At 46.9% G+C, this 61,700-nt stretch overlaps 2 protein-coding genes across 2 annotated transcripts; one reads left to right on the top strand and one right to left on the bottom strand.

Moving 5' to 3' along the window:
- Nucleotides 1-15,515: 15,515 nt before the first annotated feature.
- LOC135441501 (olfactory receptor 14I1-like) lies at nt 15,516-40,136 on the top strand. Its single transcript, XM_064701056.1, has 3 exons — nt 15,516-16,252; nt 16,547-16,571; nt 40,002-40,136. The coding sequence occupies exons 1-3, from the start codon at nt 15,516-15,518 to the stop codon at nt 40,134-40,136; spliced, it is 897 nt and encodes a 298-aa protein (XP_064557126.1).
- Nucleotides 40,137-46,325: 6,189 nt separating this feature from the next.
- Nucleotides 46,326-47,258, bottom strand: LOC135441500 (olfactory receptor 14J1-like). Its single transcript, XM_064701055.1, has one exon. The coding sequence runs from the start codon at nt 47,256-47,258 to the stop codon at nt 46,326-46,328; it is 933 nt and encodes a 310-aa protein (XP_064557125.1).
- Between the last annotated feature and the right edge of the window lie 14,442 nt (nt 47,259-61,700).

A 61,700-nucleotide genomic window follows, 5' to 3' on the forward strand; every position in this document is an offset into this window, starting at 1 on the left:
CTAAACCCACACTGAAGACTTGGAAATGCACATAGAGAGAAAATGGAGAGATTTCTAATAAAAGAGATGATTCCATTTTTGTAACTTTGATGTCAAGTGCCAAATGTTTAATCTGGCTCTTCCCTGTGCTCAGTGGCACACAGCAAAGGGCAGGATTGGAACACACCTCAAAACTCCAGCCCACCAGAGATGGCTGCTGCCTTACAGCTGGATGAGAAACATCAGTGACCAGCTGGTGTCTTTGGCAGAATGCTTTTGGGGCTTCCGACAAAGAGCTGTTTCAAACCTCAGGGCGTCTTAGATAATTACCCAGACCACATTGCCGTGGAATTTGGGCATCTCCACATTTTATTGCCATTTCCCCTCCCAATGGTAATGGCATTTTTTGTTATGATGTCCACTTGAATAGGGGCATAGAGCAAGAAAAATGCTACACAGGGGACTGAAATATAACCAAACACGAGTGTTTTCTCATATTGTCTCTGAAATCTCTCTGACCATTTTCTGAACTGAACTATATGAAACACAGACAAAATGTTACTACCAACAGGCTCCTTGCAACAGGCAGATTAGGCTAAGAGATGAAAACCTGAAATGCTCTGGAGACCATTCTTATTTTCTGATCAGACAAAATGTTATTTAGCAGCCATTTAATATTCTGTGGTGGAAGAGACTTCATTTTCTCTATGCTGTTAATCCACCAGCAGTCATCAACATTTAAAGAGCTCCTGCAAGCACCCAAAATTTATTTTGCTAAGCAGGAAAGGGTTATGGTACCCATTTTAAAATGGGAATTCATTTGAGTTTAAGTGTAATTAAAGACATCGGTGACTACTTGTCGTCGGGTGGTAGCCTTTATCCCAATATCGTGTGTTGTGTCTAGCAGCTGTGCCTTTTCTCCCACCCCACCTCCCCCGGCAGTCTTGCTGTGGCGGGATGGGGAAGAAAGGAGGGGGGAGGGGGGGGTGTGACCAGGCACTTTTGGCTTTTGGCTTTTGCTGCTTGGCTTGGCTAGCCGCTTGCTTGCTTGCTTGCTTGCTTGCTGCTTTTTGCAGTTTTTTTTTTTTTTTTCCTTTTCTTTTGTTCTCTTTTTCTTACCCTCCCCTGAAGATACTGGACTGGCTCCGGACCTGACCTGAGAGCTCCAGGACACCCGGAGCCTGCGAGAGAGAAGCTCAGCGCCCTTCACAACACAGTCTGGTCCCTTTTCTTTTCATGTGTTGGGGAGTGTTCTTTTGTTACTTGTAAATAAATAGGTTTTGTTTTCCACCTTGCTCCTCCGAGAAATTCCTTCCCGAACCCGGTGTTGGGGGAGGGGTGGTTGGAGGTTTGTTTTGTTTTGGGGGGCTCCCTTTTGGAGATTTCCCCTAATTTGTCCTAAACTGGGACATGGGTTTATCCTTTGCTCTAAGCCATAAAAACCCCTTCTAAGTAAGATACCCTTTACTTTAGCTATCTAGTAAGTCTGGCTCAGCAATTCTTTTCTTCTATATAAAAACTTGCTTTCATTTCTATTCCTTCTTCAGATTTTACATTCAAAAATCCTTCTGCCAAGCATACATATCTGTGAGACTTTCTTGTGTAACTTTCATCCTTCCTGACAGAGCCCCATTGCCAGGGGTGGTTGCCTTGGGCACGAGCTCAGAGATTTAGCCAGAGTCCATTGCCTCGGTGCTGGAGAGCAGAGAAATGATGAACAGCCCCAGACATCTCCAGTGTGTGTTTGGGGGCAGAGAGAGTTCTGCATAGGTGGGGTGGTCACTGCCACACCCCAGCCACTGCAGCCTCTGACCCAGCTCCAAAGTGGCTGCCAAGCCCCCGGCACCCCGAAAACCCCACCTGTGAGAGGGACCAGCGAAGGTCAGGCTGTGACACGGGTGTGACACTGACACATCCCACGGCCCTGGAGCTCACAGCAGCTGAGATCCAATACTGACTGTGGATCTCTCTCTCCCTCTCTCTTTTCTCCTGACTTCCTCTTCTAAAAATCTGGAAAACTTGAAGTTGGACAGGTTAGAGTTTGCTAAGTCAGTGCTTCATGAAGTGATTTACTGTAATTCTGTTTTGTTTCAGATTTCCCAAGTACCACATTCTCTGAAGTTTGCAACTAAAAGTTTGTTCTCCACCCTGTTGCGGTGTGTTGCAATGTTCTGTTTTACCTTCTCCCTTCCCCCTCGCCCCCTTGCTGAACATGCCAGCAAGGCGTCGTGTGATTGGTCCCTCAGGCCTGGGGGACATTGGCCCGTATAGGTGTCCCTAGTCCCTTGAGACCCTGCCCCTTCACCTGGTTGGTGGCTCACCTGTCCCCTCCCCTTCCCCTGCCCTGAGCTTAAAAGGTTAATGAGACCATGCGGCCTCCATTCTGTTGGAAGAATTGTCCCGGTGTAGACCTCTGCACCCATGGAATAAACATCTGGATATAACCTTCCAGCAGAATCCACTCTTTCCTTCTCTTCACCATCGCCAGAAGCTCTCTCCTGAGGTAAACGGAGTCCTGACAAGCCTGGACTTACGTCTTGTGCCCCGCTGCACTCTCTGCCAGCCAAGGTATCTCTGGGGTAAAACACCACAGTGCTGCCTTTGGCCCAGCAGCGAGGGTCAGAACTGGCCCAGGCACCGTCTAACTGGTTATATTGGGATTCATATTCCAATACCACCCTCCTGAGCAGTTTGTTGTTTTCTCCCTTTGGCCATGTGTCCTGCAGGCTGTGCCCCCTCTGCGTGCTGCTCCTCTGCCCTGGCCGGCTGCACTCGCCCATCTCGCTGTGCCCCAGCATTTCTCACCCAGCGTTTCTGTGCCCTCCCTGGGTTCCCTGCACCCAGCGCTGCCGGCTCCTGGCACACAGAGCCAGGGCAGGAGCCCACCCTGACAAGGGGCTCTGGGCAGGGTGGGGGCTGCGATGGCTTCTGAGCTCAGCAGCTGCTCATGGCATGGTTCCATGGAGACTGAGCACAGCAACGCTGCTGAGCATTGTCCCTGCTGAGGGTCACACACTGCTGGGGCACATTCCCTGCCTGCAGGATTGCTGAGCATTGTCCCTGCTGAGGGTCGCACACTGCCGGGGCACATTCCCTACCTGCAGGATTGCTGAGCATTGTCCCTGCTGAGGGTCACACACTGCCGGGGCACATTCCCTGCCTGCAGGATTTGGGCCTCACCCAAGCACTACACTGATGGCTCCAGCATTGCTTTCCAGCCAAAACAGGGGAAGGCAAACTGGGTGTAGCTCATGGTATTTTAGAGTGCCTAAAACTCCCTGAGTCATTGATATTAAGGGTGAGATGCATTTGGAATTCATGGCATGGAGAAGCAGTGCAAGATGGAAAAGGGGAGCACAGAAATAAATAGAGGAAAACCTTTAAGATGGTTTCTGTCCATTTTCATTTCACTTCTGGAAAGCTGATTCAGTTTTCCAGGAATCTTCTCCACAGTTCTGTCTGCTCTTCTCAAAAACCTTTCCTGGAGAACGAGGTCGAGCTCCTGTCACAAGATGTGCCACCAACTGCAGCTTCTCTTGGCTTTCCGCACTGTGCATGTAGCAGAACTCTTGCAGCAAAGCAAGACAAATGTTTGGAGAACTTGACAACTTGTCCTTTCTTTTCCTGGTGGACTGGGGAGTTGTGTCATTGGTGAGGTTTTCATTGTGGCTGTTCCAACCTTGGAAAACAGGAGGTGATACCAGGACTTGCTGGGTTATGCAACCCTGACTGAATTCAGAAAAAGAATCTCCAGAAGCTGCAGCCAGAAGTGGAGAGTTGTGTGATAATCATTCACACATCTCCATAGACACCTGGAAAGTGATCTAGAACATGAAAATTGGTTGTCAGAGGCAGTTTGTTTCTGTTTTCAGTTTAGATGGTTGTACATCTCTTGTGCTGGTATAAATCAAGAGCACAATCAGTTCATGATAAGCAGCAGAACAAGCTGCATCTCCCAGAGTAGTAGACTGAAAGGATCTGGGAAGGAGAAATGCAGGGAATGACTTGGTAAACTTTTTCTGTAAGAAGGGTAATTTCTTCTAAGAGTTTCTAATCTATTTCCTCTGCTTTTCTCGTTCTTAATATGGCCATTTCCATCCCAGATTCCTGATGAAATGAGAAGCCTGAGCTTGTGGAAGAGCATGAAAAATGCCCTGTTCCTCTGCAGGGACAGTCAGGGTGGAACAGGAAGCAGTTTTGTAATAATTGTGTGATAGATGAGTAATGCCATGGTTGAGTCTCACAATTAAAAGGCAGATATTACGGATATCCTAAGACAAGTTTCATAGTTTTATAGTTATGTTTTACTCCCCCTCGTTTTGTTGTTTCCTGGTAGTTGGGGTATTTGGGAGGGTTGGCTTGTTACTATGGCAACACCTGACCTCCAATCAAGATGTCAGGAAGTGACCTTCGGGCTAAAGACGGGCTAAAGGGTTAAAAGGTGAAACATCCATTGTGTGGATGAGCACATGGTGGGAAAAAATCCTTTGCTCCAGGTGCCATAATATTTTCTGTGTTCAGTCTTCTGTTGTTCTTTTTGATAAAGTTTTAATAATCCTTTTAAATTTTTGGAAGTGAGCATAATTTCTTACAAATGGGGACTCGTCTGTGAAATAAACCTGGTGTCCTTAGGTGTTTTCAAAAGGGGCACCCCCTTCCACAGATTGGGCAGAGTCTATCAGACACTTCCAGTTCCACCAGTGGTTGCAGGTTGGAAGCCCAAAGACACCAGGAGACTGGATAAAGAAAAGAGTGGAAGAGGGGTGAGCACATCCACATAACTATTTTTGGCCAGATTGTGACTCTGTAATTCTGGTAACTGAGCTTCACATTAGTAATATACTGGATCCATCCTGGTCCCTTGAAGCATCAGGATATTGGACAGTGGAAAGGAAAAAGGAACAGTGGGATGCATGGAGGGGGACAAAAGCGGGGATCCCATAGACAAGGACCCCATGGCCGGCAGGACACATAAGATTGAAGGGTTTGTGGGGACCTGGGAGCAGGGTTCACCCATGAGGGAAACCATGTTTGTGCCAGGACAGGGGCCCGTTGCAGGATTCCCATCCAGCACACACCAAGAGAGCCGGTGAGCTCCACATGACACGGGAGTTCGTGTGGTGCTCAGAGCAAGGGCAGCCTCTGGGGCACAGCCAGCACTGTAATTTCCAGGGCCAGCCGAAGCCGGGCTAGAGTGGGCTGATCGCCAAGGGGTTTGCTGCAGGGGGTCACCCAGGAGCTGGTGCAGCAGTTTGTGTGCTGCTGAGCTAAGGGGGTTGGGGCAGTCTGGCTGCCAAGCCAAGTCACGTCAGCGCAGAGCTGCTGAACCGAGGGGGGTCAGGCTGGGCCGGATGCTGAGCCGAAACAAATTGGGGCAGGCAGAGCCACTGAGGCTGAACCGAGTCAGGCCAGGAGCAGAAACTCCTGAAGTGGAGCAGGCTGAGCCTCTGAGTTTCATTGGGGTGAGCAGAGCCACCAAAGCCAAACCAAGTTGGATCAGAGGTTGGATGGAAGCCACTGAGTTGAATTGGAGTGGGCAGAGCCACCAAAGCTGAGCCAGGTAGGGCCAGGGGTGAGACTGCAGCTGCCGAGGACAATTGGGCCAGGGGCAGGCCACAGCCGAGCTAAGCCAGGCGAGACAGGGAGCAGAGTGCGACCGTGGCACCAGAGCATTGAACCGAGGAGAGGAAGCACAGGGACCAATCCAATAATACGGAAGCCCTGGATTGTAAGAATTTTTTCTTTTTTTACTTGTCAAAAGAGAAGTACAGTTTTTTGTTTTTTTCTCTCTTCCCTTTCCTTCTCTTTCCTCCTTCCCTTGTTTCTTTTTTTCCCACTCCCCCTTTCCTTTTCCCTTCTGAGAGAGGCAGGCTCTGTCCAGAGGGCCTGTGGTTGGAAAGGTGGGCTCTGTCAGAGGAGGGCCTGTGATCGGCTGGTCAGGATGGGACTCTGGGCAAATAGGGAATCCCCAAGGGGAGAAGTTAGAAATTGAAGAGCTACCAATAGTTAAACCCCCAGGTGGCCCACTGGGAGGGAAACTAGCCCGGTGGAAATATGACCCAAATACCAGAGAAAAGGATGAGCTCAAAATTATTCATTAGTGCATGGTAGAATGGACCAGAAGGGAAATTAGGACCAATCATGTATACTGGCCAAGATATAGGTCAGATGAAGGATGGATTTGTCAGGCATTAAACATCCATGTAAGAGCTAAGAAACCATTCAATCAGGAAGAGAGTGACTATGCTGCCTGCTGTGGGAGGGAGAGTTCACCCTCAAAGGTGAGCATGTTTAAGGTATCAGAAAATAAAGAATGGGACCCATTAGAACACTTACCCCCTCCACCTCCAATAGCCCTAGATGCACCTCCCCTACCCCCTGATGGGCCTAGCCAGAACACCAGGAGCAGGATAGAACAAAGACAGGAAAGCAGATCAGGGGATGGGAACCAAGCAGCGGGATTATATCCCCTGAGGGAAATACCCCTGTGTGGGGTGCAGGGAGGAATTAGGTTTATAACCGTGCCTCTCAGTTCTTCTGATGTGAGAATGTTCAAGAAATAATTGAAAGGATTACTAGAGGACCTCACTGGATTAGTGGAACAGTTAGACCAGTCTCTAGGGCCCAATATTCATACATGGGAAGAGATGCAATCAATCATGACCATGCTATTCACACCAGAAGACAGACAGATGATCTGAGTGGCTGAGATATGGATATGGGAAAGGGAGTGTGTGCAAGGACCTCCTGGAGATCTGAAAATGCCCATAGTGCACCCCACCAGCAACCACAACAGCACTGGAGGGAGGCAAGACATGGAGGAATTTAGGACATTGATTATAAGAGGTATCAGAGAGGCATCTCCATGTAATTAAAATGCTCATAAAACTTTTGATGAGCAGCAAAGGAAGGAAGAAACCCCAACAGAGTGGCTAGAAAGACTGAGAAGGAATATGAGGCAATATTCAGGGGTTGACCCTGATACAGTGGCCACACAGGTCTAACTAAAGATAAATTTTGTCACTCAAGCCTCGCCAGATATATGGAGAAAGTTAGAAAAGTTAGATGGTTGGCAAGAAAGCAGGTTAGAGGATCTGTTAAGGGAAGCACAGAAAGTCTATGTAAAGAGGGACTAAGAGAAGATCAAGACAAAAACCAAAATAGTGGTAACTGCCATTAGGGAAGGAAACCAGCATTTAAAGAACAACCCAGGTAAGGGAGGAGGATTCCAAGTGCAGGAAGATAGATGGAGGAGAGATTCAGCTCCTTGGGACAGGGCATAAAAAGGAGAGTTTGGGAAACAGGGGAAACTATGACCAGTTTGCCTTTACTGTAAAGAGAATGGACATATCAGAAAGAATTGCCCCCAGAAGGAAAAGGAGCTGAGGATGTATGAGACCGAGCAAAAAGGAGAAATGGAAGACTAGGGGTGTCAGCGGCTCTACCTCCTGGGTACCATCAGGAGCCCTTGATAACTTTAAAAATAGATCCCCAGGAGGAAGAATTTGAATTTTTAGTAGACACAGGGGCTGAAAGAACTTGTGTTTGTAGAATCCCAAAGAGGTGCAAAAAGGGTCAAGATACTGTGCAAGTAGTAGGTGCTAAAAGAGGGTTCAAAACCTCAGTTATAATGCAAATAAAGTTTGAAGGAACAAATAAAATAGGAATTGGGGATGTTCTATTAGTTCCAGAAGCAGGATGCAATCTATTAGGGTGAGATTTACAAGTGCAGCTAAGCATTTTAATACTCCCAGAGGAAGGAAAAATGGTAGTTAAACTTCTCGAATAAGGGAAGAGGATGAGGGCAAAATTCATGAGATGGTGTGCAAAACCATAAAATTGAGGCAAATTGAACTTGAAACCTACAGTAATAAAATTAATTGATGACAGCTATCCAGTCTGTGGAAGGGAGATGAAGACTGCAGCCACTGATCCAGGATCTGCTTGAGGATGAGACCTTAGAACCATGGATGTCCCCCCATAATACACCCATATTACCAGTAAAGAAGTCAGATGGACTTACAGGCTTGTCCAAGATTTGAGAGAAGTGAACAACAAAACAGTGAATCGGTACCCAGTAGTGCCTAAACCCTCTACACTACTGAGTAATATCCCCCCAGCACACCAGTGGTTTAGTGTCATAGATCTAAAAGATGCTTTTTCGGCAGGTCTACTGGCAGAGAAAAGCAGGGATATATTTGCTTTTGAATGGGAGGACCCTGATTCTGGGAGTAAGAAACAGTTTTGGTGGACTAGGTTACCCCAAGAGTTTTCCAAATCTCCAAACCTCTTCGGTCAAGCCCTAGAAGTAACACAATTCTTCTCCATCAAACCTGAGATAAAGCTCATCCACTATGTAAATTATTTCCTTTTCACAGGACAGGAAGAAAAAGAAGTTTGGGAATCCACCATAGTGTTGTTAAATTTTCTGAGGGACCAAGGACTTTTGGTATCAAAATGGAAACTCAAATTTGTAGAGAGGGAAGTAAAATTCCCTAGGACGTGATTTGTCAAGGGAGCTGGTGGCTGAACCCTGAGAGAATTACGGGGTTAGTCTCACTCTCACTGCCAAAAACAAAGAGAGAAGTGTGAAGGTTTCTAGGCTTGTTGGGATACTGTAGGCTATTGATTGAAGGATGCACGCAGGTGAAGCCCCAAACTGCCCATCCGATCAGCATTTTACTACTGCACAAGAACATAATTTTGTTATCAAAATGCTTAGGCAGAGCCACAGACTGAAAATCAACCCTGAGCAGTCCTATCCCATTCCCATCCCATTAGCTACTCATGCGACCCCTAACACTAGAGCCATATCCCATATCACCGGCGGGTGGTCTCATGTTAGGTACAAGGAGATTCACCCCCATCCACACTCAGGAATTGCTTATGATGCTGTATGGTAGGTTATTCATTAATCCGGAAGCAATCCTGGAATTATTGATAATGCTGTATGATAGGTTATTCATTAATCCAGAAGCAATCCTGGTGGATCCTTCTGTTTGAAGTTTGGTAAGCAGGGCAAACAATAAAGAGAGATAGGGATAAGGGAATTGTCGAGCTAAGCATGATCAGAGCTAATAATGTCAAACTGACCCTAAGAGCCGTGCCAATGTCAAACTGACCCTAAGAGCCGTGCCAAGCCATGGGAACCAAGCCAAGTACACCGGGAATTGACCATATTAGGATAGGAGTTCAAAAGTTTAAAGAGGAAGACTCATCAGAAGACCCTTGCCCGCGAGGAAGGCACTGAAGGACCACCAAGAATAATCCTCAAAATAGATGTCTCCGCCCACGCTCCGCCCACACCACGCCTCTTATGAATATGATGTAACCCTGCACCCAAGACTGTATAAAAGCTTGCTTCTGTCGTGAGATAGCTAGAAATCCCTTTTGTGATTTCTCCGACGCGTCGTAATAAAATACCTCCTGTCTATGCTGACTTACTTGAGTCTCTTAGGCAGTTATTCTCGCCTTTTGGGGCAAAATTCGGCATCACAGGCCATCCAGTTCTTGTATGAAAAGTCAGTGGAATAAATTAGGTGGGGAAAAGATGATGAACAAAAGTTTGAAGCTTTAAAGCAAAACATTGTCAGTTCACCAGAACTGAGCCTTCCTGCCTTCTATCTGTTTGTGGATATGGAAAAAGGGGTAGCACGTGGAGTATTAGCCCAGGACTGGAGAGAATCCAGGAAACCAGTGGCCATTTTATCAAAATTATAGACCCTGTCAGCCGGAGATGGCCAACCTGCATTCAGGCTGTGGCAGTTACTGCCATAGTCGTAGCAGAAAGCAAAAAATTAACCTTTTGGGGGAAAATTGAAGATATATATATCGTAAAATCAGTAAGGAGTATCCTGAGACAAAAGGCTGAGAAATTACTCACTGATTCCTGAAGGCTAAAGTATGAAGACATCTTAATAGATAATGGTTTAGAGCTAATCATGAGTAACCAACTCAACCCTGCCCAGTTTTTGGATGGAGAAACAGATGAGAAACTAATACCTAATTGCCTAGAGGGTATAAATTATCAAACTAGAGTAAGAGAGGACGTAACAGATCAAACACTACAAGGTGGAAAATGATTGTACATCGATGGATCTTCATGGGTAATAAAGGGGCATAGAGTATTGGGGTACGCTATAGTGCATGAAGGGTTAGAGGCCATAGAAAAGAGAAAGTTACCTTCCAACTGGTCAGCACAAGTGTGTGAGTTGTGTGTCCTAAAACAAAGTCAGGAAACATTAGCATGGAAAAGGGGAGCAATATATACAGGACTCAACATACACTTTTGGAATAGTGCATAACTTTGGAAAAATTTGGGAAGAGAGGGGGCTATTAAATTCAAAAGGAAAGGGACTGATTCACGAAACTTTTGTCTTAGAAGAGTTAGAAACCTTACAATTGCCAGAAGAAGTAGCAGTGGTCTGTGTTAAAGGGCATCAAAAAGAGGCAACTCAGAAGGCACGAGGGAACAATTAAGCTGATTTTGAAGCTAAAAATGCAACTGAATCAGAGACAGATAAACTAATAATGGTATTAACAGCCATAAAAGAAATGCAAAAAGTCCCCATATTCAGTGGGACAGAAGAGGAAGAACTCATTGAAATAGGAGTCAAGAAAGAAAACAAAGGGAAGTGGAGATGAGCAGGTGGGAGGCAAATATTGAATAAACCCCTTGCCAGGAAAATGTTAGAATGCATACATGGAACAACACATTGGGGTACACAAGGGCTAAGTGATCAATTTCTAAGGGATTTGGGCTGCATAGGAATTTTCAGAATAACTAAGCAAGTAACTGAAGTGTGTGTGATATGTCAACAAGTGAATATAAAAATCATGAGGAAAACACCCAGGTGAGGGCGAGAATTAGCCTTATGGCCCTTCCAAAACATCCAAGTAGACTTTACCAAGCTTCCCCAGCTACAATGGTGGAAGTTTTTACCAGTGATAGTAGATCACGTGACTCATTGGATAGAGGTGGTACCCACTGTGAAAGCCAGTGCCAGTGTTGTGAGTAAAACACTTCTAGAATCAATCATTCCCCAATATGGGATGGCAAACAGGATTGATTCAGACCGGGAAACTCATTTCACATTGAAGATATTGCAGAAAGTTGTTCAGGCCCTGGGAATAAAATGGGAATTACATACTCCATGGTATCCACAGAGTTCTGGTTGGTAGAGACAATGAATCAAATTCTTAAAAGAGCTCTAGTTAAGCTAATGATTGAAACCCAAATGTCATGATAAAATGTAGCCCTTTGGCCTTATTAAGAATTAAAACCCAAGCCAGTCAGATCTGAGGGTGTCACCCTATGAAATGATATTTGGGTTACCCTTCCTGACCTCACCCCAGAAGGTTGCCACCTATGAGGAAGGGGAAGCCAATGCCAAGAAATAAGTTATGCCCATAGCACAAACCTTAGAAGGGCTAAGGCATAAAGGGGCAATTCCTCAAACTACCACCCTGGATTTCAGAATCCATAATATTAATCCTGGGGATTGGGTGATGATCAAGTCATGGAGAGATCAGCCTCTAACTCCTCAGTGGGAAGGTCCCATTCAGGTACTGCTCACCACCGAATCGGCCGTGTGAACTGCAGAGCGGGGATGGACTCATGCCAACAGAGTCAAAGGCCCAGTACAAGAACCCAAAGAGTGGACTATAACACCCAAGCTGGGTGAAACAAGACTGACTCTCAAGCAGAGACTGAAAGACAAGCAGGAAAACACCAAGAGAACCAAAAAGTAGAGTCAAGCTTCCACCAACCAGCTTGAAAACTGTCTTCCTGTTTTAGTGGGTGAGAATTACCAGCATCTGTTGACGAGAAGTCCTCAAGGGACTGTAAAAGGTAATGAGGCAGCATTCTTAAGAAGTAAGACAAGAAATAGAGGGCAAGATCGGGTTGGCCCCTTTGTTCCCTACCAAGAAGGCTCCATAGCCCTGCTGTGGGTAGAAACCCTGTTGGCATGGTAAGGTGGGAACAAAAGGCCATACCAGACCTCTGTCATTGCTCAGTTGTCTTTTAATTCAACAGGGACTGGAGGGCAGGACCGAGTTGGCCTCTGTACTCACCCCTAAGATACACTGACTATGGGTAGCAGCACTGACTATGGGTATATAGGCACGGTAGATGGGAATCAAAGCCATACTGGACCTCTGTGATGCCCTTTTGTTCATTCCAAATAAGTGTGTCTAAGGAAAACCTGAGATTTTTTCTGCTGTTCCCACTGTCCTTGCCCACATCAACAGATGCGGGTATGACTCATTCAAGAGAGAGAGAATTTTTTTTACTTAATTGTTCGAGCATAATTACTTATACAAAAAGAAAAGGGGGGTTTGTTATAGATGAGTAATTCTATGGTTGACTCTCACAGTTAAGGAGTGAATATTAAATATATGTTAAGAGAAGTTTTCTAGATGGGTAGTTATCTTTCTCCTCCCCCTTGCATTGTTATCACAGGATGGCCTCAGTAGTCGGGGCATTTGGGAGGGTTGGCTTGTTACTTAGGCAGCACCTGACCTCCAATCAAGGTGTAAGACAGTGATCTCCACCACTGGACAGTGAACAAGGAGTCAATTGACAAGACATTGTGAGGGGCTAGAGGTATAAAAGACAGAACATCTATTTTGTAGATAAGCACATGGTGACGGAATCCTTTGCTCCCGACGATGTGTCATTTTCTTTATTAAGACTTCTGTTGTATTTTGAAAAGATCTTAATATTTTAAATTTTTGAAAATGAAAATGGTTTCTCACATGAGGTTGGGGAATGTGAGGAAAGGTTGTCCACACTAGGTGAGCTCCAACGTACAACTTCACTGACCTGGCCAGACCTCCTTAGGAGCGGCCCTACATCAATATAAATCACTTAATGCTCCAATCAGCTCTTCTCCAAAGAGAACAGTAATAAAATACACTCTTTAAAATAGGATTACATATTACTTAAAAGCTCTTTGAAATATTTCTCCACAACTGTAAAAGGAAATCTGCCTGATGAGCTCCTCCAGACCACAGGGAAATCAAGGCAGAACCATGGTTTGTCAGGACTTGTTTGATCCTAATGAGCCATGTGGTGAATTTGGAGCTGAGCACTTGAACTTCAAGGCCTGAGAAGATATTGCACAAACCTTTCCAAGAGTCAAAGTCAGAAGAAAACACCAAAGTGTCTCAAAGCATGAATGGGTTTCACTGAGGTCCATCGCCAACACAGGCTCCTCATGGACTCCTTGGAGGAGAGAATTGAAGGCCAGAATTGGAAAAAACACCTCTCAGAGATTCAGAGTGCAAAGGAAAATCCAAAGTACCTTAAAAACCTTGAGTATCTTAAAGCATTAATGAGCCCCACTGAGTGTCAGTACAGAGATCTCAGGGGACTCGTTAAAGCAGATAACTGGGGCCATGATTGCACAAACCTCTCACAGAGTCTGTATCCAAAAAGCAACACCAAATACCTTAAAATAGCTGAAGTACCTTGAAGCATAAATGGCCCACTGAGTGTCATTACTGATAAAGGCTCTCCAGGGACTAATTAAAGGAGATATTGGAGGCAGGGACTGCACAATCTTTTTCATAGAGTCTGTATCAAAAGGGAAACACCAAGTAGCTTAAATAACTGAAGTACCCTGAAGTATTAAGGAGCCCCACTGAGTGTTGTTACTGACAAAGCCTCTCCAGGGATTAATTGCAGCAGATAATTTGAGTCCATGATTAGAGACTCCAAGGCAAAAGCCAAGCCCAAAGTCCTTTGAAAAACCTGCAGTAAATGGGAGCATTAAGGAGACCCCAGAGCAATTCCTGCAAAGGCTCCCCAGGGACTCCTTCCAGCAGATACTTGAGGCCACTGGGTGTGGGCTAGGGGATGCTGAGGGCAGGACAAGGGGCTGACAGAGCCCAGCCTGGCTGGGGCTGTGCCAGGAGGCCCCAGGGCCTCAGGACAAGGTGTCTCCTCACAGCCGTTGGTGGCACAGAGCCTGCTGTGCCCCAGGGCACCAAGACTTGGCTTCTCTTTGTCCCCACCTGTCATCAGTCCCTCCAGTTCTTTGCTCTGCCTGAGGCCTGGGGACACTTTCTCAGTGGTGACCCTCAGTGGGACCCATTAAAACTTCAAGAAAGTTTGGAGTTGGATTCTGACTTGGAGTTCTGGAGAGGTTTCTTCAGCTCCCTCTCAGGGACTGATGTTCAGGCCTGCGCACAAAGCCCAAGAGGCTCATTAAAGTCCTTGTGCTGTGTCTGTGCTGCTGAGCTGGGCTGGGCTCCTGGCACAGAGGCAGCTCCTGGTAACCAAGAAGAGCTTCAAAAGCACATTTCTCTTGATGAGCAGCTCTTCTGCCAGCCCAGCAGGGCTGGGGCACTGCCTGCAGCCACCCCAGGCACAGCACAGAGGCACAGAGAGCTTCAATCAGTCAGGGCTGGGAAGGTGCTGAGAAGTGCCTGGGGCAGAATCACTGCTAGCCCTTGGCACAGGAACCTCTGGCTGCAGGACAATGCAGCTGCAGCTCCTGGAGCCATCTCTTAAAGCTGGAACATCCCAATGCCTACAGACCCTGTGAGTACATTCTCTGATTGTTTCTTGGGCAGAGTAGCCAGGGGTGCCCAGGGCTGTCCTGCAGAGCAGGGTCCTGCAGCCCAGGGTGCTGTGCTGGGGCAGGGACTCTGCTGCCTGCCAGGGAACGCTCTCAGCCAGCCCTGGCAGCTGCTCCCAGCACTGGGGGACAAGATCTGGGTGGGAGGAGACAGCTGGTAACGCTTGGAAATGTTATCCTTGTGTGGTGAGGATGCTGCAATGTTAAGGACTGCTCCCAGCATAGCACTTAACTCCACAACATTTCCAAGTAGACTGTACAGGGAGCACAACTAGGCAGGGCCTGCATGAAAGGGAAAATCCTGTTTTTTAATCTTCTGCTCTTGGTTGCAGGGATGGGAAATTGCCCATAGATATTCATCTCTCAGTTAAGGCTGAAAAAAAAAAAAATTCACATCTGAATAGACCAGGCAATGACAGAAATCCTCACAGGGCCCCTTAGAGGCAGCATCAGTGACGCTTTTCCAGCCTCCTCAGGGTTTCTCTGAAGTTGCCATTAGAGCCTGCACAGCCAGAGCTGCCCCTCAGCAGTGCCTGAGCTGGGAAGGGTCTGCAGGGCAGAGCTGAGCCCCCAGGGCTGGGCTGGGCTCTGGCAGCACTGGCAGGGCCCAGCCCTGGGCACAGGGAAGCAGCTGCTGGCAGGGACAGCTCCAGGCAGCAGAGCCCTGGGCAGGCAGTGGGGGGAAGGTGCCCCCAGGCTGTGCTGGGATATTTCAAGTCCTCTCCACACCCAACTATTCCTTGATTACTTTTTTTACAGATCCCCATGCCAAGGCACCACAAATGTCCAACAGCAGCTCCATCAGCCACTTCCTCCTGCTGGCACTGGCAGACACACGGCAGCTGCAGCTCCTGCACTTCTGCCTCTTGCTGGGCATCTCCCTGGCTGCCCTCCTGGGCAACGGCCTCATCATCAGCGCCGTAGCCTGCGGAAAACCACCTGCACACGCCCATGTTCTTCTTCCTGCTCAACCTGGCCCTCACTGACCTGGGCTCCATCTGCACCACTCTCCCCAAAGCCATGCACAATTCCCTCTGGGACACCAGGAACATCTCCTACACTGGATGTGCTGCTCAGGTATTTTTTTTGGTTTTCTGTGCTCTAACAGAGTATTTCCTCCTGACCATCATGTGCTACGACCGCTACGTGTCCATCTGCAAACCCCTGCACTACGGGACCCTCCTGGGCAGCAGAGCTTGTGCCCACATGGCAGCAGCTGCCTGGGCCAGTGGATTTCTCTATTCACTGCTGCACACAGCCAATACATTTTCCCTGCCTCTGTGCCATGGCAATGCCCTGGGCCAGTTCTTCTGTGACATCCCCCACATCCTCAAGCTCTCCTGCTCCAAATCCTACCTCAGGGAATTTGGGCTTCTTGCTGTTAGTGGTTGTTTGGTATCTGGCTGTTTTGTGTTCATTGTTTTCTCCTATGTGCAGATCTTCAGGGCTGTGCTGAGGATCCCCTCTGAGCAGGGACGGCACAAAGCCTTTTCCACCTGCCTCCCTCACCTGGCTGTGATCTCCCTATTCATCAGCACTGGCACATTTGCTCACCTGAAGCCTCCCAAAATTTCCTCCCCATCCCTGGATCTGGCCCTGTCAGTTCTGTACTCGGTGGTGCCTCCAGTCCTGAACCCCCTCATCTACAGCCTGAGGAACCAGGAGCTCAAGGCTGCAGTGTGGAGACTGATGACAGGATGCTTTCAGAAACATTAAACTGCTGGCCAATTTCTGCAAATCATTTGTAATAAAAGTAATCTTTGATCGTTCTTATTGGCTTCAGTGTGCAAGTTTGTTTTGTTTGCTTTAGTTTTTTCAAATTGTCCACAAAGAAATGACATTGTTTGTGCCATTTCTCATTTTGTTTCTCTCCACCTTCCCTGTGGCCACAAACTGTGTCAATGAGGGGCTGTCTTCTTAGTGTATTTAAAGGAACTAAAGGATCTCCCAGCAGAGTTTTCTGCAGAGATGCCCTTTTGTTGCCTTCTCTGGAGCTACAGTAGCAATGTCTGTGTGCAGAGCTGGGGGCAGATCAGTGCTGGCACAGCAGCTCTGGTCCTGCTGGCCACACCATTCCTGATCCAGGCCAGAAGCCAATGGTCTTCTTAGCCACCTGGGCACACTGCTGCCTCATGTCCAGCCTGCTGTCCATCAGTCCCTGCAGGTCCCTTTCTGCCTGGTTGCTCTCCAGCCACTCTGTCCCCAGCCTGTAGTGCTGCAGGGGTTGTTGCGGCCAAAGTGCAGGACCCAGCACTTGGACTTGTTAAACCTCACCTTTTTGGATTTGGTCCCTGGATCCAGTCTGTCCAGGGCCCTGTGCAGAGCCCTCCTGCCCTGCAGCAGATCAACACTCACACCCAGCTTGGTGTCATCTGCAAAGATGTACCTTGGTTCTATGGGGCCCCTCAGTGTTACAATGGCCCCTTGGTTACACCCGGCCCTGCACTGTCACAATGGTCTCCTTGGTTCCATAGGGCCCCAAAATTTGACAATTGATTCCTTGGTTTTATGGGGCTTCACAGTTTCACAATGTCCTTGCTGGTGCTGCAGTTTCACAGTGGCCCCTTGCCTGCATGGGGCCCCAGGGTGTCACAGTGGCCCCATGGTTACATCAGGTCCCACACTGTCACCATGGTCTCTGAGGCTCCACAAGTCCCCTCAGTGTCACAATGGACTCCTTGTTTCCACGAGGCCACACAGTGTCACAACATTCTTCCATATCCCTTGAGGCCCCATCATGTCACAGTGGCCCCTTTGTTACACAGGATCCTGCAGTGTCCCAATGTCCCCTTGGTTCCAAGGGGCCCCACAGTGTCAGAACAGCCCATTGGTTCCACTGGGCCCTTCAGTCTTCCATATGGTCTCCTTGGTTTTGCAGTGCCAAAATGGTGAAACCCCTTGGTTACACAAGGCTCTGCAGTGTCACAATGGCCTCTGTGGTTCCACAAGGACCCAGAGTGTCACGGTGCACTCCCTGGTTCCATTTGGCTCCACAGCACCACAATGGACTCCTGGTTCTGTGGGGCTACATGTTGTCACCATGGTTCTCTTATTTCCACGAGGCCCTGCAGTGTCACAATGGCCCCAGAGTGTCCCAATCATCAGAGAATTACAGAATCAAATAGGCTGGAAAAGGCCTTTGGGATCATAAAGTCCAACCAATGACTTAATACTGCCTTGTCACCAAGACCATGCCACTGAGTGCCACTGGAGAGGGACAGTGACTCTGCCACCTCCCCCCTGGCCAGCCCATTCCAATTCTCACTCACCCTTTCTGTGAAGAATTTCTTCCTATTGTCCAGCCTAAACCTTCCTGGTGCAGTTTAAGGCTGTGTCTTCTTGTCCTGCCCTCCAGCAGATCCACACTCACACCCAGCTTGGTGCCATCTGCAATTTGTGAATGGTGGACTCGATCCCCTCACCCAGATCATCAGTGAAGATATTAAACTGGACTGGGCCCAGCACAGACCCCTGGGGGCACCACCAGTGCCTGGACACCAGCTGGGTGCAGCACCATCCCCACCACTCTCTGGGCCCAGCCTCCAGCCAACTATTAAATCTCCCAGCGAGGAGGGAACCTGCCCAAGCTGTGGGCTGCAGCTTTTCCAGGGAATGCTGACAGAGACAGTGTCAAAGGCTCTGCTGAAGTCCAGGTACACAACATCCACAGCCTTTCCTGCATCCACAGGTGGGCCACCTGGTCATAAAAGGAGACCAGGTTGGTCAGGCAGGACCTGCCACCCCTAAATCCACGCTGGCTGGCTCTGATCCCTCAGCCATCCTGTGGGTGCCCTGGGATGGCACTCAAGGTGATCTGTTCCAAACCTTGCCAGGCACCCAGGTCAGGCTGACAGGCCTGGAGTTCCCCAGCTCCTCCTTCCAGTCCTTCTTGGGGATGGGCTCACACTGGAACCTCCAGTGCTCTGGGACCTCCCTGCTGAGCCAGCACTGATGGTAAATGATGGAGAGCAGCTTGGGAGCTCATCCACCAGCTCCCTTATCCCCCTAGGATGGATCCCATCTGCTCCCAGAGACACCTGTGAGCATCTGAGTGGCTCAGCAGGTCACCAACTGCTTCCTCCTGGATTCCAGGGGTCTGTTCTGCTCCCTGTGCGCATCCACCAGCTGAGGAGAGCACTTGTCCTGAGGACAGCCTGTCCTAATATTGAAAATTGAGAGAAACAAGGTGTTAAGTAGTGTAGCCTTTTCCTTTTGTTACTATGTTCTCCACTGCATCCAATAAAGAGTAGAGGTTCGCCTTATCCCATGTTTTGTTATTAGTGTATTTATAGAAACATTTCCTATTATTTTTCACAGAAGTGGCCAGGTTAAGTTCTAATTGAGCTTTCACATCTCAGCTTTTCATTCCGCATGACCTAACAACGTCCTTAAACACTTCCTAAGTTGCCTGACCTTCTGTCCAATGTTGATGCACCCACTTTTTTATCATGAGTTCCCACAAAAGCTCCATGGGCCGCCAGTGCAGTCATTTTCCTCACTTGCCCATCTTTTGCCACACTGGGACAGGCTGCTCCTTCCCCCTTAAGATTACTTTCTTTAAGTATGTCCAGACTTTCAGGACCACTTTGTTTTTAAGAGCTGTTTCACTTTAAAAAATCAGTACCTGATTTGGTACTCCCCAAATGAGCATCTTAAATAGGCCAAAGTGTGCCCTTCCTAATTCCAGTGTAGAAGTTTTGTTGCTGCCTCTCCTTCTTTCACAGAAGATTGAAAACTTGATTATTTCATGGTCACTGTGCCCCAGGCAGCCTCCAAGCCCCACATCTGCCACCAGCCCTTCTCTGTGTGTGAACAGCAGCAAACAGAGCTTTCCTTGGTGTGGAAGTGTTACCAAAAATTCCTAAATCAGAAAACTCCTTAATCTCAATGTAGCATTAAGAAGGCATAGTTTTTATTTAGCTGGATGCACTGGGGAGAGCTCCTCCCAAAGCCGTGCATGCTGAACACAGGAAGGTTTCTGTTTATTTTCTGTATTTTGCACACACATTCAGTGATTGTCCTGGACTAAACAGATATATGATAATCATTTCCCCAAAATCATTACCGTATTTCCCCTCCCCTTTTGCATGCATTCTTCTATTTTTGGGGTCTCTCTGGTGGTTCCTGGTGCTTGTGGACCCCAATGTTCCAGTGGGCCTGGCTGAGCTGGCAGGACACTGAGGCTGCTGAACTTCCAGTTCCCCTTCTCACACAATGGGCACTGTGTGGTTTCCATAGGCCTGGGGTTTTGGAGAACAAGCTCCAGGTGTGAGCTCAGCTGGTGGAGACAATTTCTCATCTGGTAACATGAGGTGACAGTGTGGGCTATGACATCACAGAGTGGGTTATGTGAGGTCATAAAGCAGCTATGTCATCATAGACTGCCTCTGTGACATCACCGAGCCAGCTGTGACATCACAGGGCAGAAGTCTGACATCACAGAGCAGATGATGACATCACAGATTTGGTTGTGACATCAGAGACTGGCTGTGTGACATTGGAGAATGGGCTCTGATATCACAGAGGGGCTGTGTGACATCCCAGCAGGGCTGTGTCAGGTCACTGGGTTGGTCACTCTGCCCCAGCTCCCCCTCACAGTTTCTCCCAACAACTCCAATGCTGTCCATGCCCAGCAGGGTCCCTGTCCTCCCGGATCCCCCCGGCCCACCTGGAGCCACAGCCTCCACCAAAGGATGTTCCACAGGATCCACCCCAGAGCCTGACAGGGGACAAGGGCCAGGGCTGTGTGACCAGGACATCAAGGATGTGGATTATCCAGGTCACTGTGGCCTGGTTTGGGTTGCCCAGGGCAGGAAAGATGTCTGGCAGCTGGAACAGGGTCTGGGAAGGGCCTCCAAGGTGGGGCTGGAGACCCTGGGCTGTGAGCAGAGGCTGAGGGAGCTGGGCTGGTCCAGCCTGGAGCAGGGAAGGCTGAGGAGCTCCTCATGCCAGCCTGGCAGTGCCAGCCAGGAGGGGATGGAGAACACAGAGACAGGCTCTGCACAGGGGGCTGCGGGGAGACAAAAGCCAATGGGTGGAAGGGGAAAGAGGAGAGATCAGCCAGGACATGAGGAGATTAATTGAGTCAGGCTGCTTTCAGCATTTCCTTAACACCAAGAGCAGCCTGACCGTCCTTCTCCATCCACCACTGATAGATTTGCAAATCAGGAATTGTTTGAGCTGTTCTGTCCTCAGTCCAGGACAAGAATCCTGATACAAGAACTTAATTGTGTTTATATTTATCACAAAACCACACTAGTCAAAATTAATTTTAGTATGCAAATCAGTTGTGAACAGTGGACTCATCAGACATGCTGGGACATTGCACATAGCTCAGGGAAGAGTTTGTAATTGTGTGATTGTTATTTTAATGGTGTAACTTTTATTAAGTTATATCCTGTTCAACTGTGGTCTGTTGGCTAGTTCTAGTGTGGGCTGGAGGGAGCTCAGATTTGCACAAGGCTGCTCTGAGTGCCAGGCTTTGGATGGGGGAAATGGTGCGGTGGGGGTAGGGAAAGATCTGATTGATTGTCAGCCATAGAGGGTCTTGATTTTCATCTCTATTCAAACTGCATGAGGAGGTACTTGGATTCAGTGTCAATTGGAGATTGCACATATCAATAAATTACAGGGGAAAAAAACTAAACAGGATCTAAAAGATCTCTTCTCGCTGTTTTTTTATATATCATGTATTCACTTTGAATACACTACTGAGATCTGCCCAACCACAAATGATTTGAAAATTAAATCAAATTATTCCCAGAAGCTTTGGTTGTTAAGGTGTTCTGGATGTTAATGAGCCCTGGGACACTGAATTCCTGCACTGAAGAGCTGAAGGCTGAACAAGCCTCTGGAGCAGGAAAATTCAGCAGCAGCCTCCAAGGTGCTGAGGATGTCAGCAGCCCCCACTGAGGCCATCCCTGCCCAGAGACCGTGGGGAATGGGCAGACAATGAGAGCGTCCCTGGGGCTGGGGCAGCACAACTCAGAGGCACCAGTGGCTCCAGCTGGGAAATGGAGTGTGGAATGGGGCTGGGAAAGCCCTGCCTGGGCTGGGCCAACCAGGACAGACAAGCCCTGACTCCCATACCACAAACACCTCTCCCAAGGAGACATTTAAAATTAATTACAATTTTTTGTATTTACTGAGTTTGACTCACTGGAGAAACACCAACAAGAGATTCTCAGGAGCTCAAAACAACCAAACAGCCTTTATGGGAGCTTTAGAAAATCCGAGAAACTTTGGCAAAAGGTTTATTATGACACTGTAGTGGTTTTGGTTTTTTAATTCAAGATTTTTCTAATATTGAGATTTCTTAATTAATGTATTGATGAGTGTGGTGGGTTTTATTGTCAATTAGTAATTTATGTATTTATTTTGTTGTTAGATAGGAGTGCGAGAAAGTAGGCTTAAAATATTTAAGGGTAGAAAGAAAATTTTATTAAAAGTAACTAAAAGGAAAAAGGTAGTAAGAATTAAAATAAACTCTTTAGAACACCTTCTTTTTACAACGTTATTTTTACTGGCAATGTAAAGAAACCTAAAATTTCTTGTTATTTACTATTTTTAAAATAGCCTTGTTTTTGTTTACTTTGGGAGAGAAGTTTTTCTTTTTAAGGTTATGGAGATTCTTTTACAAGAGGAAAAAATAGTAGTGTTGTGGTTATTAACTTTGTCACGGATAACAGTGGTCTAGGGGACTTTGTTATTGTTGTGATAAATAGGTATGATTCGTGCTGATAAAAATTGAAACAGCAATCAATATTGATACAGTAATTAATATTTGGGAATAATAAAACAGTTAAAAGTAGTAACGCCAAAGAAGAGGGGGAGAGGAGGGGCCCCACCACCCCCCCCTTCCCAGCAGATGTTCACAAGGACAGGAGGAAAGAAGCTGAAGATACAGTTGCTAAAAATGAGCAGAAAGGAAGCAAAATCTGGTTGGGTCCAAGAAAATGCTAATTATAAGGGATTTATCGCCTTGATATGTAGATGCAGTGATACGTTAGTCTTGGCTTACATTGTACTGGCTTGGTGCGCATGTGTAACCCAAAGGTGAATTAAAGGACAACGAAGAAGACTACAGGGCCTTCATTAGTGACAACCCCCAAAGACTTGTGCGACCACCAAACCAAGTGGCGGCGCACGTGTGGTAAATGTGGTAATGAAGGCGGAGATAGAGATATGACGAACCAAAAATAGGAGGAGATGGCATTGACACATGGCATATAAGAGGTGATTTTCACTTGGCAAGCTTGTACGTGAAGTGGCAAGGGTCCCAAAACCCTGCCCTCTGTACTCCGTGGGTATCTTTTGCTTATGCGCTATTATTGGAACCAAATTACCCCTTATTTGAATCAAATTATATTGTATCCAATTTCATATTTTTTTTACTTTAACTATTCAATTAAAATTGCTACTACTGTTAATATTGTTTGGCTTTTTTACGATGGGATAATTGGGCAAGCAAAACATTGTGAAGTTGTTTTTATTGCCAGAAGCTTTTTTACAGCTTGTTGATGGGCCATGTTGACTTATGGGGTATTGTTTTAAAGATTAATTCTTTAAAGGTAAAAATCTTTTTTATATAATTTTATTTTTTTTTATCTCAGGGGATAGAGATCTTCACTTGGCGGTACTGGATTACATTTTAATTTCTGTATGAACTTTTGATGAAATTACAGTTATTTTAACATTTGTTTATTTCAGTATGGAGGTTTTTGTATTATATTAATTTCAATTTTTTATATCTTAATAGTTTTATGTGTTATAATGAAAAAGAATTTTTTCTTTATAGTTTATAAGAGAATTTTAGTTTTAAGATTAAGGTATTTTTTCTTCGGTTTTTTTTTGGGAGTTCATTTCTCCTTTATTGGCTTTCATGATTTTATTTTGCTTTTTGAAATGCTTGTATATTGTTTTCCTTTTACTTGAGAGAGGACTGAAGTATAGCAAGGGTTAACACCTGACCTGCCAGTAACTTCTGGTGGAAATTGTGGTTGGGTTGTGTTAGAATTGGTTTTATTGATAGTTTTGGTTTTTTTTAATGTTTAATTTTAGTTGTAGGGCTATTTTTTACAGGTTGTAGGGGTTTGTGTTTTAGTTGTTTTGGTGGGAGGGGACTTGGTGGTAAGATTTTAATAGCTGTGCCTGGCTTTGTTCTGGTTGGGGTTTTGTAGTCTCTTTTGTTTTCCTGTTTGGTAGTTGTTGGAGTTTGGTTTGGTTAGAATGGAGCTGATGGGGAGGGGGGCAGCCTGGGGAGCAGGGAAGGGGCTCAGCCCATGGCAGGGTTGCTTGGTTTGGTTTGGTTTGGTTTGGTTTGGTTTGGTTTGGTTTGGTTGAAATGGAGGCTGGGGCTCGCTGCTTCTTTGTTGACTGGAAAAGAAAGAGGAGGTTCCAGGGCTTTTTCATCTTTAACATATGTGTTTCACAGAGGCATGTTCAGTATCTTAGTGGTTTAACAGATTGTCAGTTACACAAAAAGTTTTGTATTACTTTTGAAAATTCTTCTCATGTCAAACGATGACATTCAGTCAACAAAAAACACTTCTCAAAGTGTTGACTTGGCCCATTCAACCTCACAAACTCTAGTCTGTTCAATTTTAAGTTAATCAGAATTTGCAGGAGCACAGAAACTGAAGAAAACGACATAGAAAGCAAGAAAGACAAAAAAGATACAGAGAAGCACACACAGCTACCAACTCCTGGATTCCAGCAGTGTTTAGATGGAAATTCCAAGAGGAGGCAGGGTCAAGATGTGTGCTTGCCTTGTGGTAAGCCTCAAATTCCCCTTGGTCTTCCTGGGCCCTTCCCCCAGGTGGGACTTGGGCTCATTTGGTGCCTCAGGAGCTGGGCTGGGGCTGCAGAGGAGGCTGTGGGGCCGGGGGCGGGGGGACCCGGGGGGAAAGGGGACCTCGCTGTGCACGAGCAGGGTTGGACTGCTCTGGGGGGAGCTGTGAGGGGGGCTGGGGCAGAGTGACCTCCCCAGTGACCTCACACAGACCCTGTGATGTCACACAGCCTCCTGTGATTTCACACAGCCTTCCTGTGATGTCACAGAGCCAACTCTGAGATGCCACCCTCTGATGTGATACAGCTGCTTTGTGATGTCACAGAAGTCTCTGTGATGTCACAAAGTCACCTTATGATTTCACCGCCTGCTCTATGATGTTACTCAGTCACCCGGTGATGTCACAGCCCACTCTCTGATGCCCCAGTTCCATACTCTATGATGGCAGAATTTGCTCTATGGCCTCATATCCTACTCTATGACATCACAGGCAGCTCTGTGCTGTCACAATCCCCTCAGTGATGTCACAAACCCTGTCTGTGATGTGATACTGCCACTCTGTAATGTCACAGCACACACTCTGACCTCACAGCCCCCTCTGTGATGTCATACAGGCATTCCATGATCTCACAGCCCGCTCTGTGCTGTCACACAGCCCCTTACTGGCATCCCAGCTGCTCTGTGCCTCTATGACACAGCCACAGAGGAGCTGCTGTGACACAGCCCCCTCTGGGACATCCCACAGCCCCTGCCAGTGCTGAGCCCCTGTGAGCTCTGTCTGTGCCCTGCTGGTGTCCCTGAGGGGCCCTGGCAGTGCCCCAGCCCTGCTGGGCTGTGCACAGGAGCTGCTCCTGGCCAGAGCTGTCTCTCTGCAGCGCTGCCCTTGGCAGGAGCTGCCTCTGGGCCAGGAGCCCGGCCCAGCTCAGCAGCACAGACACAGCACAGGGACTTTAATGAGCCTCTGGGGCTTTGGTGCTCTTTGCATCAGACTCAGTCCCATAGAGTGTGCCAAAAAATTCTCAGGGACTCAAAAGGGAGTGAAACTTAAGTTTCGCATACTTTAAATAGATCCATCTGAGGGACAGGCCTGGGAAAGTGTCCCCAGGTTCCAGGTAAAGCAGAACACTGGTGGCAGGGATGACAGATGGGGACAAGCAAGGGAAAGGTGTCTCTGGTGCTGAGCAAAGCTGCGCCTCTGTCCCAGCCCAGCAGTGGCTGCCAGTCCCGGGCACAGCACAGGCAAAGCTCCACAGCCACTTCTGCAGCCCCCAGCCCAGCTCCTGAGTGTTATGTTTGCCCAATTATCCCATCAAAAAAACCCAAACAATATTTAAGGTAGCAACAATTTTAATTGAATAGTTTAGAAAATATATAAATAAGGGATAATTTGGTTCGAATAATAGCGCATAAGCAAAAACAACTGCGGGGTACGGAGGGCAGGGTTCTTGACCCTTGCCACTTCACGTACAAGCTTGCCAAGTGAAAATCACCCCTTATATGCCATGTGTCAATGCCATCTCCTCCCATTTTCGATTCGTCACTTTTCTGTCTCCGCCTTCATTACCACCTTTACCACGCATGTGCCACCATGGCGCATTCGGTTTGGTGGTCGCACAAGTCTTTGGGGGTTGTCACTGATGAAGGCCCTGTAGTCTTCTTCGTTGTCCTTTAATTCACCTTTGGGTTACACATGCGCACCAAGCCAGTACAATGTAAGCCAAGACTAACGTATCACTGCATCTACATATCAAAGCAATAAGTCCTTTATAATTAGCATTTTCTTGGACCCAACCAGTTTCTTGGTCATTTTTAGCAACTGTATCTTCAGCTTCTTTCCTGTGGTCATTGAGAACATCTGCTGGGAAGGGGGGGGTGGGTGGAGCCCCTCCTTTCCCTCTCTTCTTTGGCATTACAACTTTTAACTATTAACTGTTTTATTATTCTCAAATATTAATTACTGTATCAATATTGATTACTGTTTCAATTTTTATCAGCACGAATCATACCTATTTATCACAAATCCCCCATTTCTCTTTTTGATCATTATGATTTGTGCTGTATTTAAAAGGCTGTACCTTGATATCTTGTATATTTTTCAGAATTTTGGTTTTTTCTTTTCAGCTTCAATCTTTTCCAGCATTTCTATTACTGCTTTTAGTCTTTCACACTGTCTTTCAAGTTTAGATAGCATTTTTTGGTGTATTTCAATTTTTTTTAGGTCCTTGTTCTTTAACAGGCATCAATTTAGCTTTTAATACCATTATAGATCTTGGTTTTCCTTTTTCTGCTGATTCTGAATTTAGAGACATTGTTATAATCTGAATCCCCTGAATCACTGAGTGAATTAGTCTAATAAAACACAAAATCATTCAAGGCAGAAACAGAAGTCTTGGAATTGAGCATAACAACATGAACTCTAACTTTTTCCTCCAAACACTTCCAAAGAGGTCACCTTACCAATTTGTTTTTAAGATTGAATTCCACTTCTGTACCGGCACATGAGCCACTTTTTTAATTTTCTCTGCAAGTTCAGTGATAATTTCCCCATAATTACCAATTTTTACACTGCACTCAAATTCATTAAAACTTTCACAAACTCCTCTTTTTTCTGCTAACAGATAATGTAGGGCTAACCTGTTTTGATACACAAACACCCTCATTTGTGTATATTGCCTGGCCAACATTTTTAAGGCACCGGAGGTGTGATTTGACACCACCTCAACTATTCCTTGGAGCCTTATTAATCGATTCAACAGGTAAATTGGGGTCCTATATCCCCGTGACCCATCCTAAGCTCATATTGCTGGGTCATAATTTGCTATAATTTGTTCTGCAGGCCATTCGTCCTCCCCCCATTTTTGATTCCCTCCTGCTGTTAGAAAATTTAAATTAAAATCTCTTTTATTCCACTTCAGGGTTTCATACAGTGGAGTTCCTAGCACATTGCTCCTAGACCTCAGTAGAACAAAGAAGGAGGGTTGTATTCTCCCCAAAGTACAGGTTCCTCCCCATTTTTGAGGTAACTCACTGTATGCTCGTTGCCCACAAATCCAATATATCCCATTTGAGGCTTTCCATTTCTTATCAGTTTTCTCCAGTTGTTCCCAATAAGACCTCAGGCTGTCGATGGATTGGTAGGGGTTAGCTCCAGGACTTCTGCACCAGCATAAATTAATCTGTTCATCCCATTCGCAATTTATTTCTTTTATTGGTCCCCAATATCCTTCTCGAGTTATACAAATTATTCCAATTACTTGACGGCTTAAAACCCATCCTTCAGGTCTCTTCAATGTTCCAGAAATTTGGGTGTGGTTCCACTTTAAAAATTGCTCTGGAGCTAAGCTCTCACCTTTCCACGGCCATCTTTCAGCCATTTTTAGACCTCCACAAATCCCACATGTGAATAATTCCAATTCTGTAGCAATCCTTTGCATCAATCCCACAAACAGATTCTTATTTGAGGCTGGCAAATCCCAATCTTTGTAGTACTGTTTTAGCTGTTTATACAATTCAGCCAATTCTGTTGACTCTTTTTCCTGTTCGTTCCTCTATTCCCCTTTGTTTTTTTTTTCTTTTATTTTCTCTTTCAATTTTTCTTTTAGTGCCTGATTTCCCATGCCTGTACTTGGATCCTTTCTATTATCATCTCTTTTAAAATAAACGCATCTTTCATATTGAGGACAAATTTGATCACCATGGGGATAAGGAGCTTGCCCATTTTTCTCTATCCAATACATCTTTCTTACCTTAATACAAACATCTATAACACTGCTGCAATTGTAGCAGGCAGAACTAACATACAGGTGTGTTACAAACATAGATTCCATCCTGTCCTTAATACACACAGGGTGATTGTAAAAATCACAAATGTTGAAATTGCTGGCACTTGGTTTTTGCTCTGTTTGCTTTTTCATTGCCGAAACTCTGTTCAGTGTGGCTCTCTGGCTTTGGCCAACTGCCCAGGGTACCAGAATGATCACAGTGAAAATAATCCTTAGGAAATCTACCTTTCTACCTTTCTCAAGGCCCCTTGGGTTGCAACCAAGGGCCGAGATACCAGTCGTCTCGGTAGCAAAGGTAATATTCTGGGATCAAGTCACTGGTGCTTTTAGTTTCCTTGGTACCCATAGCCCCACAGAGTTTGTTTGTCTCCTTTTAAATGCCATTTCACAGTTCTAGCTGGTTAAAAAAACAATAATTAAAACAAAAAGAACGGTGAAAAGATTAGGCCAGAATACCATAAACCTGTATTTTCCAAAATTTCCGGGATGTGCCAACCACAATAAGATTTTTCTAATTATTTTCTGCTTCAAGGGCGGGGAGTTCATTAAGTCGCCGCCTCTAATAGGCAAAATCACAGCACCAATATGCCCCTGCAATGTGCCTATTATGTGGTATATATACTTCTTCTTCACAACAACTATCTATTTTGAGACACTGGTTTATAATATTATAAGTTGTTCCTTCTCTTATTTGTGCTATAGCCAATATAGCAAAAACCAATCAATCTAGGTTCCCTATTAATCCCACTGTTGCTGGAAGGGTCCCATCTCCCAATCTCAAAGGTATCCCAAAAAAATCACTAGCAATATATTCTATAATTAGCTGACTAAATACATAACCATAGCAAAGCGAGCAAATCAATTGTCTCTCCTTCTCTTCTCTCTTAGTTACTTTTTACCATGAGTTAAAGCAGAGTGTGCAAACAATACATATCCGTGAATGACACCCTAAACCATGTTTACCGCACTCCCAACATTTTTGTCTCTGAGCTCTTTTAACAACAGGTGTTACCAATTTCAGTTTCTGGAATTGCAGTTGTGTAATCAATTCTAATACTGTTGCTGGTGGGTGATCCTGGAGGAGATCTTCGATCTTTTTAGGCTGTTCCCACCGATTCAGAAAGTCTTTTTATTCTTTTTCCACCGGCGTTCTTCTGCCTCCGAGCTCAAGGGAATTGCGGCCCGTAGCCACTCCAGGATGCTTAGTTCGTTCTTAATATATCAGGGTTAATATAAATCATGTTTCAACAATATTTTAGCTACTGTTTGAACTGTAGCCCAAGCTGCTGGAAATGCTTCAACCCACTGAGTTAACTGATCTATTATAACTAACAAATATTTCCACCGACCCACTTTAAGCAATTCTATAAAATCAACCTGGATTTTTTTTTTCAAATAGCCTGTAGGCTGTTTTGAATCCTCCAAAGGGAGGGCTTCTTAACACCTTCTTATTTACCTTTTAACAGGTAAGACACCCCTGGATAATTTATTTTCCAATTTCAAATATCCTTATACACCCATAAAATTTTAAAAAGTGATCACAAAAGGCCCTTTTTTCCCAGTGTGTCTGTCGATACAAGTTATCTAAAATCTAATGTGCCACTGGTTTTTGGCATCATAATCCTGCCATCAGGAAAAACTCCCTTTCCCTCCTTAAATGTTGCTCTTAATTTCCTTATAGCTGCCAATTCTGCTAGCGGAAGGGAAAGTGTCTCCTGCTGAATTTCTATTTTTTTTTTTTTATAAGGTCATGATTCTAATATCTCCCTTTTTTAAGGTTGCTCTTTTTGCTTCTTCATCAGCCAAATTATTTCTCTGACTCTAATATCCCTCCCTCTCTGGTGTTCCTTTACATGAACTACTGCTATTTTCTTTGAGCCTTTTAAAGCTTCAAGTATCTGAATTATCAATTCCCCGTGTATTAACCCTTGTCTTTGAGTGTTTGTAAGTCCCCCTCCTTTCCTTCCAATCTTTTCTTATGTATGTACTACACTAAAAGCATATTTGGAGTCTGTATAAATAGTCCCTTCTTGCCTTTTTAGTATTAATAATGTACGGAATAATGCATAAAATTCACAGGCTTGTGCAGGAGGGACTGAGGGGATCAGACTCCTTTACCCTAAACTTTTCCCACTTCACCTGAATGCCAACCCGTGTCATTAATTTCTGGATTATCTTCTTCAGTTAAAGAATAAATTTTAAGTTTTCCTTCACAGGGTTTTATCTGTAAATTTAAGGCTATTATTAGATCTCTGCCTAACATATTATTCTCGGCCTCTGGTATCAACAAGAAATCATTTACTCCAAATTTGCCATCTGTTTCAATTTGCACTCCTTTTGTTACAGGAACAGGGAAAGCCTCTCCTGTAATTCCAATTACTGAAACTCGCTCACTACTTATCTCACATCTCTGAGGTAATTTCGTCACTGTCGACCAAGAAACTCCTGTATTGACTAAAAAAACGACTTCTTCACTCTGAGGACTTACTCTTAGCTTTATTATCAAGGCCTCTTCTGGGTGTAATTCAGTCCTCTTCGTTAAACAAAGCTCTTGCCCTCTCTGATTCTCCTGTGAAGTTTTCTCATCTTGCTGTTTCTCTCTGCAATTTTTTTGCAGGTGCCCCTTTTTATGACAATAAAAACAGGTGGGTCCCACACCCTTCAAAGTGGGGCAAGAATTTTTTAAGTGTCTCTTCTTGTGGCGGGAAAAATGCACAGGTCTTTTGTTCCTAAAAATAGATCCTGACATCCACTGGTTGTTTTTCCCTGCAGATTTTTCTGTATTCAAAGCTGCCTGCATTTCTTGAACTGTTGCCACCAAAATTCTGGCATCTGCTTTCTGCTTTTTCTCATTTCTCTTCACAAACATCATTTGTGCTTCTCTCAGTAACTCTTGCAGTCCCCTGTCCTGCCAATCTTCTAATTTTTCCAGCTTTTTCCTAATGTCACAGCAAGATCCGGTCACAAACTGAATTTTTAACAGAACCTGCCCTACTGCAGTATTAATATCTATACCTGAATATAATTGCAAGTCTCTTTTTAATCTTTTTAACTATTCTGCCGGTGACTCATATTTTTTCTGATGCTCACTCAAAACTTTTCCTATATTATGTCCTTTAGGCACTGCCCTCTGAATTTCTTGATTTTCTTCCCTTCGGGATTCCCATTCATCCCAAAACCACATTAACATCCCCAGTGGGCTGTCCTGAGGAACGCTCCCCCCCTGAGAACCCCTGTCATGGTTCCCAGATACCTCAAACCACTGCGAATTTTTCCTACAATCCGCAGCCCCTGGGTCAAGGAACTTACTTTTTCCCTGACCCATTTCTGGCGGCAACAAACTAAGAAATCCCCGGTACCAGGAGAGTCTTAGTTTCCCACACTCACCTCGTGGCTCAACTTCCTCACTTACTACTCTGTCACACTGCCTTTTCAATCTACTTGTTCCACTCCTATGTCTCCCTCTGCAATCTACTTGTTCCACTCCTCTCTCTCCCTCTTAATCTATTAGCCCCGTCCTCTCACCATCTAATCACATACTAAACTGCCTGCTACCAACCCCTCCAAGGAAATTGAACCTATTCATTCACTCTCTCAGTCTCTCTACTGAGCCAATCCCTCCTGCCCAAGGACCTTCCCACAGGTGCCTGGACCAGGATCCCCTCCTTCCCCCTGGGTCAAACCCTCCCGGGGTCCCCACTCATTCACTTTTCTTTCGCTTCCCTCCTTTCCGGCCGGTCTCCTCGCGGAGAACGCGAAAACACGGTACTGGGAGGTCCCAAGCGCTTCGGGGGTCCAGGACTGCCCAGCCCCCGTCTCAAACACTCTACACACGCTCACACACACATACAGCCCCCCCCCGACCCAAAACCCCGTGATACTCACAGCCTCCTTTTCTCACAAGGGTCTTCGTGCACAAAGCAGTTTTCTATGGGTACTGTCTCTCCTACAAGCCGGCACTCTGATGGGAGCCTCTGCTGCGCGCTTCCAATAACTAATTTGCTTATGCGTTATTGTAAAAAGAACTCTCTTTTCCCAAGGGAGAGTGGCCTAGCCTTTAGACCACTTAAAAGTCTGGTGTGGAGCTCCTTCCCAGAAGCTATCCACCTCCCCGGAGTTAAAAGAGTTCCCGGGTATTGGCACAAAAATTTTTATGTTTGCCCAATTATCCCATCAAAAAAAACCAAACAATATTTAAAGTAGCAGCAATTTTAATTGAATAGTTTAGAAAATATATAAATAAGGGATAATTTGGTTCAAATAATAGCACATAAGCAAAAACAACAGCAGGGTACGGAGGGCAGGGTTCTTGACCCTTGCCACTTCACATATAAGCTTGCCAAGTGAAAGTCACCCCTTATATGCTATGTGTCAATGCCATCTCCTCCTGTTTTCGGTTCGTCACTTTTCTTTCTCCGCCTTCATTACCACCTTTACCACGCATGTGCCACCATGGCGCATGCGGTTTGGTGGTCGCACAAGTCTTTGGGGGTCGTCACTGATGAAGGCCCTGCAGTCTTCTTCGTTGTCCTTTAATTCACCTTTGGGTTACACATGCGCACCAAGCCAGTACAATGTAAGCCAAGACTAACGTATCACTGCATCTGCATATCAAGGCAATAAGTCCTTTATAATTAGCATTTTCTTGGACCCAACCAGGTTCTTGGTCATTTTTAGCAACTGTATCTTCAGCTTCTTTCTTGTGGTCCTTGAGAACATCTGCTGGGAAAAGGGGGTCTGGAGCCCATCCTTTCCCTCTCCTCTTTGGCATTACTATTTTTAACTTATTTTATTATTTCGAGATATTAGTTACTGTATCAATATTGATTACTGTTTCAATTTTTATCAGCACGAATCATACCTATTTATCACAAATCCCCTATTTCTCTTTTTGATCATTATGATTCGTGCTGTATTTAAAAAGCTGTACCTTGATATCTTTTATATTTTTCAGAATTTTGGTTTTCTTGTTATCTCTTTTCAGCTTCAAACTTTTCTAGCATTTCTATTACTGCATCTAGTCTTTCACACTGTCTTTCAAGTTTAGTTAGCATTTTTTGTTCTATTTCAATCTTTTTAAGTCCTTGTTCTTTAACAGGGGTCGATTTAGCTTTTAATACCATTATAGATCTTGGTTTTCCTTTTTTCTGCTGATTCTGAATCTAGAGACATTGTTGAAATCTGCATCCCCTGAATCACTGAACGAATTAACCTAATAAAACACAAAATCATACAAGGCAGAAACAAAAGTCCAAGAATTGAGCATAACAACATGAACTCTAACTTTTTCCCCCAAACATTTCCAAAGAGGTTATTCCACCAATCTGCTTTCAAGATTGAATTCCATTTCTGTACCGGCACATGAGCCACCCTTTTAATTTCCTCTGCAAGTTCTGTGATAGCTTCCCCATAATCATCAATTTCTATACAGCGTTCAAATTCATTAAATCTCCCACAAACTCCTCCTTCTTCTGCCAACAGATAGTCTAGGGTGATCCTGTTTCGGTACACAAACGCCCGCATTTGTGTATATTGCCTGGCCAACATTTTTAAGGCACCGGAGGTGTGATTTGACACCACCTCCACTACTGCTTGGAGCCTTATTAATTGATTCAACAGATAAACTGGGGTCCTATATCCCCACGACCCATCCTGAGCCCATATTGTTGGGTCATAATTTGCTATAATTTGTTTTGCAAGCCATTCGTCCTCCTCCCATTTTTGATTCCCTCCTGCTGTTGGAGAATTTAAATTAAAATCTCTTTTATTCCACTGCAGGGTTTCATACAGTGGAGTTCCTAGCACATTGCTCCTAGACCTCAGTAGAACAAAGAAGGAGGGTTGTATTCTCCCCAAAGTACAGGTTCCTCCCCATTTTTGAGGTAACTCACTGTATGCTCGTTGCCCACAAATCCAATATATCCCATCTGAGGCTTTCCCTTTCTTATCAGTTTTCTCCAGTTGTTCCCAATAAGACCTCAGGCTGTTGATGGATTGGTAGGGGTTAGCTCCAGGACTTCTGTACCAGCATAAATTAATCTGTTCATCCCATTCACAATTTATTTCTTTTATTGGTCCCCAATATCCAGCGGGGTTTTCTGGTTGCCAAATTTTTAAACAATTATCCATATTAACCACCAGTGTGGATTTACAAGGAGTATGCCCTACTTACTACTTTATTAAATTTCCTTCCTTCTCGAGTTATACAAATGATTCCAATTGCCTGATGACTTAAAATCCATCCTTCAGGTCTCTTCAATGTTCCAGAAATTTGCGTGTGGTTCCACTTTAAAAATTGCTCTGGAGCTAAGCTCTCACCTTTCCATGGCCATCTTTCAGCCATTTTTAGACCTCCACAAATCCCACATTTCAATAATTCCAATTCCGTAGTAATCTCTTGCATCAATCCCACAAACAGATTCTTATTCGAGGCTGGCAAATCCCAATCTTTGTAATACTGTTTTAGCTGTTTATACAATTCAGCCAATTCTGTTGACTCTTTTTTCCTGTTCTTTCCTCTATTCCCCTTTGTTTCTTTTTCTTCTTTTATTTTCTCTTTCAATTTTACTTTTAGTGCCCGATTTGCCATGCCAATACTTGGATCCTTTCCATTACCATCTCTTTCAAAACAGACAAATCTTTCATATTGAGGACAAATTTGATCATCATGGGGATCAGGAGCTTGCTCATTATATCCCAGATTTTTCTTTATCCAATACATCTTTCCTTCCTTAATACAAACATCTATAACACTGCTGCGATTGTAGCAAGCAGAACTAACATACAGGTGTGTTACAAACATAGATTCCATCCTGTCCTTAATCCACACAGAATGATTGTAATAATCACAAATGTTGAAATTGCTGGGACTTGGTGTTAGCTCTGTTTGCTTTTTCATTGCTGAAACTCTGTCCAGTGTGGCTCTCTGCCTTTGGCCAACTGCCCAGGGTACCAGAACGATCACAGTGAAAATAATCCTTAGGAAATCTACCTTTCTACCTTTCTCAAGGCCCCTTGGGTTGCAACCAAGGGCCGAGATACCAGTCTTCTCGGTAGCAAAGGTAATATCCCGGGATCTAGTCACCGGTGCTTTTAGTTTCCTTGGTACCCATAGCCCCACAGAGTTTGCTTGTCTCCTTTTAAATGCCATTTCCCAGTTCTAGCTGGTTAAAAAGAAATAATTAAAATAAAAAATAATTTAAATGAAAAGAACAGGGAAAAGGTTAGGCCGGAATACCATAAATTTATATTTTCTAAAATTTTAGGGATGTGCCAACCACAATAGGATTTTTCTCATTTATTTTCTGGTTCAAGGGCGGGGAGTTTACTAAATTTCTGCCTCCAATAGGCACACTCGGGATGCCAATGTGCCACTGCAATGTGCATATTATGTGGTATATAAACTTCTTCTCTACAACAACTATCAATTTTGAGACACTGGTCTATAATATTATGAGTTGCACCTTCTCTTATTTGTGCTATAGCCAATATAGCAAAAACTAATTCATCTAAGTTTCCTATTAATCCAATAGCTGCTGGAAGGGTCCCGTCTCCCAATCTCAAAGTTATCCAAAAAATCACTAGCAATGTGTTCTATAATTAGCTGACATAACCATAACAAAACAAGCAAATAAATTGTCTCTCCTTCTCTTCTCTTTTACTCTCCACCATGAGTTAAAGCAAAGTGTACAAACAATACATATCCAGGGATGACACCTTAAACCATGCTTACTGCACTCCTAACGTTTTACTTGTCCCTGAGCTCTTTTAACAACAGGTGTTATCAATCTCAGTTTCTAAAATTGCAATTTTATAATCAGTTCTAATAATGTTGCTGGTGGGTGATCCTGGAGGAGATCTTCGGTCTTTTTAGGCTGCTCCCACCAATTCAGAAAGTCTTTTATTCTTTTTCTACCGGCGTTCTTCTGCCTCTGAGCTCAAGGGAATTGCGGTCGGCAGCCACTCCAGGATGCTTAGTTCCTTCTTAATAAATCAGGGTTAATATAAATCATGTTTCAACAATATTTTAGCTACTGTTTGAACTGTAGCCCAAGCTGCTGGAAATGCTTCAACCCACTGAGTTAACTGATCTATTATAACTAACAAATATTTCCACCGACCCACTTTAAGCAATTCTATAAAATCAACCTGGATTTTTTCAAATAGCCTGTAGGCTGCTTTGTATTGTCCAAAGGGAGGGCTTCTTAACACCTTCTTATTTACCTTTTAACAGGTAAGACACCCCTGGATAATTTATTTTCCAATTTCAAATATCCTTATACACCCATAAAATTTTAAAAAGTGATCACAAAAGGCCCTTGTTTCCCAGTGTGTCTGTCTATACAAGTTATCTAAAATCTAATGTGCCACTGGTTTTTGGCATCATAATCCTGCCATCAGGAAAAACTCACTTTCCCTCCTTAAATGTTGCTCTTAATTTCCTTATAGCTGCCAATTCTTCTAGCGGAAGGGAAAGTGTCTCCTGCTGAATTTCTATTTTATTTTTTTAAGGTCATTATTTCAGTATCTCCCTTTCTTAAGGTCGCTCTTTTTGCTTCTTCATCAGCCAAAATATTTCTCTGATTCTAATATCCCTCCCTCTCTGGTGTTCCTTTACATGAACTACTGCTATTTTCTTTGAGCCTTTTAAAGCTTCACATATCTGAATTATCAATTCCCCTGGTATTAACCCTTTCCCTTGAGTGTTTATAAGTCCCCTTTCTTTCCAAATTTTTCTAAAAGTATGTACTACACTAAAAGCATATTTGGAGTCTGTATAAATAGTCCCTTCTTGCCTTTTTAGTATTAATAATGCACAGAGTAATGCATAAAATTCACAAGCTTGTGCTGACCAGGAGGGACTAAGGGGACCAGACTCCTTCACCCTAAACTTTTTCCCACTTCACCTGAATGCCAACCCGTGTCATTAATTTCTAGATTATCTCCTTCAGTTAAAGAATAAATTTTAATTTTTCCTTCACAGGGTTTTATCTGTAAATTTAAGGCTATTATTAGATCTCTGCCTAACATATTATTCTCAGCCTCTGGAATCAACAGTAAATCATTTACTCTAAATTTGTCATCTGTTTCAATTTGCATTCTTTTTATTACAGGAACAGGGAAAGCCTCTCCTGTAATTCCGATTACTGAAACTCGCTCACTACTTATCTCACATCCCTGGGGTAATTTTGTCACTGTCGACCGAGAAACTCCTGTATTGACTAAAAATACGATTTCTTCACTTTGAGGACCGACTTTGAGCTTTATTATCAAGGCCTCTTTTGGTTGTATTTCGGTTGTCTTCGTTAAACAAAACTCTTGACCTCTCTGATTCTCCTGTGAAGTTTTCTCATCTTGCTGTTTCTCTCTGCAATTTTTTTGCAGGTGCCCCTTTTTATGACAATAAAAACAGGTGGGTCCCACACCCTTCAAAGTGGGGCAAGAATTTTTTAAGTGTCTCTTCTTGTGGCGGGAAAAATGCACAGGTCTTTTGTTCCTAAAAATAGATCCTGACATCCACTGGTTGTTTCTCCCTGCAGATTTTTCTGTATTTAAAGCTGCCTGCATTTCTTGAACTGTTGCCACCAAAATTCTGGCATCTGCTTTCTGCTTTTTCTTATTTCTCTTCACAAACATCATTTGTGCTTCTCTCAGTAACTCTTGCAGTCCCCTGTCCTGCCAATCTTCTAATTTTTCCAGCTTTTTCCTAATGTCACAGCAAGATCCGGTCACAAACTGAATTTTTAACAGAACCTGCCCTACTGCAGTATTAATATCTATACCTGAATATAATTGCAAGTCTCTTTTTAATCTTTTTAACTATTCTGCCGGTGACTCATATTTTTTCTGATGCTCACTCAAAACTTTTCCTATATTATGTCCTTTAGGCACTGCCCTCTGAATTTCTTGATTTTCTTCCCTTCGGGATTCCCATTCATCCCAAAACCACATTAACATCCCCAGTGGGCTGTCCTGAGGAACGCCCCCCCCCGAGAACCCCCCTCACGGTTCCCAGATACCTCAAACCACTGCGAATTTTTCACACAATCCGCAGCCCCTGGGTCAAGGAACTTACTTTTTCCCTGACCCATTTCTGGCGGCAACAAACTAAGAAATCCCCGGTACCAGGAGAGTCTTAGTTTCCCACACTCACCTTGTGGCTCAACTTCCTCACTTACTACTCTGTCACACTGCCTTTTCAATCTACCTGTTCCACTCCTTTGTCTCCCTCTGCAATCTACTTGTTCCACTCCTCTCTCTCCCTCTTAATCTATTAGCCCTGTCCTCTCACCATCTAATCACATACTAAATTGCCTGCTACCAACCCCTCCAAGGAAATTGAACCTATTCATTCACTCTCTCAGTCTCTCTACTGAGCCAATCCCTCCTGCCCAAGGACCTTCCCACAGGTGCCTGGACCAGGATCCCCTCCTTCCCCCTGGGTCAAATCCTCCCGGGATCCCCACTCATTCACTTTTCTTTCGCTTCCCTCCTTTCCGGCCGGTCTCCTCTCGGAGAACGCAAAAACGCTGTACTGGGAGGTCCCAATCACTTCGGGGGTCTGGGACTGCCCCCATCTCAGACACTCCACACACACTCACACACACATACAGCCGCCCCCCGACCCAAAACCCCGTGATACTCACAGCCTCCTTTTCTCACGAGGGTCTTCGTGCACAAAGCAGTTTTCTATGGGTACTGTCTCTCCTACAAGCCGGCACTCTGATGGGAGCCTCTCCTGCGCGCTTCCAATAACTAATTTGCTTATGCGTTATTGTAATAAAGACTCTCTTTTCCCAAGGGAGAGTGGCCTAGCCTTGGGACCACTTAAAAGTCTGGTGGGGAGCTCCTTCCCAGAAGTTATCCACCTCCTCGGAGTTGAAAGAGTCCCGGGTATTGGCACCAAAATTTTTATGTTTGCCCAATTATCCCATCATAAAAAAAATGAAACAAAATAAAAGTAGTAGCAATTTTAATTGAATAGTTAAAATAAAAAAATATAAAATTGGATACAATATAATTTTATTAAAATAAGGGATAATTTGGTTCTAATAATAGAGCATAAGCAAAAGATAACCGCGGTGTAAGGAGTGCAGGGCTCTTGGACCCTTGCCACTTCACGTACAAGCTTGCCAAGTAAAGATTCCCCCCTTTTATGCCATGTGTCAATGCCATCTCCTCCTATTTTTGGTTCGTCACTTTTCTATCTATTTGCCCTCATTACCACCTTAACCACTCATGTGCCACCACTTGGTTTGGTGGTCACACAAGTCTTTTGGGGGTCGTCTGATGAAAATTTCATAGTCTTCCTCTGTGTCCTTTAATTCACCTGTGGTCCTTGAGAACATCTGCTGAGAAGGGGGGGGTGACCCGAGCCCCTCCTCTCCCTCTCTTCTTTGGCATTACTATTTTTAACTATTTATTATTCTCAAATATTAATTACTGTTTCAATATTGATTACTGTTTCAATTTTTATCAGCATGAATCATACCTATTTATTACACCGGGAAGGTACAAAGAGGGGGCAGCACGTACCCCACCCCGCTGTCCGCCTGGGGCGGGGCAGGGTGAGGACGGCCTGCTGAATCCACAGAGCCATCAAAAGCCCACTGGGCTCCTACCCCTGTACTCGGGACCAGCTCGCCAGGAGCCAGCCCAATCCACCACGGGGGAACAATCGCCATCCCTCCAGTCAGATCCGTCCCCCAGCACACTGTCCCAGAGCGGGGAGGGGGACTCCCCATCGCACAGAGACTCAAACTCCCCCTCGTCCATGTCTGAGACAGAAGGGCTCCCCTGGGAACTCCTATGGGTACAAGAACCAGACCCCTGCCAAAGCTCCTCACACTTTTTCCACTGCACCAGCAGCGATCCCACGTCTACAGTGCAATCATCAAAGAGGGCCTCCATGAGGCGGACCCCTACGAGAGACCACGCCTCCCTGGAGAACGCCTTCCCAGGGACCGAAAAGAACTCCCGCTCTCTGACCCGCAGGAATAACCTCTGAAAATCACTCCAGGAAACGGAAACCTGTTTGCACTCCATGACCCCCCTCCAGAGGTCCAAAATGAGGGAATCCTCCTCGAAACCCGCAGAGGTTGCATCACCACCAGAACAGCATGCAGAGCACCAAAGAGGGGGGAGAATACAACCTCACGGGCGATCCAGACTCTGTGTCTCAGCCTAGGCTGCAGTACATACCGGCAGTCACCAGATGTCACTATAGGACACGAAAGAACGCAAGCTCACATCGTTGCTCTCCAGGTGAAGGGAAAAAAGGGAAGTTTATTTTCTGACTCCAACATTTATAGTTTTCCAAGAGTGACAGTGGATTGGAGGGTGACAGTGCCACCTCCCGAATGACACTGGTCAAACCAACAGTCCATCAACTCTCTCCTCCTCCATAAAGGAATGCAAAACAATGAGTTATTTACAGAAAGTTTGTGAGAAAGTTCACTACAATAATGCCAACATCAGAAGGCTTAGAAAATGTTAAAAAACCAGGGTGACAGGAGATCAGACTGCTCTTGGTGCTGAGGAAATGCTGAAACCAGCCTGACTCATTTCATCTCCTCCTGTCCTGGCTGATCTCCCCTCTTTCCCCTCCCACCCATTGGCTTTTGTCTCCCACCAGCCCCCTGTGAAGAGCCTGGCTCTGTGTTCTCCATCCCCTCCTCGCTGGCACTGCCAGGCTGGGATGAGGAGCCCCTCAGCCTTCCCTGCTCCGGGCTGGACCAGCCCAGCTCCCTCAGCCTCTGCTCACAGCCCAAGGGCTCCAGCCCCATCTTGGAGGCCCTTCCCAGACCCTGCTCCAGCTGCCAGACATCTCTCCTGCCCTGGAGAACCCAACCCAGGCCACAGTGACCTGGATAATCCACATCCTTGATGTCCTGGTCACACAGCCCTGGTCCCTTGTCCCCTGTCAGGCTCTGGGGTGGATGCTGTGGAACATCCTTTGGTGGAGGCTGTGGCTCCAGGTGAGCCGGGGGATCCCAGGGGACAGGGACCCTGCTGGGCATGAACAGCATTGGACTTGTTGGGAGAAACTGTGAGGGGGAGCTGGGGGAGAGTGACCAACCCAGTGACCTGACACTGCCCTGCTGGGATGTCACACAGTCCCTCCGGGATGTCACAGCCTGCTCTGTGATGTGACAGCCCATTCTCTAATGTCACAGATCTGGTCTCTGATGGTTGGTCACAGCTGGTTACAGCCAACTCTGTGATGTCACAGCCGGTTACAGCCAACTCTGTGATGTCACAGCCTGCTCTGTGATGTCACAGCCCATTTTCTAATGTCACAGATCTGCTCTCTGATGCCACAATCCCCTCTGTGATGTCACATTGCCATCCTGTAATGTCACAGCAAAATCTGTGATGTCACAGGAAAATCTGTGATGTCGTAGTCTGGTCTTTGATGTCAGAGGTCTATCCTGTGATGTCACAGTCTGCTCTGTGAGGTCATAGCATATTCTCCAATGTCACACAGATGGTTTCTGATGTCACTGCCAACTCTGTGACATCATAGTATGCTCAGACCTTGGAACTGTGATGTCACAGCTGGCTCTGTGATGTCACAGAGGCAGTCTATGATGACATAGTTGCTTGATGACCTCACATAACCCACTATGTGATGTCATAGTCTGCTCCGTGATTTCATAATCTTCTCTGTGATATCAGACTACTGCCCTGTGATGTCATAGCTGAATTTGTGATGTCACAGAGGCTGTCCATGATGTCATAGCTGCTCAATGACCTCACATAATTAACTCTGTGGCACTCAATGACCTCACTCTGGCACTCTGTGATGTCATAGCCCACTCTGTGACCTCTTGTTACCAGATGATAAATTGTCTCAACCAGCTGAGCTGACACCTGGAGCTTGTTCTCCACAACCCCAGGCCTATGGAAACCACACAATGCCCATTGTGTGAGAAAGGGAACTGGAAGTTCAGCAGCCTCAGTGTCCTGCCAGCTCAGCCAGGCCCACTGGATCATTGGGGTCCACAAGCACCAAGCACCACCAGAGCGACCCCCAGGAGAACAGAGGAAAGGAAAGACATTAATGATTTGGGGAAAATGATTATGATATTTATATTTAGTCTGGGACAATTAATGAATATGTATGCAAAATACAGAATATAAACAGAAACTTTACTCAGCCTGCAGGGCTTTGGGAGGAGCTGTCCCCCGTGCATCCCCCTCAATAAATAATGCTGCTTTTTAATGCTCCGTTGATGTTAAGGAGTTTTCTGTTTTACTGAATTTTTGGTTACACTCCCACTGCCAAGGAAAGCTCTGTCTGCTGCTGTTCACAAACAGAGAAGGGCTGGTGGCAGATGTGGGGCTCGGAGGCACAGTGACCATGAAATAATCAAGTTTTCAATGTTCTGTGAAAGAAGGAGGGGCAGCAACAAAATTTCTGCACTGGAATTAGGAAGGGCAGACTTTGGCCTATTTAGGATGCAGATGTGGGGATTAATGAATCAGTCACTGATTTTTTTTTAAGGAAAACATCCCTTAAAAACAAAGGGGTCCAGGAAGGATGGACACATTTCAAGAAAGTAATCATAAGGGGGAAGGAGCAGGCTGTCCCAGTGTGGCAAAAGATGAGCTAGTGAGGAAAATGACTGGCCTGGCTAGGCGTGGAGATTTTGTGGGAACTCAAGGGTAACAAGAGGTGCATCAGCTTTGGACAGAAGGTCAAGCAGCTTAGGAAATGTTTAAGGATGTTGTAAAGTCATGCAGAAAAAAAGTTAAGAGGTGAAAGCTCAATTAGAGTTTAACCTGACCACTTCTGTGAAAAAAAATAGACAATGTCTCCACAATTAAATTAATAGCAAAACATGGGATAAGGAGAACCTCTATTCCTTATTGGATGCAGTGGGGAATATAGTAACTAAAGATAAGGAGAAGGCAGAGCTACTTAACATCTTGTTTCTCTCAATTTTCAATATTAGGACAGGCTGTCCTCAGGATAATTGTTCTCCTGAGCTGGTAGATGGGCACAGGAAGCAGAACAGCCCCTGTAATCCAGGAGGAAGCAGTTGGTGACCTGCTAAGCCTCTCAGATTCTCACAGGTATGTGGGATTGGATGGGATCCATCCTAGGGGGATGAGGGAGCTGTGGATGAGCTCCCCAAGCTGCTCTCCAACATTTACCGTCAGTCCTGGCTCAACAGGGAGGTCCCAGAGGACTGGAGGTGCCAGTGTGAGCCCATCCCCAAGAAGGGCTGGAAGGAGGAGCTGGGGAACTCCAGGCCTGTCAGCCTGACCTGGGTGCCCGGCAAGGTTATGGAACAGATCACCCTGAGTGCCATCACAGGGCACCCACAGGATGGCCGAGGGGTCAGAGCCAGCCAGAGTGGATTTAGAGGTGGCAGGTCCTGCCTGACCAACCTGGTCTCCTTTTATGACCTGGTGACCCACCTGTGGATGCAGGAAAGGCTGTGGATGTTGTGTGCCTGGACTTCAGCAAAGCCTTTGACACTGTCTCTGACAGCATTCCCTGGAAAAGCTGCAGCCCACAGCTTGGGCAGGTTCCCTCCTCGCTGGGAGATTTAATAGTTGGCTGGAGGCTGAGTCCAGAGAGTGGAGGGGATGGTTTGCACCCAGCTGGTGTCCAGGCACTGGTGGTGTCCCCCAGGGATCTGTGTTGGGCCCAGTCCTGTTTAATATCTTCACTGATGACCTGGCTGAGGGGATCGAGTCCACCATTCACAAATTGCAGATGTCACCAAGCTGGGTGTGAGTGTGGATCTGCTGGAGGGCAGGACAAGAAGACACAGCCTTAAGCTGCACCAGGGGAGGTTCAGGCTGGACAATAGGAAGAAGTTCTTCACAGAAAGGGTGAGTGGGCATTGGAATGGGCTGGCCAGTGGGGAGGTGGCAGAGTCACTGTCTCTCTCCAGTGGCACTTAGTGGCATGGTCGGAGTGACAAGGCAGTATTAGGGCATTGGTTGGACTTGATGATCCCAAAGGTCTTTTCCAGCCTATTTGATTCTGTCATTCTGTGATGATTGGGACACTCTGGGACCATTGTGACACTGTAGGGCCTCGTAGAGCTAAGAGGACCATGGTACACCATGCAGCACCACAGAACCAGGGGTCCAATGTGGTGCTGTGAGGCCACATGGAACCAGGAAGTGCACCGTGACATTCTGGGTCCTTGTGGAACGACAGAGACCATTGTGGCACTGCAGGGCCTTGTGTAACCAAGGGGTTTCACCATTTTGACACTGCAAAACCAACGAAACCATTGGGAGACTCCAGGGCCCAGCGGAACCAAGGGGCCAGTCTGACACTGTGGGGTCTCATGGAACCAAGGGGACATTGTGACACCACAGGATCCTGTGCAACCAAGGGGCCACTGTGACACGATGGGGCCTCAAGGGATCTGGAAGAACATTTTGACACTGTGTGGCCTCATGGAAACAAGGAGTGCATTTTGTCACTGAGGGGATTTGCGGCACCACAGAGACCATGGTGACAGTGTGGGAGCTCACGTAACCATGGGGTCATTGTGACATTCTGGGGCCCCATGGAACCAAGGGGCTACTGTGAAACTGCAGCACCAACAAGAACATCGTGGCACTGTGAAGCCCAACAGAACCAAGGATTCTACTGTCACATTTTGGGGCCCCATGGAACAAAGGAAACCAGTGTGAGTGACAGTACAGGGCCTGGTATAACCAAGAGGCCATTGTGACACTGAGGGGCCCCGAGGAACCAAGGATATCTTTGCAGATTTCACCAAGCTGGATGTGAGTGTTGACCTGAAGAAACATAGGAGTGGTCTTTGCAGGGACCTTGATAGGCTGGATCCAGAGGATGAATCCAACAAGGTGAGGTTTGACAAATGCAGGGCCATCCAGGCCCTGCTTTTTGGCGCCTGTACTACAGGCTGGGGAGGGAGTGTCTGGACAGCAGCCAGACAGAAAGGGACCTGCAGGGACTGATGGACAGCAGGCTGCACATGAGCCAGCAGTGTGCCCAGGTGGCCAGGAAGGCCAATGGATCCTGGCCTGGATCAGGAATGGTGTGGCCAGCAGGAGCAGGGCAGGGATTCTTCCCCTGTGCTTGGGGAAACTGGTTGGGCAGCATCTCGAGTGCTGTGTCCAGTTCTGGGCCCGCTGGGGTGGGCAGTTAGAAGAAATTTGAAGCAGGAGGAGTAAAGAAAGCAAAGGTAAAGCCAAGGAAATGCTCAGGGCAGTTTAGGGGTGGCTGCCAGGCAGGCCCTGCTCTGAGCAACAGCGTCTGCAGTGGGACAGGAAACTCCCAGCTGATGGGAACAAACTTTCTGGCTGACTGCAGAGCCCACGACAAACCTGAGTGGTTTCCCTGGTGTCCCCCAGCTCCTGCTGGCCCCAGGGGCTGATGGCATTTGTGCTCCCTCAGGTTCATGTCCCCACAGCAACAGCATGGGGGTGCTCCCCCTGCTCTGTGCAATGCAAACAGGGGCTGCTGAGCCAGTGCTGCCGTGTCTGTGCCTGCAAGGATGGGGCACCTGTGTGAGCTGGGGGAGAGGCCAGGGCTGCAGAGGGGAGATGTTGTTGGCAGCTCCATGAGGACACTCTGGGATGCTGCCCTGGGCTGTCCAGCGCACTGGGGATGGATCAGCCCCTGCTCTGCTGCTCCTTCCCATCTGCCCCAGGGCCCTTGAAGAGCCCCAGCCATGCTGTTTGCCCCCAGCCTGCCCACGGCCAGCCTGGGGCTGCTCATGGGGCTTTTCTGTGCTGAGCATTGGCCTGGCCGAGTCCTTGAGAGAGCCTGGGTAAGGAGCCTGGAGCCCCCAGGCCCTGGGCTGAGGCGTCAGCGCTGCCCCAGCAGTGCCCATGGCCTGTCCATGCTGCAGCCCCGGCACTGCCACCCCCAGGGCTGTGCCCGGCCCCGAGAGCACTCAGGCCCTGCAGCAACACCAGGGCCACCAGGGCAGCGGGGCAGGGCCACGGCAGCAGCACTGGCAACACCAAGTGCTGCTGCTGCTGGGCACAGCTGCTGGTCCAGCACTGATCTGCCCCCAGCTCTGCACACAGACATTTCTGCTTGTGCAGAAATGGCACACACAATGATATTTCTTTGGTGACAATATTAATAAATGTAATAGAGAAGAAAAAACCCCACAAACAAATCTAAAAGTAGTATCAAAGATAACTTTTATTACCAGTGATTTTCAGAAATTTTCCAGCAGTTTAATGTTCCTGAAACCATCCAGTCATCAGACTCCTCATAGCAGCCTTGAGCTTCTGGTTCCTCAGGCTGTAGATGAGGGGGTTCAGGGCTGGAGGAACTACTGAGTACAGAAATGACAGGGCCAGATCCAGGGATGGGGAGGACATGGAGAGGGGCTTTAAGTAGGTAAAAAATGAGGTGCTGAAGAATAGGGAGACCACAGCCAGGTGAGGAAGGCAGGTGGAAAAGGCTTTGTGCCATCCCTGCTCAGAGGGGATCTTCAGCACAGCCCTGAAGATCTGCACATAGGAGAAAACAATGAAGACAGAACAGCCATATACCAAACAGGCACTAACAGCAATCAGCCCAAGTTCCCTGAGGTAAGAGTAAGAGCAGGAGAGCTTGAGGATCTGTGGGATTTCACAGAAGAACTGGCCCAGGTCATTGCCATGGCACAGGGGAAGGGAAAATGTATTTGCTGTGTGCATGAGAGCAGTAAGAAAGGCACTGGCCCAGGCAGCTGCTGCCATGTGGGCACAAGCTCTGCTGCCAAGGAGGGTCTCGTAGTGCAGGGGTTTGCAGATGGACACGTAGTAGTCGTAGCACATGATGGTCAGGAGATAAAACTCTGCTCCAATGAAGAACATAAAGAAAAAGAGCTGAGCAGCACATCCTGTGTAGGAGATGTTCCTGGTGTCCCAGAGGGAATTGTGCATGGCTTTGGGGACAGTGGTGCAGATGGAGCCCAGGTCAGTGAGGGCCAGGTTGAGCAGGAAGAAGAACATGGGCGTGTGCAGGTGGTGGCCGCAGGCTACGGCGCTGATGATGAGGCCGTTGCCCAGGAAGGCAGCCAGGGAGATGCCCAGCAAGAGGCAGAAGTGCAGGAGCTGCAGCTGCCGCGTGTCTGCCAATGCCAGCAGGAGGAAGTGGCTGATGGAGCTGCTGTTGGACATTTGCTGGGGCTGAACATGGGGACCTGTTTATGGAGAAAGGACAGTGACAAGTCAGGAGAGGCTGCTTTGAGCCAAACCTGGGTCATTCCCTATAGATTGTCCCACTGGGACTCACCCAGCCTTGTTCCTGCTCTGGGAAATCCTTCACCCAGGTCCCTGTCTGAGCTCCAGTTCTGCTGGCTGAGTTTGCCAGGAGCAGCCAGACCTGTGCATGGGGTCTCTCGAGGAGCCATCTCTGCCCCACTGCCCTGGGTTTGTGGCCATAGGGCAGAGGGACAAGGCTGGATATTTAGGATTTGTCAGGGGAATCACTCGTACTGCTGACAGACTATTAGCATCTGCACTCCCAGTTCTAACACAAATAGACGGCAGGAGCTGGTTTTAGGAATTATTTTCCTATCTACACATCATTCCTGGCTCTCTGAGATCAGAAATCCCCAGCATTTCTGCTGCACTCAGAGTTTGCCACTGAGAGATGTGAGAGGCAAAGGATTCCATGTGGCTGAGGGAAGGTGAGGGGCTGCATGGGCTGGTTCCCAGCTGCCCTGGCTTTGCACCTTTGGCTGCAATGAGAGCACAGTCACGCTCCCTGGGTCACCCTGGGATAAACCAGACCCTGCCCAGAGCAGAGGGATCCCTGAATGTCTCACCCTCTCTAAAGGTCTCTGGGCAAGGTCTCAGCACCCCCTTGTGCCAAGGACACTCACGGCTCCCTTGGCAAACCCAGCAGCATTTCCTCAGCTGTGGCAGCTCTGCCCTTCCCCGTGGGACATTCAGGGAACTCCCAGAGGCTCTGGCACAGATTTGCACCCAGGAGGGCAGCTCAGAGCTTGGAAGGGCACAGCGAGGAGATCCCTGGCTCTGCCCATGATGGGATCTCAGGGAGGGGGCTCAGCTCATTCCCCTTTCCCATGGACTGCTTTGCCCACAGCCCCACTGGTGCCAGGGAAGCTTGGACACCCCATCCCCATGGACACACCCCTGCCTGGCAGGAATGCCAAGGGCAGAGCCTGACTCAGCTGCTGCAGATGCCAGAGCCTCCCTGAGAGCAGCAGATAACAGTGACAATATCAGGGCAGGGCAGAACCAAGAGAAGATGTTGTGGTGCTGTGCCTGAGAGGGCAGGGCAGAGACAGCCGGGCACTCAGGACAGTGTTCCCGTGCCCAGCTGTGCCCGGCACCTCCCACACACCAACAGTGCCCTCATCCTGCCTCTAGCACTGCTCTCTTCAGCCCCCTCTCCTTCCCTGAGCATCTCCCTGGGCCTGCACATTCCCTCCTGAGAGGAGCCTTGTCCCTGCCAGCGCTCACAGAGCCCATCCCAGCCTGTGTGCCCTGGCCGGGGCCCTACAGAAACCTGCCTGTGTGCCGGGCCCTGGCTGGGGCAGGCTCTGTGTGCAGCTGGGCAAGGGCAGCTCAGGAGAGCCCTGCTGGGCCCTGCAAAGGTGATGCTGCTGCTGTCCAGGGCTGAGGAGTGGCTGAGGGCCCTTTGGGAGGCTCCCAGCAGAGAGACTGACCAGCTTAATTTACAGTTCTGCAGTCCCTGTAAATGTTCAAACATTAGTTGTATGATCCTGTGTGTCCCTTTCAACTCAGCATGTTCTGGGATTCTGGGGTTACAATTCCTGTTCTTCTTCTCTCATCCCCCTGTTGTCTATAATCAAAAGAGAAAAAAAAAACCAACCCTTCCAACAGTATTAAAACAGTAAAGTAAAAACCAGACACTTATTGGAAGCTTCCAGGTGTCCCAGCGGGGATGGAGCACACCTCGGGACTGATTTACACAATTTCTTAAGGTTGAATAATTAAGAAAATTTAAGAGGAACATCCAATAGAAGATTCACTTACCCCAGTTACACACCCCTGGCTCAATCCATTGGAGTAAGTCCAAGGGCTTCTTTGCTTTCAAGTTTTTGTTATGACTGCTCACATTCTGGTCAAAAAACAAAATGTTCTTGTAGGTCCTCTTCCTGATAATAAGACTATACAGGATACTACATGGATTGTATACTATATGTATTTCCGGAATGCATTTAGACATCAGCTTATTTTTCTAAAATCAAAGAAAAACCTTAGGGAAAATAATAGAGTTAATACAGGATTATAGTTATATAAGTATATAATAGTAAAAGAGTTCATTAAGAGTTTACCAGACTGAAATAAGGATTATAGATTTATAACTATGTAATAGTAATTTATAGTGCCACAATTATATGAAAAATGTATAAAATGAAAAAATCTTTTTGTCATCACCCCAACATTCCCATCCTTCTCCAAGCAGGAAATTGAAAACACTCTCAGGAAAGCTCCTGATCTTTTCAGGAATCCCAGGCTTACCTTCCTTGGGAAATGCCCTCTGGAGCTGTGTTCAGGCTGGTCTGGAGCTGGGAGCAGTCCTGCCCCACCCAGCCCCCCTCAGCAGCAGCTCCTGCCCTGCGCAGGGTGGCTCCTTCCCTCCGAGCTTCTCCCCAGTGCTGGGAGCAGCTCCCCGGGCTGGCTGAGAGCTGTCCCTGGCAGGCAGCAGAGTCTCTGCCCCAGCACAGTGCCCTGGGCTGCAGGACCCTGCTCTGCAGGAAACCCCTGGGCACCCCTGGCTGCTCTGCACAAGAGACAATCAGAGAATGTACTCACAGGGTCTGTAGGCATGGGGATGTTCCAGCTTTAGGAGATGGCTCCAGGAGCTGCAGCTGCATTGTCCTGCAGCCAGAGGTTCCTGGGGCTGGCAGTGATTCTGCCCCAGGCACTTCTCAGCACCTTCCCAGCCCTGACTGATTGAAGCTCTCTGTGCCTCTGTGCTGTGCCCAGGGTGGCTGCAGGCAGTGCCTCAGCCCTGCTGGGCTGGCAGAAGAGCTGCTCATCAAGAGAAATGTGCTTTTGAAGCTCTTCTTGGTTACCAGGAGCTGCTTCTGGGCCAGGAGCCCAGCCGAGCTCAGCAGCACAGACACAGCACAAGGACTTTAATGAGCCTCTGGGGCTTTGTGCTCAGGCCCTGAACATCAGTCCCTGACAGGGAGCTGAAGAAACTTCTCCAGAACTCTAAGGCAGAATCCAACTCCAAAGTTTCTTGGACTTTTAATAGGTCCCAGAGAGACACCACTGAGAAAGTGTCCCCAGACCCCAGGCAGAGCAGAGAACTGCAGGCAGTGATGACAGCTGGGGACAGAGAGAAGCCAAGTCTTGGTGCCGTGGGGCACAGCAGGGTCTGTGCCACCAAGGGCTGTGAGGAGACACCTTGTCCTGAGGCACTGGGGCCTCCTGGCACAGCCCCAGCCAGGCTGGGCACTGTCACCCCCTTGTCCTGCCCTCAGCAGGCCCCCCTAGCCCACATCCCAGTGGCCTCAAGGATCTGCTGGAAGGAGTCCCTGGGGAGCCTTGCTCAGGAATGGCCCTGGGGCTCCTTAATGCTCCCAGGGACTGCAGGTTTTTCAAAGGACTTTGGGTTTGGCTTTTGCCTTGGAGTCTCTGAGAGGTTTGTGCAATCATGGCCTCCAATTATCTGGTGTAATTAGTCCCTGGAGAGGCTTTGTCAGTAACAACACTCAGTGGGCTCATTAATGCTTCAAGGTACTTCAGTTATTTGAAGGTACTTGGTGTTTCCCTTTTGATACAGACTCTGTGAGAGATTTTGCAATCATGGCCCCAATTTTTCTGCTTTAATGAGTCCCTGGAGAGCTTTGTACTGACACTCAGTGGGGCTCATTAATGCCAACAGATACTCAAGATTTTTAAGGTACTTTATGGATTTAGGAATACTTTTAGGTACTTTTAAAATGTTTCCTTCCCACACTGAGTCTCTGAGAGGTTTTTGTACCATGATGGCTGCCAATTCTCTCCTCCAAGTAGTCCGTGAGCACCCTGTGTTGGGTGCCTTCCTCCTTACTATTTTACAACAAAGATGGAAGTGAAAGAGTTTTGTAAGACTTTCTAAAAGCATCCAAACAAATGTGGGACAATTAACAATACAATAACCACTAAGAGAATTAAATGTCCTGTTTTAGCTTGACATCGTCCAACTCTTTAGTTCCTTTGATTGGAAGAGTTTTTTTGACCCAGTCTTTGTTTTTGACTTGAAGCTTCTTGAACGCTTCCTTCAGTACCTGAATGCTCTTGTGGATTGTCTCGCTGTGGCTGGAGAGGTTCATGCAACACATGCCCTCAGAGTCTACACAGCCATGCCCATGTGCCCAGAGTAAAAACTCTATCGCTGTTCTGCAAGGTGGCATGTCTGATGATCTCTATGTCTGAGAGCAGGCCACTCAATGTGAGGGAGGTAGCATTGGTTTGCTTACTTAACAGGTACCCAAGATGGTCTAATTGTCATAAAGCTTCAGCTGCAGCCACCCAAGGTAGTCCACATTGAGGGTGCTACCATCCAATACCTGGCGTAAAGCTTTCAAAGCCATCTCTTTGATATCATCCAATACTTCTCTGGGGATACCTACTGCTTGATCATCTGGTAGGCTGTGTCGTCCTTCTCCAGCTAGATGGTTGATTGTCAATTCTGCCCTTGCCTCATTATTAGCATAGTCTGCTATTATTTGATTTAGTAAACACTTCCATCCCCCATCCCACAGGGTGTATTCTGTAGGTGACAGCAATATGGTCATAATGTATTTTAAATCAAAGGGGGTTAAGACATGTGCTGTAAACATGGCCCTCATTAGGCCATTGAAAGAAGCTAAGTCCTGCCTATGGTCTTTAGCTGCCCTACACAGATCCTTGATTTCCCCATAAAACAATGGCTGATACCTGGGATTCTGCCCCCTTCTTTCATAACACACGGGGGCAATGAGGAATTTCAAGATGATTTGCCTGTCTTCTTCTTTTCCCAGGGATCTTCTGGGGTTGAGGGGTGAGGCGGCTGTGAGGAGTCCAAACAGTCTTCTGGGGAGGAAGAATAACTTGGAGCAGAAACATTTGGGTTAGAAATAGGGTGACAGTTGGGCTTACTATCTTTGACCATGGGTGTTATATTGTTGCCGGCGGTGAAGCAAAGGGTACTGCCATTTTATCAGGTTTTGGGGAGGAAGGGCCTTGATTTAGGATGGCAGACTTCCAGGGTGGAGTTTCGGAAGCATGGCATAGGGTGAAGGTGGAATGATTGACAGTGGGGCATGACCCGCATTTTTGGGCGTGGAGTCTGGAGGTTCATTAGGGCGGAAGAGAAGGTTGTGGTAGCAGGAAGTGGAGGACCCAAGATGGAGGGAGGATGGTCGGGCTCCCAAGCCACATTTGGGCTCCTTCCATCTTGAGTCTCCAGGGCATGATGCTCCAAGACCGCGTGGCTATTGCCATCTTGGACCATCGTGGAAGGTCTGAGAAGGGCAGGTTTGAGGGGAGGTCCCGAGTTAGGAGTGACCAATGGATTGTGTTTTTAACACACTGCTTGCTGGTGAAGGGTCTCAAGGTTGGTGTGGAAGATAGGGAGCATGTGGGGTCCCTTTTGATCGAAAGGTTGTACAGTTTAACTCCCACTGAGTCCCAAAATTCAGTGGTATGGATTTCGTCAGCAGAGGCATCTGTAAAGTTTTTAATGATCCACCTCATGATTGATTTTAATTCATTCTTTGAAAATATTATATGATGATCAGTGAGAATTAGACCATCCATATATGCTCCTTTCTACTTTGGACATCTGACTGCCCATTTTTCTGCTTCTCTGTCTTATGGGGAAGAGCCACAGGAACACCCCAAATCAATTATGGGATGTGGGTGCATATTGTAAAAGCACAGTGGCAAAATGGGCAATAAATGTCTTGCATTTCCCCAAACCCACCTGCAATCCTATGCAGGTGAAACCGTCATTGTCCCTGCCAATCCTGGGCAAGGACCTTGAAGAAATTATGAATCTGCTGGGCTCAGCACAATCCAAAATCCCGGGGAGCACTGGCCTATCCATCAGCTAACCCCAGCTGATGTGACTGACACAGGGAGCCCTGAATGTCAGGGTCCCTGTTTGGGCGCCAAATTCACAATGAAAGTGGCTGTGACAAACCTCTCTGGTTCCCTGACTTCAGGGTGAGGGTGGCAAAAATGAAAAGGAGCAGGATCAATGGAGTTGTTTAAAAGGAACTTTAATAACGGGGTGAAAAACAATAAACATGGAGAAGTTGAGAACAGTATGAGGGGCAGGATCCAAAGACCTGAGACAAATGGGAAGAAACATTATGTACACTTGGGGGTAGAACACTCTAGAACAATAACCTTATAGGGGAAACAAGCAACCAATAGGGGAGTAGAATTTGGACAACTTAGCATAGCAACACTAAAGGCTTTTGGGGAACTCTCAAGCTCACACTAAGTTAAACAAATGATTCCCAGGGCTTGAAACTCATGCCCAATTCTTTTGGGGTAAAATCTGGCTGACTGAGTTACAGCTGAGCTAACTATTGCACCACTGCTTCTCACTGGCCCCTTGGGACCATGTTGCCCAACAAAGCCACAATGATGTCCTTTGTTCCATGAGGCCCCACAGTGTCACAATGGCCCCTTGGATCCATAGTACCCTGCAGTGTCACTATGATCCCCTTCATTTCACAAGGCCCCAAAGTGTCCAGGTGGTCTCCATGGTTCCTCAAGAGTCAACAGTGTCACAATGACCCCATGGTTTCATGGTACTCACATTTTCACAATGATCCCCTTGGTTCCACAAGTTCCTACAGTGTAACAGGTTCCACAAGGGCCTGCAGTGTCAGCATGACCCTTTGGCTCCACAAGCCCCCACAGTGTCACAATGGTCTCCATAGGAAGGAAACAAGTGAGCCCCAGTGGTGCAGGGTCAGATGAGAGGCAGTCACCAGAGGCCAAGGCTGGTCAGACTTGACTGTATTGGTGGATATTTTTGGAGAGTAACCCTTGAATATATGTAATTTTAGAGGTGGAATCCTTATTTCAACCATGTGAGCCTAGACAAGAAAGATAGGTCTTTTCCATAGAAATAAAAGCACAGAGCCCTGCTGCTTCATGGTCAGATGGTAGTGGCCCTTGGCACGTCTAATTCAGTGGGATCTGTGAGACTGTCCCAAGGAGGCCAAACTAGGCAAACCTGTTTCATGTTCCCTTTTTTTTAATGGTTCCCATACCATCACAATGGTCCCCTTGATTCCATGAAGTCTTGCAATGTCACAAAGTTTTCTTGGTTTAATGAGCCCCAGTCGAGTCACAAATATCCCCTGACTCCATGTGGCCCCCCCTGTCACAATGGCTCCTTGTTTCTATGGGCCCCACTGTTTGATCACTGACCCTTGCTTCTACAGGGCCCCTGAGTTGCACAATGGTCTCCTTGATTCCATGAGGTTCCATAGTCTCACCATGGTTTCCTTGGATCTCCATTGTCACAACTGAGCCACAGTTCCATGAGGTTCCCCAGTGTCACCATGCTGTTCTTGGACCTACATAGTCACAACTGACCCTTGGTTCCAGGAAGATCTGTACTGTCACCGTGGTTGCTGTCAGAGGCTGGATGAGATTGATGTCCCAAGTCACCTTGGGATGCTCAGAATGCCCGTGTGGGGCCAGGGCCGAGTCAGGCCTTGGTTTGTGGTGGGACAGAGCCCCGCCCCCAGCCCTGGTCTGGCAGAGCTGTCAGTCAAACAGCAAGGGAGATGTTAACCCAGGCCTGATTAACTGAGCTGTCAATCAATCACACACTAGCAGCTGGTGCTACCCTGGCTCTGATTGGACAAGAACTGGCAGTCCCACCCCAGGGGCGGGCCCATGAAGGCTGGGGGGTAAAAAAACAGAGCACAAGGCCAGCCCATGGTCTGGGTCCTGCCCACTCTTGGCATTCCTCTGTTAGTGATGCTGGGACCCAAGCAGTCGGTACCTATGTGAGTATCTTCTGTAGGTCTTCTGTCTTTCTGTTTGTCCTGGTTCAGAGCAAATTTGGGAGAGAACCCCCAAAGGGGCTCCTCTAGGAAAGCAGATTCAACTGACCCCTCCCCACAACCGGTTCCGGAGAAACTACCCCCTTGGAGAAAAGTGGAAAAAACCTATTTATTAAACAATAGAGCCTAAACAATATTAAACAATAAAACCTCTTGCTGCTCCAAAAGAGATTACAAACTCGGAAAGTCCCTCCCTGGGTTGCAGCTTGACTCAATCTCTTACCAGTCCCTCTCATGCCGGAAATGCCACACCCCAGGCCCGGCTCGATGGGCCACAGGTGCAGCTACCAGTGCTCTTCTGGGTGTTCAGTCCAGAGCAGGTTTAAACAGCTACAAAGAAAAGGGAAAAAACCCCACAATCCAGGGAACTTCTTTGCCTCAGTACTCTAAAACAAAGGAGAGCTCTGTCCCACTGTCTGTCCATCCACAGACAAAACAGTCCAGGAGCAGGAATGTGAAGTGAGTGCCATGTATGAAAACAAACTGTGCACCTCTTCTCTTCCCCCTTCATTCTCTGGAACAAATGCTAAAGGTGCAAAAATTATTATTCAGCAGAAGTGGAACAAGAAAATTGAGGATAAAAGCATCATATATTCAACCTAGGACACTCCACCCGTTATCCCCATATTGTCACTTTACTATTACAACTAATGTATATTCTAACTCTACAAACAGGCACATTACACATCCAATATACAGCTACACACAGAAAATGGTAGTAAAATTCAGCAAACAGTGATATTTACACATAGTCCTCACCCAACAATCCAATCTCCCTGAGATACACATCGTGTTCTTCCATCATTTTGCATTATCCACCATGTGCAACCTGGTACCTGAACAAAAACAACCCCATGAATGGGTTTGTCTGTACTCGAGGCAGTATTGATCCACACAGTCTTCCCTAAAAAACCTCTGACATGTACCACTGGGACTTTGTCTCCATTTACTCTATGCAAAGGCTCAGATTGGGCAGGGCCCACTCGGTTAGTAGAGTCTCAGGTGTTAACCAACCAGTTGGCTTTTGCCAGTTGCTGTTCCCAGTTTTTGAAAGATCCCCCACCTAATGCTTTCAATGTGGTTTTTAACAGTCTATTGTACCTCTCCACTTTTCCTGCAGGTGGTGCATGGTAGGGGATATGGTACACCCACTCAATGCCATGTTCCCTAGCCCAGGTGTTGATAAGGCTGTTCTTGAAATGAGTCCCATTGTTTGACTCAGTCCTCTCAGGGGTGCCATGTCTCCACAGAACTTGCTTTTCCAGGCCCAGGATGGTGTTCCCGGCCATAGCATGAGACACAGGGTAGGTTTCCAACCATCCAATGGTGGCTTCCACCATGGTCAGCACGTAGCGCTTGCCCTGGCGTGTCTGGGGCAGTGTGATGGAGTCAATCTGCCAGGCCTCCTCATACTTGTACTTGGACCACCGCCCACCGTACCAGAGGGGCTTCACTCGCTTGGCCTGCTTGATGGCAGCACACGTCTCACAGTCATGGATAACCTGGGAAATACTGTCCATGGTTAGATCCACCACTCGTTCTTGTGCCCACTTATAGGTGGCATCCCTGCCCTGATGGCCTGAGGTAACATGGGCTCATCAAGCTAGGAATAACTCTCCCTTGTTTTTCCAATCTAGATCTATCTTGGACACCCCTATCTTTAGAACCTGGTCTACCTGCTCATTGTTTTGGTGCTCCTCATTAGCTCTGCTCTTGGGGACACAGGTGTCTACGTGGCGGACTTTCACAGGTAACCTCCCTACCCTGGTAGCAATATCTTTCCACTCATCAGCAGCCCAAATTAGTTTTCTTCTACGCTGCCAGTTAGCCTCTTTCCACCTCTCCAGCAATCCCCACAGAGCATTGGCTACCATGCATGAATAAGTGTAGAGGTAGAACTTTGGCCCCTTCTCTCTCTCAGCAATGTCCAGGGCCAGTTGAACAGCTTTGAGTTCAGCAAGTTGTCTTGATCCACCTTCTTCTTCAGTGGCCTCTGCAACCTGTCGTGTGGGGCTCCATACGGCTGCTTTCCACTTCCGGTTCATTCCCACAATGCAGCACGAACCATCAGTAAAGAGAGCATATCGTCTATCTTCTGCTGGCAGTTGGTTGTATGGTGGAGCTTCTTCAGCCCGTGTCACTTCTTGTTCCCCTTCATCAGTGAGACCAAAGTTTTCACCTTCCGGCCAGTTTGAATTATTTCCAGAATCCCAGGGCGATTCAGTGTTCCAATATTGGCACGCTGTGTGATAACAGCAATCCATTTGCTCCATGTAGCACTGGTGGCATGGTGCGTAGAGAGAGCTTTTGCTTTGAACATCCACCCCAATACTGGTAGTTGGGGTGCCAGGAGGAGTTGTGCTTCAGTGCCTGTTACCTCTGAGGCAGCCTGGACTTCTTCATAGGCAGCCAAGATTTCCTTCTCTGTGGGAGTGTAGTTGGCTTCAGACCCTCTGTAGCTTCGACTCCAAAATCCTAATGGTCGGCCCCGAGTCTTCCCAGGCACCTTCTGCCAAAGGCTCCAGGACAAGCCGTGGTTCCTGGCTGCAGAGTAGAGCACATTCTTCACCTCTGGTCCTGTCCTGACTGGGCCCAGGGCTACTGCATGAGCAATCTCCTGCTTGACCTGGACAAAGGCCTGTTGCTGCTCAGGGCCCCACTGGAAATTGTTCTTCTTATGGTGACCAGGTAAAGAGGGCTCACAATCTGACTGTATTCGGGACTGTGCATCCTCCAAAAGCCTATTGCACCCAGGAAAGCTTGTGTTTCTTTCTTGCTGGATGGTGGAGACATTGCTGTGACCTTGTTGATGACATCGGTGGGAATCTGACGCCGTCCGTCTTGCCACTTCACTCCCAGTACCTGGATCTCTTGAGCAGGTCCCTTGACTTTGCTCTTCTTGATGGCGAAGCCAGCTTTTAGGAGAAACTGGATGATTTTCTCCCCTTTCTCGAACCCCTCTGCTGCTGTGTTCCCCCACACAATGATGTCGTCAATATATTGCAGATGTTGTGGAGCCTCGCCCTTTTCCAGTGTAGCCTGGGTCAGTCCATGGCAGATGGTGGGGCTGTGCTTCCACCCCTGGGACAGTCGGTTCCAGGTGTACTGCATGCCCCTCCAGGTGAAAGAAAACTGAGGCCTGCATTCTGCTGCCAGAAGAATGGAGAAAAATGCATTGGCAATGTCTATAGTGGCGTACTACCTTGCTGCCTTGGACTTCAGCTCGTACTGGAGTTCCAGCATGTCCAGCTCAGGGGTGGAGTAACTTCATTCAATGCCCGATAGTCCACAGGCAATCTCCATTCTCCTTCAGGTTTTCTCACAGGCCAAATGGGGTGGTTGAAGGGTGAGTGGGTCTTGCTGACCACCCCTTGTCTCTCCAGCTCACGGATCATTTTGTGCATGGGGATCACAGCATCTCGATTTGTTCGGTATTGTCGGCAGTGCACTGTTGAGGTGGCAATTGGCACTCGTTGCTCTTCTACCTTCAGGAGTCCTACTGTGGATGGGTTTTCTGACAGTCCAGGCAAGCTGTTCAACTGCTTGATACCCTCTGTCTCTACAGCTGCTATCCCAAATACCCATCTAAGTCCCTTTGGGTCTTTGAAGTACCCACTTCAAAGGTAGTCTATGCCCAAAATACATGGGGCCTCTGGGCCAGTCACGATAGGATGTTTCTTCCACTCATTCCCAGTCAGGCTCACATCAGCTTCCACCAAAGTGAAATCCTGGGATCCCCCTGTCACACCAGCAATAGAAACAGACTCTGTCCCCACGTCTCGACGGAGTTAATGTACATTGAGCACCAGTATCAACCAAAGCTTTGTATTCTTGTGGTTCCGATGTGCCAGGCCAACGAATCCACACAGACCAGAAAACACGATTTTCCCCGGCCTCTACCTGGCTAGAGGCACGGCCCCTCTAAGCCTGGTTATTCTTCTTTCCCTGGGCATACGTCTTTGATGTTTCTTCAAGGGCATCGGACACGTCATCATCATCATCACATCTGGCCATTTGGCTACGGGCAACTGGTGCTGCTTTCCTTCTGGTGGCTTCCTTCAATTCATGCACCCATCGTGCCAGAACAGCAGTAGGTTTCCTATCCCACCTCCCCATGTTTTCTCCACAATCACGCCGGTAGAACCACAGCTCATTTTCTGGGGTGTACCGTCTCTCACCATCTGGGAACGTCTGCGTTGGGTACCAGAACCTCGGATCTGTACTGCTGAAATTTGGAGAAGGTCTTCTTTGAACTCCTCTCTAAGCTTCTTATGATTCTCCTCTATCTTGTCCTCTAAGTTCTGCAGATGTGTTTCCACCGCTGTGATTCTGGCATGTGTTGGGCCATGCACAGCATCTGCATATGCTCGGAGCTTCCTTGCCATATCCAGCACAGTCTCATCCCTCTCATCCCCCTTCATTATGGCTAAGGCAGAAGCATATTCGTGTGGCCCAAGTCACACAAGTTTTCGCCACATCACAGACATGCATGGTACTAAGTCTGGGTTCCTAGTTGTCACATCCTCTGAGAAGACAATCTCTGCCACTGCCATTTCTCTCAGGCATTGGATCCCTTGCTCTATAGTCTTCAACTGAGTTTGTTGCATATAAAGATCATCTGCACACAGGTATCTTTGTGCAACACTGTCCAAGACCTGTGCCCAGAGACTGTGTGGATTAGCCCCCCTCATAATTTCTTGGTCGATGACAAAATCACATGACAGGGATCCCAAATGCCTGGCTTCAGTGCCATCCAGAATTGTAGCCTCGCCTGCAGCATCCTAGAAAAGGACTAACCAACTAATTATGGATTCATCAGGTCATCGGGTGTAATCCTTCCGTAAGCCACGAAGGTCCTTTAGGGAAAAGGATTCAATATTTGTGTCTGATCTTGCACCTGCTGCTTTGACTCCTTATTTTATGTCAGGAGGCATCGAGGTTCCTTCTCCTGTATCACCACCATCATCATCATCCACTGGTCAATTAGTTTTTTCCGTGCATTTCCCACTTCTAGTACTGGTAGCAACAGCCATGGGTTTAGATGCTGGCTTAGGCTCACTGTCTGGTCTGGCTGCTGGCTTCGAGCCTGGGCTGTTGGCTACAGCTTGAGTGACTGGGATAGCTGATTTATCTCCCTGCCCCCCTGCCTCTGTCTGCTGCCCTACACTATCTAACAAAGTGTGATAAGCATAGGCCAGGGCCCAGCTTATTGCAATTAGCCTTTTCTCCTTAGAATCGTCATGGCACTTCTCTTTTAGGTGTTTCCCCACCTCTGCTGCATTCTGAATTTGTTCCCATGGAAAATCTCAGTCTACAGGATCAGAAAATTCCTTCAGGGTTTGGCTTATATTTTCCCATTGTGTCCACACCACAGGATTTTTCACGCCTGCATTTGCTTCTGGGTCAGGGGTCTCACCAGCTCCTCTGGAAATCTCAGCCCTCATTCTAGAGACGCTGCAGACCATATAGAGGAAGCTTACCAGATTAAATACCAGAAAGATGGTCTCTTTAACATTCAAGGGAAACTGAACATTCTCAAAAAGTGACTTAACTGATCCAAAAGAGAAGAAGGAAAGGGAAGGCTGAAAAGTCTGGTTCTCGGCTCCTCCTCTAACAGACTGAGTGTAATTACTAATAAATTCCCAAAATGTACTACTGGAATTGGGATGCAGGGTAGGATGAAGAAATCATAAACCATACATATCGTAAACAGATGCCAATATCTTTGTAAACGCTTTATAAACATTATCACCAAGGCCAGCACAACAGCTATTCCAATCCATACCCCTCTACCGTAAAAATTACGTGTTATGGACAATAATCCTAGTGACCAGAAAGGTATTGAAACCTCAAAAAAGTCTAGAGCCCAGAGCCACACGAAGGCTTTCACAACCAGAGACATCAGGGGTCCAAGCAGCACGGCTACTAACTGCTTTAACAACAACAAACACACAATTAATAGAGATTTTTTCCACCTTCTCCAGCCCCGCATTGGGCACCAATTCATGTATTTGTCCAGGTTTAGAGCAAATTTGGGGAAGAATCCCCCAAAGGAGCTCTGATGGGAAAAGCAGATCCAAATTGGCCCCTCCCCCCAACTGGTCCTGGAGGAAAAATAATAACTCCTTGGAGAAAGGTGGAAAAAAACTGTTTATTAAACAATAAAACCAAAACAATATCAAACAATGAGACCCCTTGCCACTCTAAAAGAGATGACAAACTGAGAAAACCCCGGGTTCAAGCAGCAGCTCACTCAGTCTCTGATCAGTCTCTCAGTGCTGGAATTGTCGCAGGCCAGGCCCGGCCCGGTGGGCCACAACTGCAGCTGCTGGTGCTCTCCTGGGTGTTCAGCCCAGAGCAGTTTCAAGAGGTCCAAAGAAAAGCAAAAAAAAACAGTCCAGGGAACTTCTCTGCCTCAGCCAGCTAACACTAACTAAAAAGCAAAAGAAGAGCTCTGTCCTGCTGTCTGTCCGCAGACAACATAGTCCGGGAGCAGGAATGTGGAGGAGGAGTGCAGTGTCTGAAAACAAACTGCACGCTTCTTCTCTCCCCCCCT

This window comes from Zonotrichia leucophrys, unplaced genomic scaffold, assembly GCF_028769735.1.
Source record: "Zonotrichia leucophrys gambelii isolate GWCS_2022_RI unplaced genomic scaffold, RI_Zleu_2.0 Scaffold_313_61700, whole genome shotgun sequence".
Taxonomy (NCBI): Eukaryota; Metazoa; Chordata; class Aves; order Passeriformes; family Passerellidae; genus Zonotrichia; species Zonotrichia leucophrys.

Bases quoted from the DNA above. Each gene is read 5' to 3' on its own strand.
- LOC135441501 (XM_064701056.1), top strand. From the start codon at position 15,516: ATGTTCTTCTTCCTGCTCAACCTGGCCCTCACTGACCTGGGCTCCATC. The intron at 16,253-16,546 runs GATGACAGGATG...GCCCTTTTGTTG, and splicing joins AAGGCTGCAGTGTGGAGACT to CCTTCTCTGGAGCTACAGTA. The intron at 16,572-40,001 runs GTCTGTGTGCAG...CCACTGCACCAG, and splicing joins TCTGGAGCTACAGTAGCAAT to CAGCGATCCCACGTCTACAG.
- LOC135441500 (XM_064701055.1), bottom strand. From the start codon at position 47,258: ATGTCCAACAGCAGCTCCATCAGCCACTTCCTCCTGCTGGCATTGGCA.